General features: G+C 45.9%; 2 protein-coding genes across 3 annotated transcripts; one reads left to right on the top strand and one right to left on the bottom strand.

Moving 5' to 3' along the window:
- Positions 1-1,116: 1,116 nt before the first annotated feature.
- On the bottom strand, positions 1,117-2,405 carry NDUFB1 (NADH:ubiquinone oxidoreductase subunit B1). 2 transcript variants are annotated; one of them, XM_036496348.2, is made up of 3 exons: positions 2,278-2,405; positions 1,460-1,601; positions 1,117-1,222 (listed from the first exon to the last, which is right to left on the bottom strand). In XM_036496348.2, exons 2-3 carry the CDS (start codon positions 1,597-1,599, stop codon positions 1,186-1,188), a joined length of 177 nt encoding a protein of 58 aa, XP_036352241.1. In that variant the 5' UTR covers positions 1,600-1,601; positions 2,278-2,405; the 3' UTR covers positions 1,117-1,185. The 2 variants fall into 2 exon arrangements, with proteins under 2 accessions (XP_036352241.1, XP_004584615.2); XM_004584558.4 differs by having other exon boundaries at positions 1,460-1,604; positions 2,278-2,395.
- A 1,957-nt stretch (positions 2,406-4,362) lies between these two features.
- Positions 4,363-29,434, top strand: CPSF2 (cleavage and polyadenylation specific factor 2). Its single transcript, XM_004584333.3, has 15 exons — positions 4,363-4,469; positions 8,255-8,426; positions 9,383-9,542; positions 9,625-9,730; positions 10,869-10,998; positions 13,185-13,300; positions 14,309-14,496; positions 15,683-15,973; positions 20,849-20,949; positions 21,273-21,473; positions 23,261-23,413; positions 24,578-24,803; positions 25,486-25,785; positions 27,121-27,255; positions 27,618-29,434. The coding sequence occupies exons 2-15, from the start codon at positions 8,278-8,280 to the stop codon at positions 27,708-27,710; spliced, it is 2,349 nt and encodes a 782-aa protein (XP_004584390.2). The 5' UTR covers positions 4,363-4,469; positions 8,255-8,277; the 3' UTR covers positions 27,711-29,434.
- The last annotated feature ends 26,217 nt before the right edge of the window (positions 29,435-55,651 follow it).

Raw genomic sequence — 55,651 nt, 5'->3', positions numbered from 1 at the left:
GGCATTGTTTGCTGCTGTGGAGTTGGCTTTTTACTACCAATGTGAGCTTGGAGGTTCAGGTCAATAATAACATCTTGCAAAGGGGCCTTTTATTATTCATGCTGTCAAGGGATCTATGCTTAGGGTTTCATTCTTTCCTTGATCTTTATGTTTTCCTTTTCTTTGTGATACATTAATCCCTTAACTAATTCAAGATTGAGTTGTAGAATAAGAATTGTAGTAGGACTTCTAGAGTTTTTAGGTGAAACACACAGCAGAATTATTCTTGGATACACCCACTTGACCATGATGTCAAAAGTCTGTGCTACAGCTTGTGAAGTTTTCTGTATAAATAAAAGGGACAGCTTTCTTGCATTTGTCCATTATGATCATGAAATCCTAGCGGTCCATTTCTTTCCTCTTTACGCCTAATCCACGCACCCTTCTCGAGTTCTGAACTCGGCTGGAGCTGGACCCTGGCAGACGGCGCCCAATGTGGCGCTCGAGCCACTGTGCGTGAATGTGCAGTCTGTCCCGAGGTGCATCCCGCTCCTAAGATGGCAGTTAACCATAGAGGTTTGCGGCCTAATGATGTATGGTAAATGGATGTTATGCACATTGCTAGCTTTGGACAAGTGACATATGAGCTTGTCGTGGTTGACACCTTCTCACATGTAATCTGGGCTACAGCTGGAACCGGGGAAGCAGTTAAAGATGTTACACAACATTTATACGTTTTGCATTGCTCGGTTGCCCTAAGGCTATAAAGACAGACAATGCTCCAGCATATACTTCTAAGGCATTTCAATCATTTCGTTCAATGTTTTTATTTCTCACTCCGCTGGGATTCCTTATGACCCCCAAGGTCAGGCTATAGTTGAGCATTCTAACCAAATTTTAGCTCGTATGTAGCCATGAGGCATAGGAATTCCAGAGTTTAGAATCAGAAGTGCAGAGTCAAGTGGCCCACTTTGAATTTGAGTGGGAGGAAGCTTGGCTGAATGCTTTGCTCTGATAGCAATTCTTGGGATGCTGACTTGGTTACCCTGGCCTTCTGTGGCCGACACCTGGCCACTTTGATTCATCCAGACTTCATTACCTCCACCAAAAGTTCAAAAAGAATCACACTTCAAAATCTTCAATCAAATAATAATAAACATGGTTTTATTTCTCCCGTAACTTGCAAAAGGTGAACCTCCTGTGACTTTATTTCCAGGTAACTTCTTCATTAGGCCTCAACTCCCTGTGGGAAAGATAGAACGGAAACAAGGAACAACCTGCAGACTGCTTACACTCCAGGGGGTCATCATGCCATTTCATCCCAGGGTTCAACAACAAAGGAAAGACTGTCATCACTTGAATGTAAATATTGGGGAGAAAAAGTACATTTTCTAATTATTTGGCACAAAGGATATTAAGCATATTCCTAAAGGTGACCAATTCTGCAATTTCTTAAAAAAAAAAAAGCGCAGGAACAAACCTTTTAAACAGCATGCTCTTGTTTCGGAAAGCTGTGAGCTTTTCATCGCTCCTCCTGTCCAGGTAGCATCCGAAGACAAAGCCCACCGGGACAAGCAGATGCACCCAGTGGTCGCGCACCAAGTGAAGTAAGCTTGCCATGACTGCTGAGAAAGAAAAACACCCGGTCAGCAACGCAAGTGCTTTACAGGACCTTTGCTGAGTGCGTCCGAGGCAGGCAGAGGATGTGGCATCGGGGTTCCTGACCCAGAGGGCTCCTCTGCACAGCCTCTGCTGCAGATGTGGCGTATGGCACATCACAGCTGCTTGAAGACTGCTTCAGTGGCAGTGTCAAAGCTACTTCTACTAAATAAAGTCTATCGTCTTATTAAAATTTATTTGTTCATTTGAAAGGCAGAGTGACACAGAGAGATTTTTCCATCTGCTGGGCCACCCACCAGATGCTCAACAGCCTGAGCTAAGCCAGCACCAAGCCGGAAGTCCCAGCTGTAGGTGACAGGGACCTCAGGTGATTTTTTGTTTGTTTTTGGTCTTGTTTTGTTTTAAAGATTTTAAGTGGGGCCCGGTGCAACTAAAGTCCTCACTTTGAACACGCCGGAAACCCATAATGGGCACCAGTTCTAATCCGGACTTGGACTAACCTCGTCTTGAGAAAATCCCCATTTCCATTTCTACCCGTCACCTTGGTTCAGGAGCCCCGGCGAGGCCCAGACCAACACGACGCACACACAGACCACCCCCGAAAGCCTTCCTAGGACTTTCCTCACCGGCCCAGCCGGGCTCGGCAGAACCACGGCCGCCCCGGGACCCCCGACCAACCTCCAGCCCTGGTGCCAACAGCGACCCCGCCACCAAGGGCAGCTAGCGGCCCGTCCAGCTCGCGGCGCCGGCGGAAGCGGCGACCTCGGGATGTGCCATTCCCCGCGCGCGGGAGCGGGATAGGGGTGGCCTCGACCACTCATACTTCGTCTTCTGGCTCACGTGGGGCTCTTCGTTATTTATTTAAAGTTGCAAAACAAGAAAAGTAGTTGCTGAACCAAACGTCGACCCGAGAGGATGAGACTTGGCGGCGTCGTGGCCACCGCCTTGCTACAGCTTCGGCTCCTTCTCCCCGCACCGCGATGGTAGCGCCCTGGATCCTCCCTTCCCAGGCTCGCGCCTCCGGTTTCAAGATGGTAGCTGCCACACACGGGCTTCTACCTGCCGGGCTTGTGGGTCGCTGCTGAGCGAACTTCAGCTTTTGTCCGCTCTTGAACCTGGATCCAATAGGGTGTGGGCAGGGCAGTGGACGTCTGTTGGGGAGGCCTAACGAGGCAAGTGAGGGCGGGAAAGGAAATGAGTCTTTGGATGGGGGATGAGGCGTCCCTAAGTGCGTCTTAGGAGCCGGACTCCAGCTACGACCGGCTCTGTTGTGAGGACGAGCTTCCGAGGCGACCGTCCGGGCAGATCGTGGCAGAAGCGGTTCGCGGAAGAAAAGAAGCGATCTTTCTCCACGTGTCTCAAGCTCCGGGGTCTTTTTGCTCCAGCCTGCTCGGTTCACCTCCCATCTTGCTCTCCTTCCTCTTCCTGCTGTCCCTCATTGGTGCTTTGGGTCTGTTTGGCGCCGGAGAAGTGAAGCCGACGCCAGCTTTGACTGCTGGGCCTTGGGGAGCTTCCCGTCGCGGTGGATGGAGAGTTTTCAAGGCTCCTAAGCCTCAGGCCCCAGGAGCCCTTTGCGCCCTCCCTCCTGCACCTGTGAGCGCGCCTCCACCTTCGAGACGCCTCCCCAGGAGCCCTTTGTTCTTTCAGTGTTTGTTGACAGGTCTAAAGACCTTAGGAAGTTCTAGTTGTTCTGACAGCGGCACATCTGGCCTCCCAGGGCCAGGCGAGTCTGATTTGTGGTACCCATCCCTTCACTTTCTGTTAGACCCTCTCCCGGAAATGACCTGGAAGAGGTTTTGCACATTCGGGGCTCCAGGACCTATCCCTCCCCTCCTTCCTTGACCTCCCATCCCACAGTTTTTTTTTTTTCTTTTGAATCCTACCTGATAGAGGTCATCTGAGAGCGTGGTCCCAAGAAACCGAATAGCTGGGACACAGATGCAGGAGTGGCAGCCCAGATCACCGCCCTGAAGCGGTGGAAGGTCCGTCCCTACCTTCTTTGAGGGACATATCACACCGATGTGTCTTTGAGGGCTGTGCTTGGTCTTGGGTTTATAAAGGTTATGATTCCTTTTGCATTCAGCTTCCAATTCAACACATAGTCCTGTGTCCCATTTGGGCCAACACTCCATAAATGACTCCCCGTTTGGACTTAGTCACAGAGCAGCGAATGACATTTGCTAAGCTCCAAAGGAGGCCATTTCTGGAGGTACAGCTTGGGGAGGCAGAGAGTTGAGGACTTGACAATTGCTGGAGATTATAACCGTCTTGGTTCATTATTACTGTTTTTTAAAATAATTTTTTAATGTTTATTTATTTTTATTGGAAAGTAAGATTTACAGAGAGGATGAGAGAGAGAGGAAGATCTTCCTTCCACTGGTTCACTCCCTAAATGGCCACAATGGCTGGAGCTGAACCAATCTGAAGCCAGCAGTCAGGAGCTTCTTCCGGGTCTCCCACACAGGTGCAGGGTCCTCGACTGCTTTCCCAGGCCACAAGCAGGGAGCTGGATGGGAAGTGGGGCTGCCAGGATTAGGACCAGTGGCCATATGGGATCTTGGGGCATACAAGGTGAGGACTTTATCCACTAGGCTACTGCGCTGGGTCCTGTTTTTGCTTTTTATGTTACCCCTATTCTATGTAAAGTTAAGCTTCCAAAAAGTGACACGTTTCTTAAAAGGTGCCATATTTTCTATTATTTTCTGCTGCTCTTGGTACCTTAGGTCCAGACATACAAGTTAACTGCATAGTTATGAGCAGAAGTAAATCATACCACATTAATGAGATTTTTATTTGTTTATTTTTTAGATTTATTAAGAGCTCTTCCTCTGAATTCATGGTGTTTTGTTATAAATCCGACTGAGATATCAGTAAGTAAAAGCTAATAAAACTGTCATTCTATTATCGGGACTTGTAATAAAAAGCTGGGTCTATCTGCCAAAAACTTTTGATAGGAACTCACTGAATTCTGTATGCAAGATAGAAAGAGGCCCTTCATCTAGCTGGGACAGGAAACCCTTTGGATCGTGATATATGCCCGTGTCCACTCCAAAATCATATTTCCAAAAACTTTTCCATCAAATATGAGAGTACTTCAGAAAGCTCACAGAGAATTTGTATTGAGAGCCAGTTGCCTGAATTTGGAAAGTTTCATACCAAAACCAAACCTGTCTTGTAATCCCATGTCCGTGAACTTGTGGGTGTGGCTTTGCAGATGTGTTTCCTGTGACGTAAGACAGTTACTTACTGTGCAGAATGTGTGCTGCTGTACCGAGTGGGCGGAGCCAGTCCTGCGCTGCGAGCCCTTGCTGCAGCCATGGGAGTGCGCTTAGTAGGGTGGAAACTGCTCCCGGTGCTGTGTGGGCACTGCACTCGCTGAATGCTCATCGAGCGTCACTCAGAAAGCCTGTGTCCATCACCACGGAGTGTGCAGCACCACAGGGACATCACAGTGTCCCTGTGATTGCAGTAGGCCGTTTGGACTCCATTCTGTGTTGAGGTCAGGAGATGGGAACGGACAAAGCAAGGAAATCAGTAATAAATAGCAGTTACATCCTGTGTCGAGGCAAACAGGATGAGTTACAGAGTGGAGTGAAAAAAGACTCTAGGATGGTGACAATATCACAGATAATAAATTGGGGACAAGGAGCAACATGAACTAGTTAGAGCTCTCGGTGATGGTGTAGTATAGGTAACTTTGAAGCCTAGAGCAGGAGGGACCAGGCAGCACCGGGTGTGCTCCCGTGGGGTGTTAACCTCTGCAGGCCGTGCTCCCGTGGGGTGTTAACCTCTGCAGGCCGTGCTCCTGTGGGGTGTTAACCTCTGCAGGCTGTGCTCCCGTGGGCTGTTAACCTCTGCAGGCTATACTCCTGTGGGCTGTTAACCTCTGCAGGCCGTGCTCCCGTGGGGCTGTTAACCTCTGCAGGCCGAGGCGACAACAGTTGGACAAATACTCTGAGGCATTTTGCTGTGAAGCGGATCAGATGATGACTAAGTGACTTTTAGGTGAAGTGTTTTTTTACAAATAGGGAAATTCTGATGATCTTTGTGTGCTCATGGGTAGCATGTGAGTGAGTCACTGGTGATGCAGGGAAAAAAGCTTTGTAGTCTTTGCAGGGCAAATGAGAATGGGACCGAGAGCACCCGGAGGGCTAGGCCTTGGGTGGGAGCCGAGCCATTTACTGCACGTCGTGGGGGACTCGGCAAGGGCGTGGATGCAGATGGAATGACAGAGGTGCATCCTTTCCGTTTCTGGTTGAGGAACGGGTGACGGCTGCAGGCGGGATGAAGGGCCAGCAGGGATCGTGTGGAAGAGAACATGGGAAACAGTGTGGGAGCTGCAGAGTCAACCACGGGAAACCCTGGTGGTGCTCAGTGCCTGCTTGGGATCAGGAATTGTGAACCTAAAGACCAGAGAGCAGAGCTGCGCGAGCTTTGTCTGCTGGCAGCATTCAGTTGCTGGAAAAGGCAAACTGAGTAGTTGGAGTGAATTGGTATTGGGTTTTGCAAAGCCAGCGCAAAGAAGGAGTAGAGGGAGCAAGGTATTGGCAGGTGTGTGAAGAAAAATCTTGAGATCTTGGCTTGAAGGTAAGGACCTGAGTGAGGGCTGGAGAGGTCATGAAAAGTAGAAAAGTAACCAGAGGGTTAGAGATCCCCGGGAGGGCAAGGGGTTGTCCACTGGGAAAATAGGAAACCGTCAGGTGGTGGTGGGAGACTCCTGGGATGCAGGCAGTGAGGAGAGCAGGTCGGCAGGAACCTGGTGGTGGGTGACAGCGGTGAGATGATGCAATCAGGGCCTCCGGGGGAGGATCTGGACTCCTGAGGGAGAGGTCAGGGTCATTAATCCACTCCAGCGAGGAGGAAGTGGGGAAATCCAGCAGGGAACCAGCTGGGTGACACGGCCTCAGCACTGAGGAGTTTGAAAGAGGAAGAGGAGATGTGGTTTGATGCTGCACTGAGGAGCAAGGAACACACACTTCCTGCTTCCGCAATCTGGAGGGTGCCTGATTTAGAAGAACAAACAGTATCGCCAAGGAGCAGGCAGGGTCAGTGGAGACAAGCAGGAGAAAAGAAATCTCAGAGGATGTTGAAGTTAGAAGTGAGTTCAGTGTTAGCTCCAGAGAGCAAGCTGTGAGAATTGGGGAGGGAGAGGAGGTAAGGGATTCCACAGTGAGACGCTGTCATTGAGGGTCCTGTCTGTGATAGTGAGTGATCTAGTGGTCGGAGACTGTGGCTGTAACTCAGGCAGCCAGGATGAGAGGCATGGTGGTTTAACCCTGTGTCAGCCCATTAACAAAGGTAATGGTTTAATTTGGTTTGTCCATGACGTTGACCAGACCCTAAGAGCTAAAATCTGAAATGTTGCTGGGGACTTGAACTTTGTAAGAAGTGTTTTTCCAACATGTGTATAATAGTGGACAGTTCAATAGTATTCCCAAATCCCTTTAAGATTTATTTATTTATTTTAAATAGTTGCAGAGAGAGAACTTTGATCCACTGATTCACTCACCAGTTTGCCACAATGATCAGGGATGGGCCAGACTGAAGCCAGGAGCCAGAAACTTCATCTGGTCTCCCGTATAGGTGGTAACAGTTCATACACTTTGGTCATCCTTTGCAGCTTTTCCCGGGCCACCAGCAGGAAGCTGGATTGGAAGGGGAGCAGCAGAAAAAAGAGATACTGAGAAATCTTCCATCTGCTGGTTCACTCCCCAAATGGCCACAGCAGCTAGAATTGTGCTAATTTAAAACCAAGAGCCTGGATCCTAGAGCTGCTTCTGAGTTTCCCACATGGGTGCAGAGGCCCAAGGACTTGAGCCATCCTCTGCTGCTTTCCCAGGCACATTAGCAGGGAACTGGACTGGAAGTGGAGCAGCCAGGACTTGAACTATTAGGTAGCTCTGGCACTGCAGACAGAAGCTTAGCATGCTCTGCCAAGACATTAGCACCTTTGCTAGATTTTTAAATTGTCAATTTATCTAAGGATTACTGGTCAAATTGGAACAATACAACTGAATTCCTGTGGTTCAATATATCAGGATCATCACAGTGCAAGATAAAGGAGGAATGGGTACTGGCATTGTGACATAGTGGGCAAAGCCTTCCATGCTGGCATCCCATATGGGCACTGGTTCGTGTATTAAACCTAATGCTTTAACATCCAGTTTTATAGGTAAGAGAAGGACAATTAGCTTGCTCCTCATCATGTAGGAGTAGGTTGAAACGTGGCTGATTCCAAAGTCTGCTAAGTGTTCACTAACGCACTCTGAAAGCGTTCAAGTACCCATTGTACACAAGGTGAGGGTAACTTGCTTGCAACTTTGAGGTTGGCAAGGGTTCTCACATGTGTACTTTCCATATTTATGGAATTTCTGTGAACTTACAAATTGCAGTCATTTTTTTTTAAAGATGATTTTTTTTTTAAAGATTTATTTTATTTTTATTACAAAGTCAGATATACTGAAAGGAGGAGAGATAGAGAGGAAGTGGAGCTGCCTGGATTAGAACCAGCGGCCATATGGGATCAAGGCGAGGACCTTAGCCACTAGGCCACGCTGCCGAGCCCTGCAGTCATTTCTTAATTTGTCTATAATAAATGTTAGATTGTGCTTTTATGTTTAATTATGTTTTTAATTCTTTACAATGAACCTTTTAGATTATTGGTACTGGACCAAAAAGATGACGTCGATAATCAAATTAACTACCCTCTCTGGGGTACAAGAAGAGTCGGCTCTTTGCTATCTTCTCCAAGTTGATGAATTTAGGTTTTTGCTGGACTGTGGCTGGGATGAACACTTTTCAATGGATATTATAGATTCCCTGAGGAAGTAAGTTACATTTGCCCTTCTGGATTTTTGGTAACTCAGCTTCTATTTTTTCTACCTTGTAACATCATATTGATCTTACATATTGTTGGGTTTTTTTGGGGGGTATTTATTAGCTTTTTGTGTCTCTGTAAATCTGCCTTTCAAATAAAAATAAATGAAACTTTAAAAAAAAGAATAAATAAATAAAAATAAAAACAACTTTGTACTTGTACCAGAAATCTAAATGAAATTTTTTTTTAAACTTTGAATGATTAGGGGAAAGTGGGTGAGACCATTGTTTCCAAACTAAAGAGATTTTTAATTTACAAAGTTTTGATTGACTTACAAGCTTTGTTAAACAAAATCTTCAAGTTAATTTTTACATGGTGAACCAGTAGAAATTTTGCTTCTGAATTTCATTTTATCCGTTTACTTATTTGGCTTCTGAATTTTAGGGAAGGACAAGAGTAACTAAGAATTTGCGGTGAGGACGCAGTGTGCAGGCGGAAGTTCTGCGGTTGCAGCATCAGTTTACTGTCAGTATCTTCATGCCGGACCTTTGAGGCCTCGAGCGTACTGACAGAAATGAAGCGTCATGCTTCAGTGTCATAATTATGCTTGAAGAAAAGAGGACCTAACTGTTTTTTAAAATGTAAAGCTCAAAACCAAAAAAACCCAACCCAAACCATCTTGTAATTGATTGATGTTTCACTGTGATGAATATGTTAGCAATCAGCCTGCTAAAAACCTAAGGCAAAAATTTATTATAATGAATTCTGGTTATTTCCTTCACAATTTCTGAATACCCATGCAACCGATAGTAATAATTGAAATTCACAGATTTTGTCATTTCAGCTCTTGGTGTTGCTGTTGTACTGCAGTTTAATTTTCAAGCCAGCGTCGGAACCCTCTGGGAGTCTCCTGTGTTTTCCCTGAACAGCGAGAGCTAAGCAGGTGCTCCTGTGTTTGTGTCCTAGGCACGTGCACCAGATTGACGCCGTGCTGCTGTCACACCCCGACCCGCTGCACCTCGGCGCCCTCCCCTACGCCGTGGGCAAGCTGGGGCTCAACTGCGCCATCTACGCCACCATTCCTGTGTACAAGATGGGGCAGATGTTCATGTATGACCTCTACCAGGTAACTGAAAGAAGGAGAAAGCGTGGATCTCCACACTTCTTCAGGGCTCAATTTTAACCTTTTGTTTGTGTTGTTCTTCTAGTCTCGGCATAATACAGAAGATTTTACACTTTTTACGTTGGATGATGTGGATGCAGCCTTTGACAAAATACAGCAGCTGAAATTCTCTCAGATTGTGAATTTGAAAGGTAAAAAGTACTCCCAGTGGTAAATAATTAGACTAAAGAGGTGTAACCCTTGGGAAAAAAGCTGAGAACTTGTAATGTTTATTGTAGACACTGTGGTCTGGAGAATTAAACACTTAGCATTTTCTGTTTCGATATGGAACTCTGAGCTCCCTTTGAGTTGTAAAATGTGTAGGACTAAATACTGATAAAATGTTACCAAGTCAGGCCTTTCCTGTGTAACTTCAGGCTGTGTAAAGGAATGAAAGTCACTGGGCCACATCCTTCTTGGATCTTATAGTTGGAGTCAGGGGCCAGAGCAGTAGATGGGTTCATGCAACCATTGAAGAGAACCTGTTAGGGGAGCACAGTGGAAATCACTGAATTCCAGCACCGGGAACTAAAAACTTGCCGTTTACCAGGGGAGTCACATATTAAGTCTCCATCTGGAGAGAGAAATGTATTAGAGATTTTCATAAAAATGCTGATTGGCATTTTAAAAAAAAATGGTGTAGAAATGAATTCTGAAGATTGAACCTGGATATAACAGTGAACTTAACAACTGTGCTTGTATGTGATGTCTTTGTAGGATAAATTCTTTACCAGCACGACATCTGAAGTTACCAAATCTCAAATGAGATGTGGGTGTTGACTTGGTTGTGTGACTACAGTAGAAATATTAAAATGTGTTTATGCTAAATTATTTAGCAGTGTACTGATTTCTAGTTCAATCTCTAGCCTTCTATTTATACAAATATCTACAAGAAAATGAAGAGACTTCAAAAGATTCATGGGTAAACACAGCTGCAGGTTTATTTGGTGTGAAAGATTTTGAAATATATAAAAGGAGTTTGTCGAAACATCCATGGATGGGTATTCTGCAGAAAACCATGTGTGAATTTCAAATTGTTTTGCAGCAAAATAAATTCAATCTTTTAATTTCAGTTCTCTATGAACCTCTGAAGTCCCCTAGTATGTGACAAAATAAGTGTTTACTTACAGTGAAGGAAGGGAGAGCCAGGGGACACGAGAGAGTCTGGCTTCTCATTGTATGTGTTTTCTGAATAGTGTGTCTCACATTACCTATTCAGATAGCTTGAAAATGAGTACCTTTTCTTAGGATTCTGACAGGAATCTAACTATTGTCATCTTGTTGACATAGGGAAAGGACACGGCTTGTCCATCACACCTCTGCCAGCCGGTCATATGATCGGTGGGACAATATGGAAAATAGTCAAAGATGGGGAAGAAGAGATTGTGTATGCTGTCGACTTCAACCACAAGAGGGAGATGTAGGTATACGAAAGGAAAGGCTATCCGTTAGTTCATTGTCTCGGTGGGGGCATCAGAAACAAAGCCATTTTTATTTTTAAACCAGAAGTTCAAAAAAAACATGGACTAATACATGTTTCTGAAATTACTTAGTTGCTTGCATTGTGAGGGAACAGTGTGGTTTAAGATGTATGATTTAAAAAAAATATTTTGAAGATTCATTTATTTTTATTGGAAAGGCAGATTTACAGGGAAGTAGAGGCAGAGAAAGAGGACCTTCCGTCCACTGCTTCACTCCCCAAGAGGCTGCAACGGCCGGAGCTGAGCCAGTCCAAATCCAGGAGTCTCCTCTGGATTTCTCACAAGGGTGCAGAGTCCCAGAGCGTAGCAGTATCCTCGGCTGCCTTCCCTGGCCACAGACAGGGAACTGCATCAGCAATGCAGCAGCCAGGACATGAACTGGCACCCACATGAGATGCTGGCGCTGCAAGGCATAGGGTCAACCTGTTGTGCTGTTGTGCCAGTCCCTGGTTTTAAAACTTTGAATGTATTTCATACAGCAGTATCATAAAAGTTTGTAAGAAAAATCTCTGCTTTGGAAAAAACTTTTGTAAGCGTAAAAATAATAGTCCAAGTTAGACTAATTTACCCAAATGTTAACCAATTAATCAAAAATATACTTTTGTAAATGGTTAGAAGTCAAACTCAAAAAAGAAAAAATTTAAATGGTAGGTTTTTTTTTTTTTCAGCTGGGTATTTCAGAATTATTATTTTTCAATTGTCAGTAGCCTTCAAGGTGGTGGTTAGTGACTGGCAGCCTCTCTGGTTGAACCTTTCTGGAAAGTCTTTTAGCTGAACTGTATATTGCAGCAAATATATTTCTAAAATGTTCTGAAGATTTAATCAGAAATGCAATTGAAGCTTTTTGTAAAAAAGTTCTTTGAGGGGCCGACAAATGGCTCAGCTAGCTAATCCTCCACCTACAAGCACAGCATCCCATATGGGTGTCAGTTCATGTCCCGACTGCACCACTTCACATCTACCTTCCCTACCTTGTGGCCTGGGAAAGCAGTGGAGGACAGCCCAAAGCCTTGGGACCCTGCACCTGTGTGGGAGACCCGGAAGAGGCTCCTGGCTTTAGATCAGCTCGGCTCTGGCCATTGTAGCTATTTGAGGAATTAATCAGAAGAGGGAAGATCTTTTCCTGTCTCTCAGTAACTCTGCCTTATCAATAAAAATAAATTTTTGAAAACAAAAAAGTGACTTGAAACATAACTTATAATGGCAAAAAGTCAAATATTAAAGGAAAATGATTAAATATAGTGCAGATACAATAGAAGAATTATTAAAAATTGGGTTTAGAAAAAGCATTTTAGGGCCGAGTGCAATGGCTCAATTGGTTATTTCTCCCTCTTTAAGTGCTGGGCTCACATATGGACACACGTTCATGTCCTGGTTGCTCCACTTTCCATCCAGCTCCCTGCTTGTGGCCTAGGAAAGCAGCAGAGGACAGCCCCAAACCTTAGGACCCTGCACCTGTGTGGGAGACCTGGAAGAAGCTCTTGGCTCCTGGCTTCAGTTCTAGCTGTTGCAGCCACTTTGGGAATGAACCATGGATGGAAGATCTCTCTCTATCTCTTCTTCTCTCTGTAAATCTGCCTTTGAAATAATAATAAATCTAATTTTAAAAAAAGGAAAAAGAGGGCCCAGCATGGTAGCCTAGTAGATAAAGTCCTCACCTTGCACACGCCAGGATCCCATATGGGTGCCAATGTCTTTCCACTTTTTAAATAAAAAATGAATTACTGGATTTACACTCTTACTGTTAATGGGGGAAAATCCTATAAAGGAGATTGTTTAAAGATCCTAGTTGCTTAAAGATTCCACAACTCCATTCCCTCAGAGTGAACTTTTTTTTTTTTGTATGAACTTATTCAGTTTACTTATTTGAGAAACATCTCTCATGTGCAAATGCTCGCAGTAGCAGAGCTGGGCTGGGCCTGACAGCAGGAACTCAGTGCAGGTCCCTTGGAGGGACCCAGCGTCCCGAGGCCCAGGCTGTGTGTTAGCAGACTGCAGTCCCGGTACTCTGATGGGGAGTGTGGGCATGCCAAGCTGGGTCTTCACTGCTATGCCAAATGCCCACCCTTGCTTAATGTTTATTCACAATGATGGGAAGTGTTCCTCGTCTTAAACTTTGTTACAGCCATTTAAACGGATGCTCCCTGGAAATGCTCAGCAGGCCCTCCCTACTCATCACTGATTCGTTTAATGCGACGTACGTGCAGCCGAGAAGAAAACAGCGAGATGAGCAGCTTCTGAGTATGTGTTACGGGATGTGGGGAAGGAGCTGGGGAAGTGTGCGGTAGTGCCAACAACCATCCTGCTGGGTGACACTGTCCTTGGTCCGAAGGGATTAGGTAACAAATACTACGTGGCCTTCTCAGTGTTCTTACACGAAGGTATTTTAGCTGGTTCGGTTTAACTTGTGGAATAGATGTCAGGGTCAGCTTTTGGCTGCCACTCAGCCAGCTCCCAGCCACTCACTGGCACGTGTCTTCATGTGACGACCTCACGTCCATGTGTTGGGAAACTCGCTGCAAGTGAAAACGAGCCACAGAGCTCAGTGAGGGTGCCGTGAGGCCCAGCTGTGGTTGGGTGTTTGGCCCTGCTGGTTCTCTTGTTCTCACAGGCGCTCCCGGCCATCGCGCCTCCGTTTTCCCAGAGCTGCCTGGGTTTAGAGTCCTTTTTGGGAGCTCTGTGGGATTTTGACAGGGGAAGTTGGACTCCACTTTGAAACACGTTTGCTGCCGCTGCTTTAGTGTATCTACTTGAAAAGTGTAACTTGTATACTGTCTAATTTTAAGAAAACCTTTAATCTTCAGGATTTTTGTGCTGTAGGCAAACATACAAAATTTTTATTGTATCAGTTTGTATATATAAGTTCTAGAATTTCATCATCACAGAGTTTCTTGAAGATGGACAAGTGAGGCCGGATGGCCTGAAAGCCCTAGGTTTGTCGTTTAGTTTTCCCAGTGATACAAATAAAATATTTCATATATTTTGTGAAAAGGTTAGAAACTACTGACGTAATATTTTTAATGGGAAAAAATTGAATTAATGCCATTTTTTCTTTTTTGTATGGGGATACGTTTAACAGAGGGAAATATAATTATAATGAACAAAACAAAGCTCTTTTATTTTGTACCTGGCCTGGTAATCATTTATAATTGTAAATTATGGTTTTTACAGTAGAAAATGGAAAGCATAATTGTCTTCAATTTTTTAGCAAAGAATTATGTTTCATGGGAATTTTATATTCTTTTGTAGCAAATGTCTTGGAGACACTTCGAGGCGACGGGAATGTATTAATAGCAGTAGATACTGCGGGCCGAGTTCTAGAACTTGCTCAACTTCTCGATCAGATTTGGAGAACTAAAGATGCAGGGTTGGGTGTCTACTCACTGGCACTCCTAAATAATGTCAGCTATAATGTGGTGGAGTTCTCCAAGTCCCAGGTGTGTTTTCATGTTGTCGTTTGTTACATATGCACATTTGCTATGGTGAATGGGCTTAGGGACTGTGGTGTCTGATTGTCATCCAGATTTTATTTTTCTGTTGGATCATGATAGTAATTATAATGGTAACGAAACATTAACCATTCTATTTCCTATGTGCTTTATGTGAATGTTTTTTTTTTAATCTTTAAGTATCCCAAGAAGTAGTTAGATTTGGCAAGTTGCTTTTTTTCTAACGCTTAATGTCCCCAGTTTATTTATGTATTTTTTAAAACTTTTTTAAAGATTTATTTATTTTTTTAATTTAGAAAGTCAGATTTACAGGGAGAAGGAGAGACAGAGATATCTTCCATCTGCTGGGTTACTCCCCAAGTGGCCACGATGGCCAGAGCTGAGCCAATCTGAAGCCGAAAGCCAGGAACTTCTGGGTCTCCCATGTGGGTTGGGGTCCCAAGGCTTGGGGTCATCCTTGACTGCTTTCCCAGGGAGCTGGAAGGAAAGTGGAGCAGCTAGGATATGAACCGGTGCCCATATGGGATCCCAGCAGATGCAAGGCAAGGAGTTTAACCATTAGGCTACCACCCTGGGCCTATTTTTAAAATTTTTGATGTTCTTTTTAATATTGCTTACACAATTGAGAGGGATGCAGGCCCATGTGAGCCTCCAGTTAGTGTGGGGAGTGTCTAGGTATGGAGGAAGATGGGTAGGACAAACGTTTCATGTTTTTCTCCTGTGTCTGCGCAGGGGTAGGGGAGGGTCCCTCCCAGCAGTCCGGCTCATCATCACCCGGCCATGGGGGGTGGGCATTTGATGAGTGTCTTTCTTTGTAAATGGGAACAAAATTGAACCTACCTCACAGGACAAAATGTTAGAATTTGTTATATACTTTGTCTTGGATAAGATGGCTATCTAGAGGGGTAAGATAATCATTTAGAACGTATACACTGGCTGCTTTAAAAGCTTTAAAGTGACTACGTGAAATATTATGCAAAACTGGATTTGTTGGGATGGAAACAAGTGGGAGGACCTGAATGGGGAAGCAGCAAATGAGCTACTTGTTGAAGTGGCACAAATTCACTGGGGGAAAGACTTTAAACAGGATATAGCCTAAATTCCTTGGCTAGTGTGTAATAGAAAGTTTTAATATGTTATTTTCTAATTGTTGTTGCCTTTTCTCCTATGACAGGTCGAATGGATGAGTGATAAATTGATGAGATGTTTTGAAGACAAAAGAAATAATCCATTTCAATTTCGCCATCTTTCTTTGTGCCATGGTCTTTCTGACTTGGCTCGAGTTCCTAGCCCCAAAGTGGTGCTTGCCAGTCAGCCTGACCTGGAGTGTGGCTTCTCAAGGGATCTCTTCATTCAGTGGTGCCAGGACCCTAAGAACTCCATCATTCTAACCTACAGAACTACTCCTGGGACTTTAGCACGTTTCCTAATTGATAATCCCTCTGAGAAAATTACAGAAATAGAGGTAAGCACTTGTATGCAAACTTTCCCTGAAAATTGTTTGGGAGACACGTTACTTACCATGTATAACATAAAGCTTGAGCTTGTGTCAGGATTTTCATGGGAATAGAAGTAGAGAGCCTTGGATAGCTCAGCCTGAAGGGGCTCTTTCCCGCATGTTCTCAGTCTTGCACTTTTCCCTGGCGCCTGCTGGAGCCATTTCCAAAGGGCATTGTGCCCACTGTATTCCCAGTCTCTCCTTGGAGAATTCCATGTGGATTCTTTCCCTAATTGAAATCTGACTTTGCCAATATCCTTCTCTAGATGCTTTTATTCTTTTTTTTTTAAGATTTATTTATTTTTATTGGAAAGGCAGATATGCAGACAGGAGGAGAGGCAGAGAGGAAGATCTTCCGTCCAATGGTTCACTCCCCAAATGGCCACAATGACTGAAGTTGTGCCAATCCGAAGCCAGGAGCCCAGAGCTTCTTCTGGGTCTCCCACACAGGTGCAGGGTCCCAAGGCTTTGGGCCGTCCTCGACTGCTTTCCCAGGCCACAAGCAGGGAGCTAGATGGGAAGCAGGGCTGCCGGGATTAGAACCGGCGACCATATGGGATCCTGGCGCGTGCAAGGCGAAGACCTTAACCACTTCACTATCATACCAGGCCTGATGATTTATTCTTTTCATGTTTGTTGCACTGTGGTGTGCAGGAGCAGGGTATTCCCCGCATTGGCTGTGCGGCCTTCTAGCCTTTCCTCTTCCTTTTCAGTTCATGTGTCAGACACAACAGTGTTCTGAGCTCTGGTTGCTTGCTACACTTGCTCGTCTCCTGGTCACACTGTTGTTCACTGGTGACCTTAAACCCTGGTCCACAGCCTTCCTGTGTACCAGACTCCACAGGACTCTATCCTGGATTACCTCTCCAGTTCTCTGCTCTTGGAAAGGCAGATCTACAAAGAGGAGAGACAGAGAGAAAGATCTTGCATCCATGGTTCACTCCCCAAGTGGCTACAATGGCTGGAGCTGAGCTAATCAGAAGCCAGAAGCCAGGAGCCTCTTCAGGGTCTCTCACATGGATGCAGGGTCCTAAGTACCTGAGCTATCCTCTGCTGCTTTCCCAGACCATAAGCAGGGAACTGGATCAGAAATGGAACAGCTGAGGCTAGGCCTGGTACCCATATGGGATGCTGGCACTGCAAAGCAGAGGAGGATTAGCCTGTTGAGCCATCGTGCCAGCCCCTGAACTTCACTTTTTATTATCCATCATTCTATAATTATCATTATGGTTGTTTTAAAAAATTATTTAATTTTTGATGTCGTTTACATAGTTGAGAGGGATGTATGCTCAGGTGGACCACTGATTAGGGAGGGGAGGGTGGAGGCATTGGTAGGGAAGCTGGGTGGGACAAATGCTTCCAGGTTTTGTTTTTAATTTTTTTTATCTCCTGTACTTGGGGGTGAGTGAGAAGGCAGAGAGGAAGTGGAGGGAGCCACTCCCACCTGCCAAACCACATCAACACCAGAGATTGAGGTACAGCTACTTGATGTTATCCTACAAGTCCCAAGGTGGAGAATGTGCCAAGGGTATTGCTTAAGTGGTTTTGATAGTTCTGAGATATTGATTTTGTTACTCAAGGTTGAAGAAATCTTTCCAAAGTTCATTGGCTAGCATAATCCACCTTAGTGTATCCACTTGCCTGGCTACTTGTTGGCAAAGCGTGGCCTGTAGGGTTGTTCAGCCTGTTCTGCCGGCATCCTAACGTATCCTCTGCAGGCCTCAAAGCGCTGGCTGTCATGTTAGCCTTGTGCATCTGGGCATTCCGTCCACTGCGCAGGTATCAGCACCTGAGGAGGTCTAGTCCTGATACACACATTCCGAGGTCAGGACTCCACAAATCCTGTGATTCTTCCCTGTATCTGGAGTTTTGAGTCCAGTGGTTTAGTTGTGAGGGTACCCAGAGAAACCTCGGCTGAGGTGATCCCAGACCTGACCTCTGTGTGCCAGCCAGTGCGGAGTCCGGTTTAGTCTATCGCCCACATCAGCCTACACACAGCACTGGTGGTTGCAGTTATCTGTCAGCTCTGTCTTCAACCCCATCTCCTGGATGCTGTGGCCTAACCCTGCCCAACACACCCAGCCCTTATGCACACCAGTGAGAACTGCAGCCTAGTCGGGGAAACTTCCAGTAACCCCACCAGGCTTGCCCCCAGTCCAGGTTCCTGTGTATGCTGGTATGTACAGCTGACTGGTCCTGTCCATCCTGCGTCCCACCCAGCCCCCATACACGCCTATGGGTGCTGCAGCTTAGCTCAGCCTAACCACACAATTCTGCTGCCTCTTCCAGCCTATCATTATAATTGTGATTTTGCAAACATCTTTAGCCTTCTATTTATCATCCTGACCTAGTGAAGCATTTGTGTACCTGTGTCAAGCAGCTTCATATTACTGGAGTTAATCACTGTGGAGTGTCCTGCCTTCCCTCACATGCTGGTGACCCCAGCTGTCAGTAGGACAGCTAACACTAGCATGGAACATTCTGTAGGCTTTCCTAGGAATCTAGTTAAGCAAAGCATTAGGCTAGCAGTTGAAATGTAATGTCTTCACCTTAAGTACTGAATTGTTGAGCAAGAATTCAGAGCAACCATACTAAAGCATGCAGAGAGGGACAGTGTGACCTGAGAATGCCCTTATCAAAGCATTCATTAATATTATTAAAACCTTTTTATTATTTAAAAGACTTTTATTAAAATATTTTTAAAGCTTTATTTGTTTATTTGAAAGGCAGAGTTAAAAAGAGACAGAGATCTTCATCCTTGATTCACTCCCTGAATGGCTGCAACAGTGAGGGGTAGGCCAGGCCAAGGCCAGGCACCATGAACTTCATCTGGATCTCCCACATTGGTGAAGCGGTCTGAGAATGTGGGCTTGCTTTTCTGGGAGCAGGATTGGAAGTGGAGCAGTCAGGACCCAAACCAGCACCTATAGGGGATGCTGGCATCACAGGAGACAGCCTGACCCACTGTGCTACAATGATACTCCCAGTAAAAGATCTCTTTAAATGATGTGGGTGAGAAGATGGGCAGTACGCCTGAGGCACTTGTGTTACATACTGAAGTACAACTCTGGTTCCCCCCAAAATACTGGTAGGGGTGTTTTTTTGTTTTTTTGAGTTTTAGCTCACACCAGCCACTTTTTTCTTGGAACATCATTCATACTTGAAATACTGACATGGTTATTCAGACTTAGCTGTGTGGCAGACATTTCTTGAAAATTAGTAAATTGAGCTTGTCACTCATAAGGAAAGTGGTTGACAACATTTGTTGTCAAAATTTTAATATTCCAGATGAAAATTAGAATCTTGGGAAATTTATACCCCAAATTGACAGCTTAAAAACACTTCTGAAGAGATTGGTGATGATATTTGCAAATGCGACTTTTTTTAAACACAGTCAACATTTATAAGCCCTGTCTAACCCAGTGAACCAGTATTTTCCAGACAACCAATGTATAATCTTCCAAAATAATGCATAAGTGCAGGGACTTTTATAAATACAAAAATAATAACCGAACATGGTAGCATTAACAGATTTGTTAACATTAATAGATTTTTACAAAATATTTTCCAAAGTAAAAAAAAAAAAAAAATGGAAAGTACGGCATTCTTTCCCATCTGCAAGTCTCCTTAACGTCTGGCTCAGCAGAATAGATTCTCAGCTGTGCTTCCGCTGCATGCTCCTCTGGTCAGTGTGTGAGCATCCAGCCTCACCCAGAAGTGACCCAGAACAGGAAAAAATAGTTCAGTAATCTTTTTGTAGCTATTCTTTGATATTACATTAAAAACTCAAAAAGTCATTTCTTAAAAGTTGATTATAGTCTGGACTCCAAAACCATAACACTACTTTTTTTTTGTATTCTGTTGCATTAAAATTTATCATAGCACCTTGCCCTCTGAATGGGTCTTTTTTTTTTTTTTTTTTTAAAGATACATTTATTTATTTGAAAGAGTTACAGAGAGGGAGAAAACAGAGTACTTGCCTTCCCTAGTTCACTCCTCAGCTGGTTGCAACAGCCAGGATTGGCCAGGCTGAAGTCAGGGGCCAGGAGCCTCATCTGGCTGTCCCATGTGGGTGACAGAGGTGCAGACGCTTGGGCCATCCTTGATGGCCTTCCTGGGTGCATGGCAGGAAGCTGGGTTGAAAGTTGAAAAGTCAGGACAGGAGCCGGTGCCCACTGGGCTGCTGGCGGAGCACTGTACAGCCTTGCCCGCTATGTCAGAATGCTGGCCCCAAGTTGTTATTTTTTGGTGTTAACAAATTGCCTTCTGCTAGTTTTCTGATGACTAATTTTAAGAATTGTGTTACATTTTTTTATGTTTTGCATATTTCAAAAACCAGTAAAAGTGAACATCTTTTCATGGCTATTGATAATGTATCCTTCTTATTTCATATATTGTAGCAATTTTACCTTTTGATATGTTGATCATCCTTGCCCTTGACTAGGAAAAGGCAACTTCCGATAGTCACAACATTGCAAATATTTTTTCTTCATTTCTTTTAATTTCATGAAACTTGGAATATCCATGGGCCATTTTATTCTATCTCATTTATTTTCTTTTTCATCTTGGCTCTTAGGTTTTATGTCATATAAACCTCATGTATTACAGATTATAAAAATAATTATCTATGCTTTGTTTTCCTGTTTGTTTTTAGAAGTTTTATCTAAGTTAGGTATGTGACAGCTCACTTTCAGCACTAATGTAAACCAGATCTGTAATTGCCTGGATTAGAAACGTGATCAATCTCCGAGGGGGATTGCTTGATCGTCTACAGATGATAATCAGCTTGGAGCTGTGATGTCCCCACCCCACAGCCGTAACCCTCTTTGCTGCTTTCTCCAGCTGAGGAAACGTGTGAAGCTAGAAGGGAAAGAACTTGAAGAATACTTGGAAAAAGAGAAAATAAAGAAAGAAGCTGCTAAAAAACTTGAGCAGTCAAAAGAGTGAGTTCTTTTCAGACAGATTTTAAGTTTATGTGTGTAATTTGACAGGAATCTATATCAAAGACGTCATTGCTTAATTGAAAACATCTGGAGAGGCTTAGGGCTTTGTTCCTGTTGTTAGGTATTTCGAGTCCTGTCAGGACCAGCGGGAACGGATTTTACCAACTGGCAGTTTGTGTTTTACACAATACTGGTTCTAATCAGCCCAGTTGTGTTGCAGTTTGACCTCATAGTGAGTAATACTTTAGAAATGGTTTTGTAAATATATATTTGTGGTCTCTTTGGGACTTGCTGACTCTGAGTGGACACTGCCTCTCTCCTAGGGCTGACATAGATTCCAGTGATGAGAGTGACGTGGAGGAAGACGTGGACCAGCCGTCCGCTCACAAGATGAAACATGACCTGATGATGAAAGGCGAGGGGAGTCGCAAAGGCAGCTTCTTCAAACAGGCGAAGAAGTCCTACCCCATGTTTCCTGCTCCGGAGGAAAGAATCAAGTGGGATGAATACGGCGAGATTATCAAGTACGTGCCCAGAGCCTGCCATCCTTCCTCCCCACCACACATGTGCACGGCCTTCCTGCTCTGGGCTTGGCTCCTTCCAGCTACTGCGCCCTGCCTCTGTGTCCTTGTACCGTGGCTTGAAAAATATAGAAGACTTCTAGCTTGCAGTGTGACAATAGAAAGGTTGTGGGACATCCGGGGAACTAATAGTAAGGGAAAAGTGGTGGTTTTATTTCCTGGTTGTGTGGCAAGTTTAAAAAGGTGAGCAGGGCCTCTGCCCCCTCGGACCCTGGCTTGAAGAGAAGTGAGGGAGACACCCAGAGCAAGATGGAGCGTAAGGGGGATGGGTGGCTGGTGATTGTCATACACCTGGGAAACGAGTGATGGCTCCAATATGACACTCGTGATTTAGTTACAAGTGAACCATGGGAAATGTATAGAATCTGCACTCACAAGTAGAGAGACAGCTGATGTCACATGCTCTGATGACATGTTTGGAAACGCTGCTCCACTGTGTAAAAACCCTGCCGCGTCCCTTTTTCTTCCCCACCGCGTGCCAAATGTCCGAGCTTCACGCACAGTGTCTTTCCCAATCTGGCTTCTCCCTGTGCTTCTGTGTGTCTCTCTCGTGGCCGTCCCTGTCGGCTCCAGCCTCTCCGTGTCCAGCTGCTTGGCTTTCTTCCTGCCGTCCTGTGCCCGGGCTTTCCCTGCAGCCCTGTCCTGCCTTCCCGTCCCGGGCTTCCAGGTCCAGCCTCAGAGTTCTGTACACCTTTCCTCCCTCCCCATCTCCCGGCATAGTCAGGTCCCGCTGTGCACTTTCTTTGTGTTTCCATATTGCTGTCTGGAGCATGTAACGGATATAAGTTATTCTTGGGTTTAATTGGGAAGATTCCTCTGTCCGTGGCCCTCCGAGGGGCACCATAACCTAACAACCTGACCGGCATTGGCAAGCGGACTCACCCTGAATGGCTAGTGTGTTTCACAAGCAGACAGTGCGTTCAGCTGATTGCCATCCTTGACATCTGAGAGAGGAGTGAGGAGAGGCTGTGTTTTTAAGGCACTTGGCGCAGGACCTGACTCGTGGTAAATGTGCTGCGGGTGATAGCTACTGCTGTTCTGATGAGAATCATCGCTGGAAACCTTGTGCTTGAGCGGCTAGGCAGCTGCTGGGAGGGAAGGTCCGAAGGCCCAGGAGTGGAAGCAGAGGTGGGAGTGGGACACAGTGCACAACATGTCAGAGTCAAAAAAATCTAAAAGAAAAGTATTTTTAACTCTCACACTCTCTGAGATTCAAAGTGGGGAGATCACGGTGTTAGTCGTCCACCAAAATAGACAGAGGCTTGGTAGGAGCCGCCGTGGACGTCTGGCTGCCCAGCACTGGGCACGTGAAGCCATCTGCCCTCTTCAGGTAGGAAGGAGATTGGTGGGGCCTTATGGACATCAAAGGAGTCTGAGGCCATCCAGCTTTGGGACTCGGTAGAGGAAGCCACAGAAATCAAGAGGAGGAATCATTGAGAGGAGCACAGGGCCGGTTCAGCAGCATGTGTGATCCTGAGCACTTGTCAGTGCCTTTCGTCAGTCCATAGGCCATGTGGTAAAGAACACTCTTTAAAGGTTATAAAAAACGTAATATATGCAATCATCTTATAATTGATATTATGAAATTGCATTGGCTTTGGATCAAATGTATATTTAAATCTTGAAATACATGAGGAATCTAAAAATTATGCCACCTACCAGTTAGTTATACATATTATGTAATATTAGCTTGCTTTTTTACTACTTCTAATTAGAGACTTATTATTTAGACCAGAGGATTTCTTAGTGCCAGAACTTCAAGCTACAGAAGAAGAAAAAAGCAAATTAGAATCTGGTTTGACAAACGGAGATGAACCCATGGATCAAGATTTATCTGATGTTCCTACTAAGTGTATTTCAACAACAGAGTCTATTGAAATAAAGTGAGTATTCTACATTTTGAAAATAAATTGCAAGACAAAATTTCAAGTACTTGAATCAATGTAATTCACATTGTTTCAAAAGTAAAATTTTGGAATATCTGTTAGTAAATTTGTGCTTTTAAAACAATTTCTACGTAAAGGCTTATGAAATATGATGGCATTTTCTTTTTGTTGATGATGTTTGATGTTAATGATATTTGAATGCCATAGTAATTAAATTGGTGGTTGCAAGGAGAGGTTTAAACATTAAATTATATAGGGCCCCAGTGCAATGGCCTACTGGCTAAATCCTCACCCTGCATGTGCTGGGATCCCATATGGGTGCTGGTCTTGTCCCGGCTGCTCCACTTCCCTTCCAGCTCCCTGCTTGTGGCCTGGGAAGGCAGTGGAGGATGGCCCAGGTCCTTGGGACCCTGCACCCACCTGGGAGACCTGGAGGAGACTTCTGGCTCCTCGCTCTTGGCTTTGGATAGACTCAGCTTCAGCCGTTGTGGTCACTTGGGGAATGAACCAGCAGAGAGAAGATCTTTCTGTTTCTCCATCTCTCTGTAAATCTACCTCTCCAATTAAAAATATAATACAATTGTTTTAAAAACCATTAAATTATATTAAAATGAAGAAACATTATTTCTGACTTTTTCAGTAAATATGGTAACCTGTGAAAATAATATAACTTACGTGCTTTAGTTTTTGTAACTGCTTGTTTCATAAAATATACTCCTTTCTACTTAGTGCAGTTAGTAATATCAGTAAATGATCATTGGGGAATGTGTGTTTTTTGTTTGTTTGTTTGTTTTTAAAGATTTATTTTATTTTTATTACAAAGTCAGATATACTGAGAGGAGGAGAGATAGAGAGGAAGTGGAGCTGCCGGGATTAGAACCAGCGGCCGTATGGGATCAAGGCGAGGACCTTAGCCACCAGGCCACGCTGCCAAGCCCCTGTTTGGTTTTTTTTTCAAGTCATGAGTGGGCCAGATGAACTAATTTGTTTATTATTGTCATTTAGCCTCTATTCTTAGGTATAGCCAAGACCTAAATATTACACTTTAACAAAATAACATAATCTCTTGAATCTTTTTCATTATCTTCTCATACTCTTTTCCTGATGACAAGTCATTGAAGGCATATTTTTAGAATGAAAAATAATCATGTCTAATTACAGAGCCAGAGTCACTTACATAGACTACGAAGGACGATCCGATGGAGATTCCATCAAAAAAATCATCAATCAGATGAAACCACGACAGCTGATCATCGTCCACGGGCCCCCGGAGGCCAGTCTAGACCTGGCAGAGTGCTGCCGTGCCTTCGGGGGGAAAGACATCAAAGTGTACATGCCAAAGCTCCACGAGACAGTGGACGCCACCAGCGAGACACACATCTACCAGGCGAGTGCAGCGGGCGGGGACACAGGACGGACACGTTCCCTGAGCTCCACTCCTAACGGGAACAGGCAGCCGTGTACGGGGAACAGAAACAGCCCAGAGAAATGAGCTCTCACCTCGTAGCAGGAGTAGTTCTGCTCAAGGCAAGAGGCTGTCTGTGTCTGGAAGAAATAGGTTGGACTTAGCAGGCAGAAAAATTATTCAGGGCACAAGCAAGGGGCCAGGAATATGGTAGTGTGAAACTGCATGGAGTTTTCCAGAAAGTGCCAGCTGCCCTGTACTCCTGAAGCACAAAGACGGCTGGAGAAAGACTCAGCAGTGTCTCTCGACCCTGGCTCCTGCACCTGCCAATCATCTGGGAGCTTCAGGGTCACAGGAACTCAGTGCTCTGGTCTTAGAACCACCAGGTGTTTTACAAATACTGGAGGTGAAACCTTGGCATTACTGTTTTAGAGAGTAAAATAAACATGGGATTCCACAGTGGGGTCAAGGTGAAGAACCTCTGCTTGGAAAGGTAGACGATGGCCGTCAGGATCTTCCAGATCCTAGCAGGTCATTACCAATCACCGTGAAAATGAATGAGACACTCAAATGTTAATCACTGGAGTTAGAAAAGGATAGTAGAAGTTGGTGTTGAACTTGGTAGCTTACACCCTGTGACTTTCACTCTCCTCTGACTGCCCAGGTGCGGTTAAAAGACTCCCTTGTCAGCTCCCTTCAGTTCTGTAAGGCGAAAGATGCCGAATTGGCTTGGATCGATGGCGTGTTGGACATGAGAGTTTCCAAGGTGGACACGGGCGTTATTTTAGAAGAAGGGGAACTGAAGGATGATGGGGAGGATGCGGAAATGCAAGTGGACGCTCCCTCCGATTCCAGCGTGATCGCGCAGCAGAAGGCCATGAAAAGTCTGTTTGGGGATGATGATAAGGAGGCGGGGGAAGAAAGTGAGATCATTCCCACCTTGGAACCCTTGCCACCTCACGAGGTAAAAACAAGTGCCCAGCACGTCTCCTTAATTTGTCATGCTCCCAATTAGCTCACTTAAAGTGTGTGTCATACATAGGCTGATCTGGGAGTGTTTAGAAAGCATTACTCAGGATATGTATGTGTGTAAATTCTCTATGGCTAGGAATGATCATGTTTTATAGGAAACTTTTAATAATTCTTTAATAAGAACTTTATTTAAAAGATATAATTATTCATTTGAAAGTCACTGAGAAAGACAAAGCAATTCCATCCATTGGTTCAGTGCCCCGATGGCTGCAACAGCCATGGCTGGGCCCAGTTTGACGCCAGGAACCCAGAGATTAACCTAAGTCTTCCACAAGAGTGTCAGAGGTCCAAACACTTAGACCATCTTCTGCGACTTTTCTCAGTCCTTTAGCAAGAAACTGGATCAGAAGCGGAGCAGCTAGGATGCAAACCAGCTTTGTGTGCTATACCACAGCACACAAAGTGTGAACTAGGAACAATTGTAAGGCTCCCCTTCCTGCTGTCAGTCAGGAGGGCTTTCCCAGAACACCTACCCTGTACCCATTTTGGGTGATATCAATTCAGTTCAAATTACCTTTGTTTTTACTATAGTTAGAAATAATTTCTTAAGTAAAGCTATAACCCCAGCCCTTGTAGTGAACATGTTTTCAAGAATTACCTAGTTCATTAGCAAAGATTTTAGGTAATTCAACTGAGAATTCCAAGTGGTGCTGTTAGCCCTGCTGTAAAACTGAGTGTGCTTAGCCAGCCTCTTTCTCTGGATTCCCTTCCACCTCTGCCCTTGAAACTGGGAGAAGCTGGGAGGAGGAATCAGAGGGAATGTTCTTTGCTCTGTGTGCTATAGCTAGCACTTTTCAAAGCAATTTGAAAGCAGGAGTGTTAGCAATTCTAACTCAGATTCTAAAACTGGGGGGTTTCCATGGCTCAGAAAGTAGAAATGAACAAAGGAAGAAGCCTCCTTTGCAAAAGCACAGACCTGGCACCCGGGAGTAAGTTTTGGTTCAGTTCTGCCTCTTGGCACTCTCGCTGACCCTCCCGGGCAAGTGGGTGAGTGAAGAACATAACATTACCACATGTTACTCTATTATTAGGGGGCATGACTAATAAAAATGATTGCAGAACATGCAGAAATGGGAAGAGCTTTGTGAAGTTCAATAATGAGGTGAAATTCAGACTAACTACCTGGAATGTGATTTACAGTCTTGAAACAGCCTGTCAGAGTCTTCGGGAGTAATTAGAGACTAGGAGCGGTTTGGCTTTGTTTGGAGCAGCGGTGTGTCCAACGTTCCCTTTGAACTTGTTCTTCCCCCGCTTTGACCTTCCCAAGGTTCCAGGACATCAGTCAGTTTTTATGAATGAACCCAGACTGTCAGACTTCAAGCAAGTTCTTCTACGGGAGGGAATTCAAGCTGAGTTTGTAGGCGGTGTACTTGTTTGCAACAACCAAGTAGCAGTTCGAAGAGTAAGTTTGATATTAATTTTAATAAAGGTTGAACTGAGCACATGCTTCTGATGTTTTGTCATTTTGAATTCTCTAGATGTTGATAATTTTACAAAGCTGAAGATCATTTATATCCATAATGACAATGTTGAAAGACTTATAAAAAGTAACTGATACCTAATTTTGTGGTCAAAATTATTTGTGACCTGATGTGTTTGTTTCTATGTAAAGTTCATGATTTGAATATTGTATCTGTATTCTGTGACTCAGTGCAACTCATTTCCTGACCAATCACAAAGTTGCCAGCCTGGTGTATTTTGGCTATTACATCTGCATGTTAATGAATGGAATGTACTAAGGAACTCTTTTCTTACACTTTGTAGACGGAAACTGGACGCATCGGATTAGAAGGCTGCCTTTGTCAAGACTTTTATAGGATAAGAGACCTTTTGTATGAACAGTATGCCATCGTGTAAAGGACGTGATGTCAAGACATATCTGCTTGACCTTTCTAAGAAAAAAGGATTTTTATGTGACTGAGCTGTGGCTGCTCTGTTATATAACCTACAAAAAGAATCTACCAGAGAAATGGAGCATGGATCAAATTTTTGAAAAATGTAAATAGAGACTGTTTTGCTAATGCTCAGAGGAGCATTCTCTCATTTGGCTTTCAGAGTGCTAGAAGTCCTGCTAAGTGTACAGGCCCTGGAACCGAGGGGGACAGCTTTCCTTTCAAGATCCCTTATTCTAGAAGGGTTTTGTTTTGGTTGTGTGTTGTTGTTTTTTTTTTTTAACTTGCATAAAACAATGCAACATAGCCAACCAGTTCATGGCCTTAGAGAAACACATTTGCATGAATTCTTGCAAATTGTTTCTTATAGCTCCTGGAATGAAAAGTGAGACTTCCTTAAAAAAAAAAAATGTGCTACAAAAAGCCCAAAACTGATAAAGTGGTTTGCTTGAAGCTTAGGCATGTGAGAAACACAGCCTCTGTGCTACGACTGAATTCTGAGCTGCAGCGCCTTGCACACAGAGCCTCCTGTATTTCCTAGTGATGTCCTCTCAGATGAGACTGTCCCCATTTTGTGCAGAAATCAATTTTTCTTTCTCCCATTTCTGGTTTCATCACCATTTTGTCATTCACCTTGAATTATAATTTGCCTGTACATAATACATAATTCAAAAGACCTTCTTTGTGTGTTGTGGTCTTCAGGGTTCTGGATACGTCAGACACATCTTAACTGTCAGCAAGGTGACCGTATTGGAGGTGTTCAGTGCTCTATTTTTAAGAAAATCAGTGTTGAACCTGACTTTATTATTACTATTATTATTATTAAGGTGGTGGTATAACTGAATTCAAAAGTGTAAATGTTTTCGTCCTGTAGGCTGGTTCTGTCCTAAGGTTACCCAGTGAGCAGTGGTTGAATTTACACGCATAACTCAAAGTAATATTCCAGAGTAGAGTTGGATAAGAATATCCTTTCTGTGTTTCTGACTTTTATAGTGTGCTATAAACCAGCACGTTCAGAGAAAAAGACTGAGTCTATGTGATTTTCATGTGGCCTGCCCCGTTGTTCTCTCTGCTTAATCATGGCAGGCCTTGATGCTTTGTCCCTCTCCTTACCCTGAGCAAGGTGAGAAGCAGTGCGTGGTCTTGTCTAGCCGCATGGACTGTATACGTTACCTGGTAGCCTCAGACTCGGGGCTCATTGTGGAGTGTTACAGCCTTCTGGATACTGAAAACCAGACACCCAAAAGAATGTTGACAGCTAATACACAGCATGCTTTCCTTCTAATGCTTCAACATTTTTTCACTTAAACTCTTAGAGTAAGCCTCTAAGCCTATTTATATCCAGGAGAAAGAAAAGTCTGCACTTGTTTCACATTTTAAAGTATCCAATTATACATCTTACACTGTAATGCTGTTCTTGAATAATTGTTTCTTGCCTAGCCTTTTTATCATCCTAAGAACAGGTATTAGATTTTGAAGTATGGCTTAAAGATGCCTGTGCTAAATAATGTCATTGGCAGAATAATACTTTTACCTGCTTCTAGATGATGACACTAAAATTTCTAAAGTGAAGATTTATTTAAGCCTCAGTTAAGAAAAATATATAAATGGCTAAGATAATGAGGAACTCAGAGAAATTTCCAGATATTTGTTGTTTAGAAGCAAGAATAAATATAACTTGGACTATCAGTTAATGTGTGCAAATAATTTAATTAAAAAGAAATTCTTACTATTTGTTGCAGTGGGATTATAAAAGTCAAATATTGCTGTCATTTGTATATTTTCATGATCTAAGAAGTGACCTGAAACAAGAAGAAATCGAATTTTTGAGGAAAGTGATTTGCCATTTTTTCATCTTAGTCTGAAATATAACTCAAAGTGTACAATTTGCTGGTGTTGGAATATTCACAGAATTGTACAACCCGCTCTCTGAAGCCAGAACATTGTCCTCATCCCCAGACGGAACACTATAATCATCAAAACTATTGTTTCATCCAAAATCACAGAGTCATAACTTTTTTTCCCCCTAAGAGTTTTATGTACACATCAGCCTCTAGTACCACACTGTCTCTTGGTTACTTGACAGAAGGAAATTTTGAAATCAGAAAGTGTGTGTTCCCCAACTTTGTTGAGATTGTTTTGGGTCTCTTGCATTTATTTCTGCATGAGTTTTTGAATCACCTTTATCCGCATCTGTCCAAAAAGCTCCTTCACTAGTTCAGTGATTGAGAGATTTAGTTTGTGATAACTACATGGTAAATGTAGAATTAACGTATATACATGGAGATGGTAGTGGAAACTAAGGAGGGACCCTCAGAGCCGCCCACTTGGGGTATTTGTTTTTCCCTTCTCTTGCTTATCTCTTATTTTATCCGTTTCAATTGTGTTTATGGAAAAATGACCAACATGAATCTGAAAGCCCAGGCCTTCCCTCCCTCAACCCATTTCTCTCCCCTGGCCTCCACATTTGTTCACACAACCCTCTTTCCTTTTCTGGTACTTCTCACTCATTTCCAAGGCACATTTGAATCTTAACTCTTAAAGTGTGGTGCCAAATGACAAAATAGGAATTCGAGAGTTTTAAACTTCTGGAGTTGAGGAGAACCAACCATGTATGTCCTTTATTGTATGTGAAATTGTTAGTGGATACCCTGAATCTTGCTTGAATTTTTGATTCTGAGTAAAAATCGTAGGAGATGTATGAGGAGGATTTATGAAGACCTACTTCATCGCTTTCTGAGCTTGTATTGACTGTAATGCTTAATATCCAGTTTCATACAGACACTGTTGGCTGACACTTTTTTAAAACACTATACCAATTGTTCACTTTAAAGCTGAACTTGGAAGTCCCGAAATCCTTCAAAGTTAAAAGTGGAAAGGATGCTGCTGCTACCCTTGCTTTGAATATTTTTGGTCCTCTTTTTCTTCAGAGCCTTCCCAAGCTTATTAGAAATGGCAATTGTTTTTAGAAACATAGTCTTCTGATGGCGTAGTGTTACCATTTGACTAAATGGAAGAAGACAACAATTCTCAAAAACGTTTTAGTCTTGGCATAACTATTTGCTCTCACTGGCCGTCTCTTGTTGTATGAAGATGATCTGTTGGGAGTGGGCATTTAGCCTAGGCGTTGAGACTGAAGCGCCTGGTTTGATGCCCAGCTCTTGCTCCTGACTCCGGCCTCCCAAGAATGTAGAGCCTGAATGGCTATGGTGATAGAGCAGGTCCCTGGGTTCCTACCAGGCACTGGCAGGCCTGGACTGAGTTCTTAGCTTCCACTCTGGCCCCATCCTTTCCGGAGACCACTGTGACATTTGCGGACTGAACCAGCAAATGGGAATTCTGTTTATGTATCTTTCAAATTGTGAAAAAAAAATTTAATAAAAAACACCTAACTGACTAAAATGAAGTAGTAGAATGCATGCCAAAATTTACAAAGGTGCTGTAATTCCCAGCTTTATTTATGGGGTGTGGTATTTAAGTTCAAAAGGCACAAATGGCCTGAAGAACTTGTGTAAGTCCTTTCATTTGTAAGAGAAAACAAATTACTTACCCCACAAAGCTGCAGTTCAGACTCAAAAGTTGTCTGTTATATATTGTATTTGATTCAACCTACCCCTATGAGAGAAACTTGCAAGAAGAAAAGTATATTAAATGAGAATTCTGAACACTGTGCTTCATAATTTTAGATTCTTAAGCAGGATTTTGTATCTATTGTCATTAGGAAAAGCTTTCACATGTATTTCAGCGATTCTTTTGTATATTTTTACCTAAGGTGATGAAGCCATAAGTACAAATTTTCTTAATAGCCATTATAATACATTTCTAATAGCTGAAGGGCCACTTGTATTTTTCTTATTTCAAAAAATTTTTGTGTTGGTATAATTTTAAAGTTACAGAAGAGTCGTAGCATAGTTCGAAAGGTCCTGTGTATCCTTCCCCTACATTCCATTGCTGTTGATACTTTGCCATGTTTTGCTCATCTAGGTATAAATTCTACTGAACCATCTGATAGTAGGTTCCAGTTTTACTTTAAAGCTTCTTTATTTGAGAGATGGCAAGGAAACAGAACTCTCCCATCACTGGTTCAGTCCTCAGCTGCCTGTGGAGACTGGGGTTGGGGCAGAGCCAGGAGCTGGGTTTGTAATCCAAGTCTCCCACGAGGGTGGCAAGAACTCGGTCACGTGAGCCATTTCCACTCCCTCTCAGGATTTCTGTTGGTGGGAAGCTGGTGGCAGGAGCCAGACCGGGGAGTCAGATCCAATGCAGGATGTGGGCGTCTTCACTGCCAGACTAAACGCCAGCTCCCTGTGTGTATCTTTCAGAATAAGGGCACTTGGCTGTAAAACCTCCGTGTTTTCCACCAAAATCAAGATGCCAACACCAACAGAATCTATTTTATCTACAAACCCTATTAAACTGGTGCCAGTTACAAAAAAAAAATCCCTTTTGTTCTGGAGCTGGCCTTGTGGTTTAATGGGTTAAGCCACCACCTGCAGTGCTAGCATCCTATATGAACACTGATTCTAATATCAGCTTACCCATCTTATGATCCAGTTCCCTGCTAAGGAACCTGTGGAAGCTGCTTCCCTGACCCCCACATGGGAGACCTGGACTGAGTTCCAGGCTTCTGGCTTGGGCCTAAAGCATGAAGTCCTGCTGGGACTGAACCAGTGGCTGGAAGCTGCTTGTCTGTTCCTCACCCTCTTTGAAGCATTGTCTTTCACATAAATGCACCTTAATAAAAATAACTCTCCTTTCTGCTCCCAGGGCCCAGTCCCAGATGACACATGGTTTTCGCAGTCTGGAGCAGTGCCCTGGGTTTCCTTTTGTTGTCATATTCACATTTCTGAAGAGTGTAGCCCAGTGAACAAAAAACCTTCACTTTGGGTTTGTCCAGTGCTTCCTAACGGTTTGATTTGGGTTATGAATTGTTGACAACACTAGAGAAGTGGTCCTCGGTTCTTTTACTGTTTTTGAAAGGCATGATAGTGTCGAAATTTTTTCGATTTCTGGGAACGTTATATTTTAACTGTTGCTTATGAGGTCTTCAATGTTACTCCACTGTGAATAAATACATATTTTTCCGTTTTTTGTATTAGTTGGAAATATACAACATGGTATCCATAATGAATTAATTAGATTCCTATTAATGAGGGATTTTGTAGGGAGTTGCTTTGCAACTAGATCAATATCCTGTTCTTTCTCAAATGTGTGTCTACTACTTTTAGCATCACTGGTGACTCTCTTCTCTGAATCATTTATTGCCAGATGGTGACTTTCTAATGCCACCATTGCTTCTACATTGATTGTCATTCTACAGGATAGCACTTTCCTCCCCATTTGTTTACTCCATATTTAAATCGGCACGGAGCACAGGAATTCCTGTTTGATAATTGAAAAATTGGAATTTATTTTAACACTGCCGTTGTCCAAGCTTGGGCTGAGGGGAACATTTTCTACCTGGCTCCTGTATCCTGACAACCCTTAGTTGCTTGGCGCGCTTTGCTTCCTGGCACCACAGAATGTTCCTCCGGGCGCTTTTCTTCCTCTCGTCCTGTGATCAGCTGCTTCCGCAGAGTCCTAGCTCATGTTGGTGGCATTCAGAACCAAAAGCCGGGCGTCAGGCCGTGCTCATTGCCACTGTGCTGTCATTGCTACCGGGCTGTCCGTGGCCAGGTTTGGTAATAGGCAACAGCTGTGCTCGTCAAAGCCACCAGGTCACACTGATCTCCAGTTGGGGGTTGTTCCCCTCCCTCTACATTTGTAACTCCTTTCCTCTCCCTTTAAAAACTGGATTCCACTAGGGCTCCGTGTGTCTCCGTGTCAGCCCAGTCTTCCTGGGATGAACCACTCTCCTAGTCACAGAGCGTGCTCCCCTACTCCCAGCTCCTTACACGCTGCTCCTACCAGGGCTGAGCTCCTCACCTTCCTCACCCCGTGCTGGCCCCTGCCAACTGAACCCCGTAGTGAATATCTTTAAATGTTTTCATTTATTCCAAAGGCAGAGTGTGTGTGTGTGTGTGTGTGTGTGTGTGTATGAGAGAGAGAGATCTCCCATCTGCCGGTTCAGTCCTTACATGCTCACACAGCCAGCAGTAAGGATGGGTAAAATCCTTAAAATCCTTAAAATCCTTACCCAGGCTAAATCCAGGGTAAGGAACTCCATCCAGGTCTCCCATGTGAGGCAGCTGTGGCCTGCTGTCTCTCCTAGGGTGTGTGTGTGCATGTAGGAAGCCAGTATTGAACATAAGCACTCCAACACTGAACGGAGGCATCCCAAGTGGGGTCTTTTGCCTGACCACTTTATTTTTTTTTAGGATGCAGAAAGAGCTCTGATCTACTGGCCCCTGCTAGATGCCTGCCTGCAGCCAAAGCCTGGATCTAGGAACTCAATGCAGTTCTCAGCATGTGGGTGGCAGCCTCCTAATTCCTTGAGCCATCATGCCGCCTGCTGAGTCGTGCATTGGCAGGGAGCTGGAGTCAGTCTTGGGAGCCAGACAGAGGGAGGGCAGACACTCAGCAGCCGCGCTGAGTGTGAGTGGGTATTGTAGGGATGGATCTCCAAGCCTGCTGCCCAGAGGGCAGTGCCAGTGCAGATGCTCCAGCAGGGGTGACGTAGACACGAGTCCCGAAGGCAACCGTCTTGAAGAGTCTGGGGAGTCTAAGTATTTGTCTTGCTTATTCCTCCTTCCTTTCTACTCTGTAATTAATTAAACCTGGCACATCGCATTCAAGGAAGAATTAGGGACCCCCGTGCAGTAGAACTAGTGGAGGGCTGGACGAAAAGGCAGGAGGAACAAGCCCGGTGTCAAGGGTGGTCCTAGGTGTTGGCGAGGCAATACTGCGCAGGAACCATCCCCCCGGGCCGGAGGGATTCGGCAATCAGAAATTTTAGGAAATGTGCTAATCTTGTAACTGTCCTCGCTGAAAGCCTCGTCTGTCAGTTCATCATGTGGCTCATCCACCCCCTTCACTCTTGAGTTTAAGGAGTGCCAGGACCAAGTTCACTAGATTGAGTGCTGAGGTGTTCTTTTATTAAACAGTCAGTTATTCTTCCATCTGAACAGATTGGAGTGGGAGGAATAATATCATGCCCCTGGACAAATGATTTCTTGGTAAGCTCAGGATGGAGTCCAGTTATGTAACACATGTAGGCAACCTGCATAATAATCGTTGGAAATTACTCGTACCTATAGGAAAATGGATTCTATGACCATAATTATTCCCACTTTAGAGATTCAATTCACCTAATGGAAATAATTGCTCAAGTGCCCTTTCACTGGAAAAAAAAAAAGGCCGGGTTCCTAGCGATAGTTGCTGCCCGTGAATGCTAGGTATCAGAGGCTGTGCTGAGCACTTTCCGTGGACTGTGTCAGTCACGATGGCTGTGGGCAGCGTGGGCACATTTCCTATTCCCAGTTATGGATGAAGAAACTGAAGCAGATTGTCTCTGGGCCTTGGGCTCTTTCACACACACCCTGAGCATCATCATGGGCAATGGGGGCCCATCAAACTTCAAAGCCACAAGGAAGACATCCAGCCCTGATCTGGCTTTGTCTGGGTGCTGACCCAAGTAGTTGGAGGGAGGGGCACTGTGATGTCAGTTTCACCAGGATAGAAACAGACAAGGGTTGTACCTGTTGGAATTTGGGCAGCCAAAATGAGGAGGAAAAAGAATGGATGCTGGAGGCAAACCTAGCAATTATTCTTTCTGTGGACGTCCGGGATGCAGGACACTGAAAACCAAGGCCATTGCTTCCTACCTGTGTCAGGCCACTGACTTTGTATGCTAGCACTTTGAGCACCTGAGGTAAATGGTCTTGGCACTTTGCAAGGTTGCATGGGGATCATGGGCTGTGAGCAATGCCAAGCACTTGGGGTATCTGGCACATAGGTAGCAACTGGAGGCACAAGGATCACTATTAATACCACGTGCACGTATGCTGTGTGACTCCACCCTCAGTATCATCCTCAAGGACAGACGTCGCCTGCTTTTGCATCAAGGGCGCTCTGGCAGATTTCAGCAGTGTCCTGATGAATTGGGGATTTCACTGGACCACTTGATTTTTGAGAAAGAGCTTCCATGTGTATTCCTTTTAGCATCTAGAGAATATGCTCTTTTAAATGGTAAGTTTTAAATTGTTATATATTTCCATTTTATTTGAAAGGCAGAGAGACATCTTCCACTTGTTGCTTTGGTTCTCTAGTGTCCACAATAACTAGGCCGACCCAGGCAAAAGCCAAGAGCCCAGAATTCAAAGTTTCCCATGTAGGTGGCAAAGACTCAAATACTTGGCTGTGCACCTGCGGCCTCCCAAGGGGTGCAACAGCAGGAAGCTGGAACCAAGAACCAAGCTGGGATTTGAACTTAACATGGGTTTCCCTGAGAACCATTTAACCACTGCATCAAACACTCTGCCCTTAGACACAATCTTTACAAGTACTTTCCGATGTATTCCTGTTTCCTCCAAGTAATCCTAACATTTATATCACATGACCTACCAGCAGTCTAAGACCATTTTATCTTTAAACATTTTCTGAGACAATTTAAATGCAGCCAGCTTGGGTTTGATCAATGTGACCAGGCATTCATCTTAGAGATTCTGTCTTTTCTCATCTTCACTGCTGATTTTCTGCCATTCCCCACAGAATAACAGAAAGCCAGCATCGCCCGTCAAGAATAAGAGGAATTCCTGGGCCCGGCGGCGTGGCCTAGCGGCTAAAGTCCTCGCCTTGAAAGCCCCGGGATCCCATATGGGCGCTGGTTCTAATCCCGGCAGCTCCACTTCCCATCCAGCTCCCTGCTTGTGACCTGGGAAAGCAGTCGAGGATGGCCCAAACCTTTGGGACCCTGCACCCGCGAGGGAGACCCGGAAGAGGTTCCTGGTTCCCGGCTTCGGATCGGCATAGCACTGGCCCGTTGCGGCTCACTTGGGGAGTGAATCATCAGACGAAAGATCTTCCTCTCTGTATATCCGGCTTTCCAATAATAATAAAATCTTTAAAAATAATAATAATAAGAGGATTCAGTCTGCACGAACATCATGCAGTGTGTGTGGAGTCCAGAGTGCTGCTAAGTGGATTCCAAAAGGCTGTTGAACAGTTCCTCACCTAATCTTTGCAGGGAGGAAGGTGGGCTGGGGGTTGGGTTAGGGCTTTTTCAGGCAAGTTTTCAACTCTTGTCAAGTTACAAGAGCAGTTCACAAAGTTCATGGAGAAATGGAAGTAAAAGAAGTTTATTTTGGTTTAAAAACCCTAAAATCCACGCACATATGGAATCTGATAGAAATGTCTCATGAGTTGCGTGTTAGGAGCAAACTAAGCATACAGTTCAAACTTTTTTTCCACAAAAATGTATGTATTCTAATTCCCTTGTCTTTTTGAGGTTGCTTGTTGGTGGATCTGTGCTGGCCAGGATTCTTAGCTGACCCGACAACTTCCGTATCTCCTGGCTGAGGATGCTGGTGGCAGTGTGAGGAACTTTGTAACCAAGCTGCTCTTAACCAAAGTGGTTGTCCTATGAGAAGACAGACCCAAAGGGATACTGGCAGGTCTGGACAGTGGCCCTAAATCGAACAGAATTCGATTCTACTCTTCTTTCCAAGCCAATGGCACAGATGAGCAATGGAGAGATCAAGCCTAACATTCTAGAGTGACAGAAAGCATTTTATTGGAAATAAAGCTGAGGATAAAGATGGCTGCCAGAAAAAAAGAGAAAAAAAGTAACGGGTTCAGGCCACATCACTATTAGACTAATGGACTCTGCAATTAGTAACAGACTTGAAAATAAGTGTGATGATACTCCTGCTTAATTTACTGGCAGGACTCCACTCACAGCTCTTAGTAAACATCTGCCCCACCTCTCACTTTCCCCTTTAATTGGTGAGAAGAAGGAAAAAGCCCTGCTCTTAACGCAGTGACCTTGTTTGGCCTGTTCGCATCCTCCTTTCTCAATGAAATGGTTCTGATGGGTACTCAGTTCTGCCATGTTCCTTTAGAGCAGGGTCTTCCACGTTCCCAGGCATCTTTGCAGGACTGCAACGCCTCACCGCACAGCTGTGTCCTCGTTTTCTTCTGGTTTCCTGAGCTGCGAAACTAGCCCTAGCATGCTTTACTGCAGGGCACTGGAAGGCTCCATTTCCACGGACAGTTCTATGCTACAGCGAGCCACAACCATAGCACCGCCGTGCCAATACACTGGGCCCCAGGGCTTTCGTCCAGTCCTGGCCTAAAATACTCCGGCTGAGCAGCCTACACTCACTCTCCATCACTCGCTCTGCACAGGTGCCTAGGCTGGACCTAACACAGTGTCTTCCCCTTCGCAGGCAGGGACGTGAAGGCTCAGAGAGAGGCTGCGAGAGCCTCTGGGAGTGACCCCCAAGAGCTGCGGCGGGGAGGCCACAGCCTGACTCCCAACGCCGAACTGCCACCCTCTGGGGCCACAGGTGAGCAGGACTGTAGACCCATCCCACCGGGAGAGCAAACAGACCTCCGGCGGAAGCTTCCTATTTTTTAGCGACAAAAAGGATGTGAAGACGTTCCTAAAGTGTGGCCAGCGTGGCTGTTCGTTCTCGGAGTTCACCTCCGCGTTCCTGCGCCCATGGGACCACAGGGGTCAAGTCCGAGAAGCTGGGCGGGCTGCATTCTGGGGGTCTCAGAGCTAGGCGCTGCGGCACCCCGCCCGTCTTTGAAGCAGCTCTCTGCTGCCTCTATAGGTGCTTCTGACACTTGACACGTTGGGGTCTCCAGCTGCGAAATAAAACAGGGCAAGGACTAGGGTCAAATGCAAATTCAGAAACGGAGGGAAGCTGATGACCTCAGCAAGGAGAGACAAGCAGAATAATGAGCAGTGAGAGTTGCGGAGTGGTTAACCTTGACGTCCAGTCCCATTCCTTTTCCGACTGCAAGGCATCAAAACAGCTAAGCGACGTCGGGAACCTGACCTTGGGCTCAATCAATCATTGACAGGGGACTAGGCACTTTGTTACTGCCTTGCTTGCAAAAGCAAACCTGAACTGACTATAGTGTCTATGCTGCAGACTATTCTTTCAACATACCTTTTTTTAAAAGAATTGGCTACTTTTTAATGAATTGCTTTCTCTCTTTTAATTGGAAAGGCAGAGAGAGACAGAGGCACATAATCTTCCATTGCTGGCTCACTCCCCCAGATGCCGTAATAACTGGGGGTGCGCCAGGCCAAGGCCAGGAGGCTAGAACTCGGTCTAAGTATTTCACATGGGCGACAGGGACCTCAAACCCCTGCGCTTTCACTGCGGTCTCCCAGGGAGCACTTTGGCAGGAAGTGGGAATTAGAAACGAAGTTGGGGCCGACACCCACGCATCCGCTGTCCCAAACGACTCTTCTAAAATATATATTTTTGATGTACACAGGCTATGTTCTCATCCAGGAAGATATTTATGTGTTATTAAAACTACAGAAAGTTCCAGAGTAATTTATAAGGCATGATTCCATCATTTTAAAACTGTAAATGACTGGGTCAGTACAGTGGCATAACAGGCTAATCCTCTACCTACAGCATCAGCATCTCATGTGGGTGCCAGTTCACATCCTGGCTGCCCCACTTCTTATCAAGTTCCCCATGTATGGCCTGGGAAAGCAGTGGAAGATGGCTAAAGTCCTTCAGGCCCTGAACCTACATGGAAGACCTATAAGAAGCTCCTATCTCCCAGCTTTGGATTAGCCTAGCTCTAGCAGTAGTGGCCGTTTGGGGAGTAATGCAGTGGATGGAAGACTTCTCTTTCTGTCTCTCTTTCTCTCTCTGTCATTCTGACTTTCAAGTAAAATAAGTAACCTCCCCCCACCTTTTTTTTTTTAACTCCCTTGTAAATGGCTGAGAGAAGGTTTCAGCCCAGGTTCATCCAGGAGATGAAAATTTCCCAACTGCTCAGTTACATGACTCTCACTAATTCTCTTTTGCTTCAACAAGCATATCATCTAGTAGCAAATGGCATGGATACCCATGACAATTGTTACACGACTCCCATCCTCAGAGCCAGGGAACAGTGGAGATGGCAGGAGGCAATAGAGGAAGCAGTGGGGAAGGGGCACACTTGCTCCTAGAGTGCTCCCACTGTCCCTCCTGGTGTGTTCCTGCAGTGACACCCACTGTGTCACTGTGTAAGAACTGGCACCTGCCTTGGTGCCCATCACTATGTCATCCCTTCTAACCCTATCATCTTACCAATATGTGATTCACTGCACTTTAAAAAACTGGAACAAGTTCTAGTCCTTTCTTAAATGATTAATGAATTTATGTGTAAGGCAGGGTGACACAGAGAGATGAGCACAGAGGGGACAGGAATGTCATCTGCTGGTTCACCTCTGATGGTCCAGGCTGAAGCCACGAACTCCATCCAAGTGTCTCAGGTACATGGCAGGTGACCTAAGCTCTTGGGATGTCACCTGCAGCCTTCACAGGTGCATTAGTAGGTAACCAGATAGGAAATGGAGGCAAAGAAGCTGGGACCTGGGCCAGTGCCCTGACTGGGGATGCAGGCTTTGGAAGGGGTGCCTTAACAATGCTGGTCCATATTCTGATCTTAAACGTGGTTTCCAGTAAGGTGTTTTAAGAATCTGCACACTGGCCCGGCGGCGTGGCCTAGCGGCTAAAGTCCTCGCCTTGAAAGCCCCGGGATCCCATATGGGCGCTGGTTCTAATCCCGGCAGCTCCACTTCCCATCCAGCTCCCTGCTTGTGGCTTGGGAAAGCAGTCGAGGACGGCCCAAACCTTTGGGACCCTGCACCTGCGTGGGAGACCCGGAGGAGGTTCCTGGTTCCCAGCTTCGGATCGGCATAGCACCAGCCCGTTGCGGCTCACTTGGGGAGTGAATCATCGGACGGAAAATCTTTCTCTCTGTCTCTCCTCCTCTCTGTATATCTGACTTTGTAATAAACTGAATAAATCTTAAAAAAAAAAAAAAAAGAATGCTACACACTGGTTTAGCAGCAGGATTTTGGGTCTTGTCCTGCTAGGCCTGCCACAACAGATGACGAGTATGATAAGGGAAAATGGGCAGGTGTCTGTAGGATGAATGCAGCCTGGAATTTAAGGGTCAGATATTACCACTTCCTATGAGCCCTTGGCCAAGTCTCTCGTCTGCTCTGACCCTCCATTTATTTGTCTCAACAAAGGACCTTTAGGCAAGATCCTGTTTGACATCATGATCATCATGACGTGCCATCCCAGTTCAGCATGGTGAGGGAATGCCCTCCTGTTTTAGATTCAAGACGCTGTGGGGAATTGGTAATAAATGTAAGAACTGGCCACTGAATGCCTTTTCTGGCCCCTGAGACTGGTACCCTCCACTTGAGCCTTCCAGTCCTTGTTAACATCATAGCCAGCAGGTAAAAAACAAAGCCTGCATTAATTCAGCACACTGCAGGAAAGGGGACAGTGGGTGCACATGACTTTGGGAACCAAAGGGCCTCCTTTGTTGGATGAATTCATCATGCATCTCCTTGAATCTGAACTTGGGCCATCTCTCTTGTACAAATGCCTGTCCCCTGGAGGTATTTTCATATTGAACCCATATTTTGTTTGTAATAGATTGGTTTTATTAGCGGTTTTCAACGGTGGCCAGCCTAAAGGCTTGAACATAACACCTGATCGTAAAAGTGGGCAATTATTGGGAGTTATTAAAAACTGTAGATTTTTATTAAATCCTGTAGATTTTTAAAAACCCATTCAGGGATTTTTTCCTTTCTTCCTTTTTTTTTTTTAAATCAGTTTCCTTCAAAACTCTTCTGTGAAACAACCTAAGCAAATGACATGTTCCTTAGAAATTCAGAGACGCCACCAAGTATGAGCGAGGTGATAAATCCTTGATGCCCTAGATAACCTCGCTCTCTATCCTGAGGTCCAAGTGAGGCACAGAATCTAAAGACACGGCAGAATCTTGTGGCAAGTAAAATACATTCATTACCTGTCCCTGGAAGCAAGTGGAAATGCGAAAGAGGAATTTTATTTTTCATTAGTGAGAAATCAAGCTAAAGCAGGGCATTCTTGAAAAAAAAAATTTTTTTAAGACACTGCCAAGCCATGAAATGATGCTTTGATGGAAACACAAGACAGATTCACAGCCTCTGTACACTCGTGGGATGGCCCCCCATCCTCTCAGAGTGATCTGTGGCTGCCAGGCCCACAGAAAAAGCTTCAGAAGTGAAAGTGAGTAATGCCCGTCACACGTTGTGCCAACGTAGACCTGAGCCGGGAGAACCACAGTCTGAGATCTATGCACAACGCGCCTCTGCATCTCAACTGATCACTGAGCGTGGTGGACAACAATGGACTTGGCTCAGTGTCCATTCCCCGTCTGCCAGAAACTCCTGGTTTGTCCCTTTCCTCTTCTGAAAGGGAAGGTCCCTGCTGGGGCCTGGGGAGACCCACTGGGCCCTCACAGTTCCCACAGTGGGCCCAGCACGGCAAGTGCAGTGCCTAGCAGCTGGCACAGGGCACTGGCTTGTCACGGGCTTTGAAACACATACCTCCTCCAATGCTCCTTGGCAGGAAGGATCCTGACTTTGAAGGAACAGTGAAGGTGGGGCTTCAGGGAAGGGAGTTCCAGCCTATTGGGTTGAAGATGGGGTGCATTCCAGCCTTGGGACCATTGTGATGTCTAGGAGGTGGCCCTTGGCAGCATGAACCCTCTGGTTCAGAAGCAAGACCACCAGGCCAGCCTCGGGTGTGGCTGTGCCTCAGCTCCTCCGTGGAAGTTAGACTATTTCCTGCTTCATGTTATCGCGAGATAAAATGAGGTCATGGTTGCAAAAACACAATTACTGGTGAGTAAGCTCTGGGGAAATGCTAATAATTCATATTCAAAGTACGTGAAGAGTTCTAATTCTATCTTGTGTGGATTACAGAATTCACTTTCAGAAGTGAATTTAGGGGCTGGTGTAATGCCTTATAGGCTAATCTCCTGCCTGCAAGAGCTGGCATCCCATATGGGCTTAGGTTCACGTCCTGGCTGTTTCATTTCCAATCTAGTTTCTGCTTATGCCCTTGGAAATCAGCTAAGAATGGCTCATGTTCTTGGGATCCTGCATCCACTTGGGAGATCCGGAAGAAGCTCCTGGCTTTGGATCAGCTCAGCTCTGGCCATTGCGGTCATTTGAGGAGTGATGAACCATCGAGGGGGAGGGACCTCTTTCTTTCCTTCTTTCTCTGTAAAAATCTGCCTTTTAAATAAAAATAAGTAAATCTGAAAAAAAGAGAAAGAAGTGAACTTAGTTACATAATTTGCATGTCCTTGGGAGGAAGCTCGGTTTTCCTTTAAGATTTATGTACACAGAGAAGGGGAAAGATCTTCCATCTCTGCTGCTTCACTCTCCAAATAGCCAGCACAGCCAGGGCTGGGACAGGCCAAAGTCAGGAGCCAGGAACTCTGGGGGGTCCCCCACATGAGTAGAAGAGCCACAAGTTCTTTTTTTAAAGATTTATTTATTTTTATTGGAAAGATAGATATACAGAGAGAAGGAGAAACAGAGAGATCTCCCAGCACCAGTTCACTACCCAAGCAGCCACAATGGCCAGAGCTGAGCTGATCCGAAGCCAGGACCTAGGAGCTTCTTCCAGGTCCCCCACGCAGGTGCAGGATTCCAAGGCTTTGAGCCATCCTCTACTGCTTTCCCAGGCCACAGGCAGGGAGCCGGATGGGAAGTGGAGCAGCTGGGACGTGAACCAGTGCCCATATGGGATCCTGGTGTGTTCAAGGCAAGGATTTAACCACTGAGCCATAATGCTGGGCCCAAGCCCAAATTCTTGAGCCACTGCCAGTTGCCTCCCACTCACATTAGTTGGGAACTGGATTCGAAGCAGGGCAGCTGGGATTCACACCTACTGCTCCACAGTGAAGATCCCTGGGGAGGAAACTCAGCTATTCTTATACAGTCCTACCTGTCAACTGCATCCAACCTTGCGTGCATCCTTCCATCATTCATGGGTGCTGAAGATGGCCATTTGACCTGTTCTCCTGTGGGTCTTTCAGATACACAAGAGTCCCAGATAGATGACCTGCACTCAACCCCGCGTCTGTAGTTTGGCTCCTGTTATTACAAGAGCACAGGGTGTCGCCGTCCAGCAGCGACACTAAAATGACGAGGAACTCTCTAGAGGGCCTGGAAAAACAAGAACCGCCACTGCAACCGGAACACACAACCAACGAACACATGAACACACGGAGGAACAAACAAACGGAGGAACAAACGAAAAGCCCAGTGAAAAAAGGATTTATTGCTGAAAGCGGGCTGTGTATATACAGTTCTCCACCAGTCACTTCTCCCCGTGGGTCCACTGGGCGCTACCTGATAGGCCGGTAGCAATGACATAATCACCGTGAGGACATCAGCCTATCCCCGTGACTTTCTGTTTGACTACTGGCGGGACCAACCCCGCCTCCTGGCCCTCAGCCAGTCGCCATTTTTCGACCGCCTATCAAACACGTGGGGTAGGCCGCTCCCCACAATAGGGCCTGATGAGTTATTGGGTTTGGTACAGGCATGTCCAGGTGAAGAAGCAGAGGCCTGGCAGAGAAGGCGGCGTGCCCTGAAGCAGCCAGCAGCATGAGAGTCCAGCGCCAGTGACCGGCAGATCAGGGAGTCACCCAGGTCCTGTCCTTCTCCAGTGACACATGTCTACTGTCCATAGAGTGAGGCATGATGGGAATGAACATGGAGCAGGGCCGAATGCTCCGGGTGCAGGCACCTCCCCGCGGGCTCCTGGTCCAGCTCATCACCTGGCAGCCCCTCCTCAGCATCCAGAGCAGCAAGTGCTAGTTGCCAGCTAAAGGTGGCACCAATCCTTTGCAGATGGGACCTCTGAGCCGCTGCTTGGACGGCTGCCCTAATCCTGCTCTCTCTTGTACTGATTCCCTGCAAATAATCTCCCCCAGGCCGGCCTTAGCCTAGTAAGCCTTCCCTCGGCTTAATAACAAACAGTGTGGGAGCCTCGACACCCACAAACCCAAGCCCATTGCTGGCTGCAGGCACCCAGAGGGTTGGGGGCTGGCACTTCCTTATCCCAGGCATGGGGTGGGAGAGGGGGCTACTGAGCTGAGTCACCCTCCCAGCTGTGGAATCTGTGCTCTGACACCGCAACACAAAGCTGCTGTTGCAAGATGTTACTTGTTTGTGAAGCTTGCTACCTGCACCAAGCCCAGCTCCATTCCAGGGTCAGGGACCACGGTGCAGCCTGTTTGGCTGCTGCAGCCCCTGCAGGAACTCTGCTGATATTTCCTGACATGACAGGTGGGGCAGGTCTGTGCGCGATCACCACCAAAGGGTTATTTGGAAACAGGCATGGTGGAGTCCACTCGAATTCAGCTCCCACACACCCTGGCAAGGGCCAGTGAGTGGGTGAGAAGCTGCTCCAGGACACCCCTTAGAAGGTGCCAGGCACTGCTGCAAGGGACTCTCAACAACACTTGGTGGGTCGTTGACCCCCAACTACTCAGTTTGTAGGTGAGTAAACTGAGGCACAAATCTTCCTTGTTGAGATCAAACTGTCAGCAAGTGGTTGGAGCTGGGCTCTGAACCCACACTCTGGCCCTGAAGCACCACACTAACTGGTCACTGTCCTGCGTTGGTCCTCCACACAGTAAGTGCAGATGGCCAGGACAGCAATGGCTCATGCCCTGTCCTGTGAGGCTGAAGGGTGGTGATGCCCGACAAAATCCCCAACAGCCCTGAGACTTTAGAGAAAGGAAACCTGAATATGCAGTGGAGTGCCCTTCAGAACATTCATGGGAAATGAAAGCAGAAGAAAAATTGATTCGGGCGCAAAAAATAATTGAAGTCCATGCACAGCTTTTTTCCTGACATATTTTTCATGATTTTTAAAGAGTCCTTGTATGTATGAATTTTAAAAAAATTGCACCAAAGTAAACTTACTCTTTTTTTTTTTTAAAGGTTTATTCATTTTATTACAAAGTCAGATATACAGAGAGGAGAAGAGACAGAGAGGAAGATCTTCCGTCCGATGATTCACTCCCCAAGTGAGCCGCAACGGGCTGGTGCTATGCCGATCCGAAGCCGGGAACCTGGAACCTCCTCCGGGTCTCCCACGCAGGTGCAGGGTCCCAAAGGTTTGGGCCGTCCACGACTGCTTTCCCAGGCCACAAGCAGGGAGCTGGATGGGAAGTAGAGCTGCCGGGATTAGAACCAGCGGGGCGTTCAAGGCGAGGACTTTAACCACTAGGCTACGCCGCCGGGCCCAGTAAACTTACTCTTGAATTCCTTTTGCCTGAGAACTTTTGGAAGTACGCACAGAAGAGGGACTGAAAGGTAGTTTAGCAAGCAAGTTTGCTTGCTTGTCTGTTGTCTGATTTTTCAGAATTTTGTCTTTCACCTCTGGATCCCTCCCACTTTACAAGAGCACCTGTCAGGTCATAGGGGCCAGATACTTATTTACTGCTGATAAACGTGGTACATGATGGAGAAACATTGATTTTTAGCCTGTTCTCCCACTGAGTGGTGAGCACTGGGCTTGCTTTAACCACTCGCTTGCCCTATGGAGGCTGGTAGAAGGAACACTCCAGATTCAAGTTTCCTGAAATTCTCATCCCTAGAACATTCCTTTTGGGTCCCGGTCCCCTTGTTTTGAGCAACTCAAAGCCCATGGAGAGGGCTGTGGGAGCCTCCAGTTAATGTCAGCCTCGGCTAGTATTCCCCAGCGCTAACTCATTTGCATGGGGAATTCAGGAGGTTATAGCTCCAGTGATCATGGGGTTGCAACTATGTGGGAGACCCCACATGAGAGCCACCCATCCACACCCAGCACCCTAAAGAACCACAGGACGCAGGAGCAGGAGTTCCAGTGTGTGTTGAAGGGGAGGAGCGGCACGGCATGTGACAGAGCAGTGTGTGTTCTGGACTTCATCAAGCAAAGTATGCAGGTGAGTGTGAGCCTCTGGGGGCCTGGGGAGCAGTCAACCCCTGGTCCGAGGTGGTTAGCTCAGGACAGTGGCATCCAGGTGACCTCTGCTGTCTTTGTATCGCAATGAACGCTTCAAGCTCTTAGTAACAAGCAGTTATTCTTCACATAATTGCATACCACCAGCAAGGTTATTAAAGTGGGGTAGGACACCACAAACAGACCCCAGATTTTTCTGCAGCACAGCCAACAGGCCTCTTCAGGCAGCAAAACGAAGAGAACAGACCTGTCTTTCATGATGCGTCTCTCTGTTCATATGCTGCATGAGCGAGGTGAAGGAATGTGCCCGACATTGCAAGGGCAATTTATCAGAATTTTCACTTGAAACAGAAACGATCCCTGGCCGACTTAAACATAAGTATGTCTTAGAAAAGAATCATTGGGCTAGCACAGTGGTGAAGTGAATTAAGTACCTGCTTGCAAAACCAGCATCCCATATGGGTGCCGATTTGAGTCCCAGATGCTCCGCTTCTGATCCAGCTCCCTCTTAATGCAGTTGGGAAAGCAGTGGAGGATGGCCCCAAGCCTTCGGGCCCTGCACCCGTGTGGGAGACCTGTAAGAAACTCCTGGCTGCTGGCTTTGGATCAGTTCAGCTCTGGCCATTGTGGCCATTTGCAGAGCAAACCAGCAGATGGGAGATCCTTCTCCCCGTTCCTCCTCTCTTTGTAAAGTCTGCCTTTATGATAAAAATAAATAAATCATTTTTTAAAACCTCACAGTATAAAAGTTCTAGAAAACATGAGAAGATCTTTGGTACCTTGGATTAGGTAAATATTTCTTATGCAATGAATCATAAAAGAAAAAAAATGAAGTTCACCAAAATGTAGAACTTTTTTTTAAAGATGTAGATATAGAAAGGTAAACCAGAAACCGAAATATTTACCTGACCAATATCTGATAAAGGACTGGTAACAAAAACCTGGTAAGAACTCTCAAATCTCAGTAAGTAAATAAAAAGCCCATTAAAAAACCTAGAAATGGATCTGAACAGACTCTACCAAGGAAGACATGTAAATGTCAAATAATGGCACAAAAAATGCTCAACAGCACTTGTAATTAGCCAAATGCAAATTAAAGTCATAATGAGGTACTACATGCCTGGTCTGAGGGCCCAATTTGGTAAATCCTGACCATAACAAATGCTGGTAAGGAGGTGGGGCAACTGGAACCCTCCAACGGAAAAAGAAGAATGGCACGACTGTGTGGGCAAACAGTGAGCTTCTTAGCGGTATGTATACTGACCTCGTGAGCCAACAATTCAACCCTAGGTTTACCCAGGGAAAATGGCATGCACCTACCAAAACCTTGCATGTCAAAGTTTGTAGCGACTTTATTTATCACCACCCTAAACAGGAAACAACCTAACTGTCCAACAACCGGAGAACAGATCAGAAAACAACATACACTTCAGTAGTAAAAAAGAAAAAAATAAAACCCTAATATACTACATGCCACAACATGGATGACCCTCCAAAGCATGCTGGACTGGAAGGCAGCACCCTGAAGGATGGCATCTGTTCCAGAAGAGGCAAAACCACTGGGAGCGGCAGGCTGGTTGTTGTGGCTAGAGCTGGGAGGAGATGCTGCCTGCAAGGGCCACACAGGAGCGATCTAGTGGGCAGGCAACACGCCACACCTCAGTGGGGCTGATTGTGAGGTTGCCTCAATTCACGTAACTGCATGCTTGAAAAAGGGGCCTGTTCCTGCTTATATAAACCTCAGGGACTCTGAAAACAAAGTGGAGTCTTCAGGAGGGCCAGAGAACCCCACCCTGATATTCACAGTGTGGCTCTGGACACTGGAGCCGGGGAGGCATTGGTGTGTGTCCAGCCAGGGTCCCTCCCTTCATGTTTGGGAGGAAAACCCTTACCCACAGGCACTAATAGACTCCTCCTCTTACTGGTCCCTTCAGCCAGGATTAGAGTCAGGGCCCCCACCGTTGTCACCAAGGGGGATGGGAAGGGAGGGATCTGGCTGCCCAGCCTGTCTGTGGGAACACAGGGAGGAGGATGCACACTTGGAAACAGAAGTGCCTTGCTTCCCTGGGCCAGATGCTGTCAGGTCCCTGTGTGATGCGATGGCAGGACTACCACAGCCCTCTTGTACTACAGGGTACACAGTAGAACTGCCCCATCCCTGGGAGAAATTGAGGTGTTTATCCTCCAAGTCCTGCTCCTCCTGGACTGAGGAACTTCTGTCTTCCCTTCCCAGCAGTCTTGGAGGAAGTCTTTTGGTGGGTCATCTCAGATGCTCCCAGGGGGGAGCTGTCAGGTTCATGAAAAGGGTGAGTGTCCAGGAGCCCAGAAGAGGAATGGCCATAGCTCCCACTCTGACACGTTGGCTTCTGTCGACCCTGTGGATTGTCAGCAGTTGCAAGTGTGTGGCCAGCAGACCCCTGCTAAGACCTGTTTGTTATTGTTCACAATAAAGAGTGTGTAATCCAGCCACATCTGGCCCGGGCTCCTGGGTGTGGCGGGCCAGCCCAGATGGTGACTTTCCAGCTCTGCTCAGTGCTGGCCCCTGGTCTGACAGACCTGTGGGAAGAGGAGAGTGACTCCCTGGGGGCCGGGATCTCTGCTGCTGGGACTTGTGGACTGGGTGGCGCTGGGCACTGGGGACCCAGCTTCTGCCTGGGCTTGCTGCTCCTGCTCCCGGAGGACACGGGGAAAGCTGTCATGGAGATGTGGTGGGAGGAAGGAGATGGTATAATGGGGCCAGAGGAGGAGCAAGATGGGAGCATGCTGCAGATGCCAGTTATGGCTGGGACCTGGATGGGTCTTGGTCTCTGGACTATGATTTACTCAAAGCTGAGACAGCTGGCTGAGATCCTGGCTTTTTTTTCCCCACAGTTTTTAGCCAGGAGTGCCAAGCTGGGTGTGCTGCACGCCAAGTTCCACTGTTACAACCTCTTGTTTGGGCAACAGGGTATTTTTCTCTTCAAAGATTTTATTGCTCTATTTCAATGGTAGAGTTACAGGGGAGAGTGGGGCGGGGGGGAGTGGGGAAGGATCATCCATCTGCTGGGTCACCTCTACTCCCCACCCAGTGGCCACACCAGTCAGGGCTGGGCCAGGAGGGAGCCGGGAGTCCAGAGCTCCATCCAGGTTTCCTGCATGGGAACAGGCATAGGAGTTGATAGGGAACTGCAAGGCAGCCGGCTGGAGCGGTTGCCAAGGCCCCACGTCAACCTCAGCATGGCTTACAAATGAGCAAACCCCAGACTGGCTTCCAGGAGCTCAGCCTCACTTGGAGACGGGGAGCAGTGAGGAGAGGCTTGCCTGTGATGGCGCCCCCTAGAGGGCTCTGTTCGCTCCTGTCCTTCCAGCTCCAGGGAGCCTGGCACTGCTGGGGTTTGGAAGGCTGGCAGCCTGGACCAGAATGCAGGGTGTACACAGGTGAGGAGGTTCAGGTGGCTGCAAGCTGGCAGCCAGGTGAAAGAGGGAAATGAGAGGGCAAGGAATGAAGTTGAAGGTGGATTTTGTGTGTCTAGATTGTATCTGAGATACAGTGTGAACCATCTGAATGCATGAACCAACCAAAAAGTTCATGGGAGATGGGTACTATGAAAAAAGGCGTGGATTTCAACTTTTTCTTTTGCACCAAAATAAATGGATCTTTAATATTTTTTCATGGGCTTTTTGGAGTTCACTCTCACAGGACTGTGGATATTGCTGTGAACAAACCAGACAGTGCCCCAGTGTGGTGCTTTTATTTGAAAGAGAAGGATGCAGCCAGCACGAAGGAGTCAGACCCCATGCAGAATCCAGGAAGCAGAGCAGGGCTCGGAACAAACTTGACTAGAAAAGAAGAGCTTAGCCATGCGGAGAGCCAGTGGTTCTGGCAAGTCTTCATTGTTGTTGTTGTTTTAAGAGTATGGAATTACTGTTGTTCTATTAATTTGAAAGGCAGAGAGACAGAGATCTTCCATCTCCTGGTTCACTCCCCAAATGCCTTCAACAGCCAGGGTGGACCAGGCTGATGCCAGAGAATTCAATCCAGCTCTCCCATGTGGGTGGCAGAAACCCCGTTATTTGGGCCATCCCTCACTGTCTCCCAGGGTGTGCAGGAAGGTGGGATGCGAAGCGTGACTAGGACGTGAACACCAGTACCCTGACATGGGATGCAGACTGAGGGGGAGACACCTCTAAGTAGGGTGGTCAGCGCTGGCCTCATTAACATCATGCAGCTGAGCCAGGGCTTAAAAAGGGCTGAGAGTTGGTCACATGGGTTCCTGGAAAAGAGTACTGCAGGTAAGAGGGCTGGGGGAGAATTGAGGAACTGAGAGGGTCTGGATGGCTAAAGCAGAGCGAGGGGAGCGTGATGGGCATTTATTTGGCTGATGGTCCTCGGAGTGGGAAGTCTCCCAGCACGTTGCTGGCATCTGCCCAGCAGCAGGTGAGAGGCGCTCTTGCTGCATCCCTAACCCAACAGAGGGCATCACAGGGGAAGGCAGAGCTGGCAGGGGTCTCTTACAAAGCCACTAAAGTCATCCCTTGGAATGCCCATTTGCATAATCTGATTCCAATGACCTCTTGGTGCCACCGCCAACACCATAAACATGTTTTTTAACACGTGAATTTGGGGCCTGGACTTTGGACGTCACATTCACACCACTTGAGTCTCCGGTTAAATCCAGATGTTACCTTGCAACCTTTCTCCCTCTCTGTTGCACAACTCAAGTAACACCTGTGTTTCTAGGACAGCAGGCAAGCAGCTGGTGAGTAGGCGAGGTCACAGTCCAGCTCTGCTACAGAGCAGTTGCTGCCAGCCTTGTCTGGTGAGAGGAGAAAGTCTTTGGGTGCTGTGGCCCTGTGGGCTCTTGGCATACCAGTCACTTGTGTATCCCACAAAGGGCTGCAAGTTACCAGGCTGGTGTCAGTGTGAGCTAATCATAGATTAGGTGGATGTGAAATATGTGTGGGCAGTTGAGGCTGAGCTAGCCTGGCCAGGGAAAAATCAGATGTTGCCACTCATCATGTGGTACAGCCCTGCCCATTGGTCATGCTTCTTACGTTTTTCAAAAAACCCCTCCAGCCATAATGAGCTCAAAAACATGTGTGTTGCACACTTAATGAAAATGCAAGCCCCACATTTATGGTTCTCCTGAGCGCTGATGATGAACATGAACCCAGCACAGAGCATTGAGGGCTTTTGTCACCAGCCACACGGGAGCTTGGAGACATGAATCTGCCTGAGCAACAACACCCTCCATGAAGGGGAGTGGTCACTTCGGGGAGGCAGAGCGCAGCCACAGGAAGGTGCATCCACACCCACCCTCTGCACCTTGGCTCCCTGTTCCCATCTAGCGATTGTTCTCTAAAATGCTTCTTGCTCACGTTTTAGGTAAAGGACTTGAACAGGCATTTTTCCAAAGAATCTTCACAGATGGCCAACAAGCCCAGGCAGAGACCCGCGATGTCCCTATCACTAGAGAAATGCGAATCAAAGCTGCAGCCAGACAGTACTTCATACCCATTAGGGTGACTGTCATCATGAGCCGAGACAACGGGTGTCAGGGAGGATGTGGAGAAAGTGCATCCCTGGTGCATTGCTGGCGGCCATGTGAGATGGGAGAACCAGTGTGGAAACGGCATGATGGTGCCTTGGAATTGCTGCAAGATCTGGCAGTTCTGTTCATGGGTGTGAAGTCCAGAAGAATTGAGGTCAGGGACTCAGGCAGGTGCTGTACATCCCTGCTCACAGCTGCACCCCTCATAAAAGGCAAGAGGTGGAAATAACCCAATGCTCCCCTTTCTATGAAATAACCCCCTCTTTGGGGAATGCTGCTTGGTCTGACAACGAATGGCATTCTGACAGTGTACACTGTGGATGAGGAGCTGACGCTGAGGGAAATAAACCAGATACAAGACAATTCCTATGTCAGCTTCCACGTGCACGAGGAGCCCAGAACAGGCAACTCTGAGAGGAATAAACGGGTATCGGGGTAACATGAAGATGCAACATTTCAGTCCAGGCTGGAGAGAAGTTGTGGTGAGGAGGGTGGGAATGGCTGTGCAAGGGGGGAATGAACCACAAGCCAATGAACTGTGTATCTGAAATAATAAAATGATCAATTGTATGGTATATCTAAACCTGTATTATACAAACAGTACACATCTCAGAGTTTATCTTGCACATTCTTTTATCTTGCTCATTTTTTATTCCAAGTTTTTCGTACAACTCAAGAGACATGGCCATGTATAGGAGTAGGCTGCGTTGGCAGGACAACTTTGCCAGCAGATAATTGGTGTCGATCTGGTATCAGGGTCTTCTGACACTCCAAGGGAGAAACCGGTTACCTCGAGGGAGGACTTGGTTCTTTTTCAACCTACTCACGGAATCAAAATCAAGCTTTCGCAAGTTCATTTTGCCAAAGCTAAAAAAACTCCAAAACTGAAGTAAACATACTTATAAATTTAGTTAAAACATCTGGCATTGAAGATAAAATTGCTTTTATTGTCTCCAAACAAATACATACTTTGGCAAGAAACAGCTTGATGATGAAAATGATGTTTTTATTAAATGTAACTGTCAAATAGCAATGACCTTGGAATTGGTTGGGATGAACGTGTAATTTCTAATTCACTCCAAGCAGCTGTAATATTCTGCTGGTTTAAATAGAACCTGCAGTTCTATCCATGTACAGAGAAACTGATGAAGCTACAGCCACATTTTTAAAACGATGCCCCAAACATTGGCATAGAATAGACATGCTTGCTTTCCTCACTGCAGGTCATTCATCAGACGATAGAAACGTCGGAGCCACTGCAGGACAAAATTGCTTTGGTGCCAGGAGCTTGTTCCCTTGGATATCAAAAATCCAAAATTGAGCAAGTGCCTTGTATGGAATGATGTAATATATATATATATATATATATGATTTATTTATTTTTATTGGAAAGTCAGATTTGCAGAGAAAAAAAGGAGACAGAGAGAAGGATCTTCCATCCACCGGTTCACTCCCCAAGTGGCTGCAACGGCCAGAGCTGAGCCAATCTGAAACCAGGAGCCAGGAGCCTCTTCAGGGTTTCTCATGCGGGTGCAGGGTTCCAAGGCCTTGGGCCGTCTTCTATTACTTTCTCAGGCCACGAGCAGGGAGCTGGATGGCAAGTGGAGCAGCTGGGATATGAACTGGTGCCCATATGGGATCCCAGCGGATGCTAAGCGAGGACTTAGCCACCTGGCTATTGTGCTGGGCCCATGATGTAGTAGTTATACTACATGTCCTCCCTTAGACTTGAAGTCATCTTTAGATTTCTTATAAAACCTACTGCCATATCAAGGCTGTGTCGGTAGTTACACTGCACATGTTCAGCAAAAAATGTGTTTAAAATGTTCTTTCAAATATTTTTGCTCCTCTGTTGAGTTCACAGGTGACTGTACTTGTAAACCAGCCTGGTCTGATGATGGTCTTTTTTGTTTTTGTCTTTTTGAGTGAGCACTCTCTCTACATGTTTGTCCAAAATGATCTGGTCGTAGACAGGTGGAAGGGATAGGTCGTAGGGCTCCAAGGGACGCGGAAGTCACTGTAATTGTCAGTAGTGCATTGTGTACTGACCGAAGAGCCGGTGGGGAGGAGCTGGGAGACTCCCAACACGGAAGAAAGCTGGGAGGAGAGAATGTTGAGCGTCTGACTTGAGCGGTTTGCACTGCATGTGTGGGCTGAAAATTACCCCTGTGCCCAATATTATGTGCTAATTAAAACTTTTAAGAAATAAAAAAAAATCACTTGGAAATATTTAATTCAAGTAGTCAGTGAATGGAGCACTAGGCAAAAGGGGAAACAATGAAACTTCAGCTAAGAACTAGCTTTGGGGCCTGGCGCGATAGCGTAGTGGTTAAAGTCCTCGCCTTTAATGCACTGGGCCATATGGGCGCCGGTTCTAATCCCGGCAGCCCCACTTCCCATTCAGCTCCCTGCTTGTGGCCAGGGAAGGCAGTCAAGGAAGACCCAAAGCCTTGGGACTGAAGCTTGCAAAGACAAAGAAAGACTGGGGACTTGCACGGTGACCAGAGCATACCCGGAGGGGAGGCCAGGGAGCCCTGCGGTGGTGCTTTGCCTTTCATTGTCTGAGTTTGCGTTCCGCATCAGAACGGAATCATTTCAGAGAGGCCTGTGCTCTGAGTACAGGGAGCTGTTCAAGTCGGAGGGGTGGGCATTTGATGGAGAGGTTAAGACGCCCTATGCCACACGGGAAGGCCTGGGTGTGCGTTCTTGACTCCGTTCCTGATTTCAGCGTGGGTATTAGCACAGAGAACAAGTTTGGGTGTTTCTTCTTTGTTGAGCTCAGGAAATGCAATGAATGGGAGCTGGCTAATGAATTGTGCTGTGCTGGCCATTCTTCTGGGGCTTCCATGTGGACACAGGGGTCCAAGACCTTGAGCAAATCTTTGCTGTTTTACCAGGTCATTAGCAGGAGCTGGACAGGAAATGGAGCAGCTGAGACACGAACTGGTGACCATATGGGAGACCAGCACCTCAGGTGGAGGATTATTAGCCTGATATGCCGCATCACTGGCCCTTTAATATCACCATGGTAATGTGTATGAATTGGTATCTGTGGTTTTGATTAGCATTTTCCTGATTGCTAATGATGTATAATATCTTTTTGTATGCTTATTTGCCATTCTTGTATCTCCTGTAATAGCATTGCCATTTTAAAAATTAAATTTTTGAATTGATTATTGTTGAGTTTTGACAGCTCACTATTTATTTGGGATGCAATTCCCGTTTTGGATATGAGAGTCACCAGCACTTGGCATGTGAGCCTCTTTGCATCATATGGAGGAGTCACCCAGTCTCCCCCCAGGTCACATGGCGCTTTGAGGCTCAGACCACAAAGGCAAGGAAACCCTGGTGCCTGGGAAGGGGCCGTCAGCACTGCCTGGATTACCCGGAAGTAGCAGAGTTGTTGTTCATTGGCTCCCGGCTATGTCAGGTGGATGGTAGAATTG

Source organism: Ochotona princeps, chromosome 26 (genome assembly GCF_030435755.1).
Source record: "Ochotona princeps isolate mOchPri1 chromosome 26, mOchPri1.hap1, whole genome shotgun sequence".
NCBI classification, from domain to species: domain Eukaryota; kingdom Metazoa; phylum Chordata; class Mammalia; order Lagomorpha; family Ochotonidae; genus Ochotona; species Ochotona princeps.
Note: the sequence above shows the minus strand (reverse complement) of the source record. Positions and strands in the feature narration are given on the sequence as shown.

Excerpts from the sequence above, each read along its gene's own strand:
- NDUFB1 (XM_036496348.2), bottom strand. The coding sequence starts at position 1,599 with ATGGCAAGCTTACTTCACTTGGTGCGCGACCACTGGGTGCATCTGCTT. Across the intron at positions 1,223-1,459 it reads AAGAGCATGCTGTTTAAAAG|GGAGTTGAGGCCTAATGAAG; the intron begins GTTTGTTCCTGC and ends TCTTTCCCACAG.
- CPSF2 (XM_004584333.3), top strand. The coding sequence starts at position 8,278 with ATGACGTCGATAATCAAATTAACTACCCTCTCTGGGGTACAAGAAGAG. Across the intron at positions 8,427-9,382 it reads ATTATAGATTCCCTGAGGAA|GCACGTGCACCAGATTGACG; the intron begins GTAAGTTACATT and ends TTTGTGTCCTAG. Across the intron at positions 23,414-24,577 it reads ACAGAGTCTATTGAAATAAA|AGCCAGAGTCACTTACATAG; the intron begins GTGAGTATTCTA and ends GTCTAATTACAG.